General features: G+C 37.5%; 2 protein-coding genes across 2 annotated transcripts in view; one reads left to right on the top strand and one right to left on the bottom strand.

The window, feature by feature from the left end:
• Positions 1-39,323: 39,323 nt before the first annotated feature.
• Positions 39,324-39,758, bottom strand: LOC141660365 (uncharacterized). Its single transcript, XM_074467346.1, has 2 exons — positions 39,543-39,758; positions 39,324-39,434 (listed from the first exon to the last, which is right to left on the bottom strand). The coding sequence occupies exons 1-2, from the start codon at positions 39,756-39,758 to the stop codon at positions 39,324-39,326; spliced, it is 327 nt and encodes a 108-aa protein (XP_074323447.1).
• A 31,471-nt stretch (positions 39,759-71,229) lies between these two features.
• The window catches only part of LOC141661440 (alcohol acyltransferase 9), a 1,426-nt gene continuing 566 nt past the window's right edge, over positions 71,230-72,089 (top strand). The window contains exon 1 of the mRNA XM_074468448.1: positions 71,230-72,089. This exon is cut by the window's right edge and continues 566 nt beyond it. Coding sequence (XP_074324549.1) covers positions 71,263-72,089 — 827 coding nt within the window. The 5' untranslated portion in view covers positions 71,230-71,262.

Genomic DNA, 72,089 nt, shown 5'->3' with positions numbered 1-72,089 from the left:
TCTCATTCTTCTCCAAGAAATCTAGCATATGATGCTGAAGAGAATGAAGAGGGGAAATAATTTGCCCTGGATGTAATATATGAAGTTCGAGATGAGGCACATGCTAAAAATTTAGAATATTAGAAAAAAAGGTTCTTTCTATTACAACTTGAGAGTGAAGGAAATGTTCTTTAAACAGGGGGACCTGGTCCTAAGAAATATTGTAGCGTCCAGAGTAGGGTAGAAGGGAAAGTTAGCCCCGAATTACGAAGGGTTGTACAAAGTCAAAAGCGTCCAAGGACGAGGATCCTACAAGTTGGAGATGATGGAAGGAGAAGAAGTGCCAATGACTTGAAATGCACAGAACTTGAAACTTACTATATATAGCTCCCTTTCTACAAAAGAATAATAAATCGTTAGGACTATCAAGTAGCAATAAGGTTCGTTGGAACCATAATATTTGGCTATTTAGGATTTATACTCTAGTTTATTAGGATTTCCATTCTAGTTTATAAGAATTTCATTTTTTATCTTTAAGGGTCGAACCCATTTTACCAATATTCAGACTATTTATTTATTTTTCTTTTTCCTTGTTGATTTTTCTTATGATTTTGTTATCTTAAAATAAAAAATAAAGCATATGGAAAGCATAAAATGTGCAAAACTAAGTACAAGGGAAAATGAAGGAAATAGATGCATAAATAAATAAGTCATGAAATGAAAGTTTGAACAAGTATAAAAAAGCCACGATGGGCTTACAAAAGCTGAAAAACTAAACATCAAAATCCTTAAACAAGTCATCATCATTCCCCCATCAGTGGTGGTAGTGGGGGGAATGGGGTCATCCTCCTTAGGAGTCATATCCTAGAAAGGAGAAGCCGTGGCCTTAACTGAAGAGGCTCGAACAGGAGAAGTCGTGAGAGTAGAATATCTAAAAGACTCCTGAACCTCCTCATCTGAGGACTCATGTCCAGGAATAGGAGGCATTGGGTACGCCGCGAGAGTCACTCCAGGAACCTTTTTCCCGATCTCCTCCACGATCTTATCCCAACAAGTGGTAAAAGTATCAAGGAAGTTTGCATCATACTCGGTGTTTAGGACATTGTGGAAGTCCCGAGACGCCTTGTACTTAGCGATCACCTTAGCACGGCCTCTCTGAGTGGCCAAATCCAGCCTACGAACTTTCTCCTTCTCACCCGCCGACTCCTTCTCCACCTCTCAGAATTGAGTAAAGTTAGCCTACGAGGATTTGCGATACCTATCCATATCCCTCTCGAAGATAGTCAGGTTAGCTCTCACCTCCTTCAGGTTATGAAGAGCAACCTGAAGGTAGGTGTTCATCTACAAAACCATGTTAAAGTACGATAAAGTACAAGTGCAAAAATAAGCAAGTAAGAACAATACAAAAAAGAGAAAAAAAAACTTACTGAGGCAACATCCTGGGAGCCAAGGCAGTCAATCTGCAAGTCGTCAGAAGACTCCACGATCTCAACCCGGTCGCGTGCTGTAACCACTCTCTCAGACAATATAGCAGGAGCCTCTGAACTTCCTACCATTATATTCCTTCTCTGCAAACCCCAGATTACAGTGAAAGGGGTGGTATCCTCATCAATACTGAGAGGCCTCTCATACACAAAGGTGGGAATGGTCTCCATGATGGTGACCGAAGGGCCATCACCAACCCTCACTCGCTTCTCGCGGTGAGCCTTAACAATAGTACCGTGGCTAGCACGAGCCTCCCTTCTCTTGAAATTGGAATCCAAAGCCGCCTTAGATGCAAAATTTCACATATTAATAAAATAATAAAGCATGAGAAATAAAAAACAAAATCAGAAGGGAAAAGAAATACCCTCGGGGCCCAGGTCATTAACGCCTAAATTTTGCAAATTGCCCTCTGATAAGATAAGAACATAATGACGCAAATTATCAGTTATAATGGCCTTCATGGCCACATCTTCATATATCCCCAATTTTAACTCCCTCAAAGAACCATCGACACTTTTGGAAAAATTGGGCCTGAAAAAATGGTCCCACTCTCCTCGGCATCTAGGTAAATCTAAAACCACTCACTCTTCCAGTCAAGATAAGAATGAGGGTTAGTATCAGAGATAAAACAAAAATGAGTCAAAGACCTATGAACTATCTTGAACCAACCTTGGTCATTAGGGGCATTTACGAATTTGAATAAATAGTGAAAAACAAACATATTAGCTCAAAGCCAAGTAGCAATAAATAAAATGCCAAAAGTTGGGAGTGAGTTGGGTTGGACATACACGGGCTTCATCCAACAAACGAAACACAAAAGGGTGGGGGAGGATGAAAGCCCGCATATAATTTCTTTACAGATACGAATAGCCCCGGGCATAGGGTAACAAGTCCTGTCATTTGGAACGGGGGCCTCAGCCCTACAGGGAGCGGAAATACCAAACATATGAGCTATAATACTTACTTTATCAGAATCGTATCTAGAAGGATAATTATATAAATCTAAATGGAGCATGTTAGACAAGGATTGACCAAATTCAGTTAAAAGATCCCTAAGTGAAATTACGGAAGCATCGAAAAGGGATTTTTTACCTCGGTTAATCCAAGTGGGGCGAGAAGCGGTCTGAGGAGGCTAAGAAAGGGAATACTCTAAATCTACCATTGATGTTCTTGCGATGGAAGCTTGAAACCCAGAAAAGCCTTAAAGAAGGGGTGAAGAAAATGAAGATTCAAAGAAAATCTTCAAGAGAAACCCATAAAGCAATGAATATCGCGGTGGAGCTAGATGCCGGAAAATGACCTTTGGAGGGCAGAGGACAGAGAAGTTTAGCGGAAATTTGTGTATAGTAACTTTATTTGAAGTGAAGTATGAGAAATGAGCTCACACCCCACTCCTTATATAAGCTCTACCAACCGGTCACTCACTGTTTGTAAAAGGTAATTGAGTCGAGGTGTATGGATTTATCGGTCACCAAAGACGGGAAGCCCACTAAATTCAAAATTCAAAAACGTTCTTGGAGCTTCTGGAAGGATCTAGAAAGTCCCAGTACAAGAGAATGATTTTTTATCTTTACAAATATTTAAATATTTGTAGAAGGGAAAAATAAAAAATCCTTGAATATTTGTAAAAATTCCTTTTTATTTAAGAAAAAGAGAGAAGAAAATATTTTAGTGAACAACGTTTAGGAAGCATTAATCCTAGGTGTGGTTCAGATTACACCTCCTAGGCGGGGAATACCAACGCCTAGGATTTATGAACAAAAGAAAAACTTATCTCTTTAAAAAAAAGAAAAGGAAATATTTTAGTGAGCAACACCTAGGAAACATGAATTCTAGGCGTGGTTCAAACATTACCTTCTAGGCGGGGGTTATCCACGCCTAGAATCCATGAGTGTGTGAAAAGTTTTAATTTTATTGAAAAAATAATAAACTAAAAAAAATGGGGAAGCTAAAATACGCATAGGAGGCATAATTCCGAGGCGTGGTTCAAACCATGCATCCCAGACGGGGGTAACCACGCCTAGGAAGGAGTTGAACAATGGGAAGTTAAATCACGTCTAGGAAGCATGAATCATAGACGTGGTTCAAATAATGTCTCTTAGGTGGAGGTTACCCACACCTAGGAAGGAGTTAAGCCATAGGAGGCTAAATCTGTTAGTCCCTTAACAATATGACAAGAATTACAGAAGGGGGGTTGAATGAAATTCTTGAAACTGTTTCTTGAAATAATAATGTTCTAACTCGAATATATATATATATAAGTGTGAATTGATTAGCACAATGCGGAATAGTTACTTAAATGAATCAAAACACAAGTAATTAAAAACAAGAGTCTTTAAAAACTTTCTGGTGGATTTGAATGATTCCACCAGAGATATATATTATATATCGAGAGAACCCTGTGTGCAAAATGCTCACAGCTGCTTACAAATATTGAACAACTAAAAATGCAGAGAAATACTAAGAATTCTGCTTACAAATGTTTCTATGCTTCTGTCTCTTAGTTTTTTTATAGTTGCTACTTCTTGGTTTATATATATCACCAAGATTACAAAGTAATGAGACAGGATAATAAAAACAAAAATTATCTAGTCTATTACAATGCTACTTCATTACTCTATTCCAGCATCTTTGAATATCTTCATAATAGCATGGAAATGGCAATGCTTCTTTGTTCTCGAAAACCCAGTTTAATAGGCTACCACATTCCATTTGCATCCACTCGACACATGTGACTGTGTTGTCACTGTCAACAGATATTTGAATTCTTTATCCGTTTGGTTCATGATCATCCGTCGAGATATTGATCATCCGTCGGGTTATTGATCATCCGTCGAATTCATTGTTTGTTCATCCGTTGGGTAGCAATCAGGAACTTGACTTCATTTCACTTATGCAGAATTACAAGACATCATCTATGTATAATTAATCAACCTATTCTGCATATCTAACTAAAGTCATCATGACTTAAGTACTACTACAGATTCTAAACAATGTGTATGCAGAAATGTGCTACAGACTTATTGTTACATAAGCTACTCACTCGATAGATAATAAGTCATCATCCGTCGGGACTATATTGAGTCATCCGTCAGGACTATAAACCTTATCCGTCGAGTGCTACATAATTTCACTAAGTAAAATCTACCAAGGTGTTTTGTTCATGTAATCATCAAGTACACAACATATACACAACAATCTCCCCCAATTTATGTCTACTGGAATTGTAGCCATAAATTAAGAGACACTTGATGATAACAAAACACCTTAAAAATACAAATTTTAAAAGACAGTAGATAATACTGAAAAGTGCTTCAATTAACAAATTGTACAAAGTTTTGATCACAGTCATTTTCAAGATGCTCCTCTAGCCTGAGCATATTTATCTAGTACCTTGAAGGTCTGGATCTCTTTCCAAGCTTTCTGTTATTTTCCTCAATCTGATTTTGGAGCTGCCTGTGGAATTCCAGTTTATCAGATTCTGAGAGATTTAACTTTCCTTGCATTTCCAAAAGAGTCTCATTGCTGGAGATGCTCAATTGGTCTTCTAATCTGAAAAATCTTCTCACTCCTTTGTCATCCATGAACTCCATCAGCCAGTAGGACCTTAGATGCACTGTTCTCCATGTGTAAGGGATAATTAGAATCTTTCAGGGTGCATCTTTAGCTCTAACACTCCTTAGTTCTTCAATCTTCTTCAGTACCAATCTTCTTGCAGTAATATTGAACCCAAAGTTCTTTTTGAAGGATGAATAAGCTTTAATCAGTACAGCTTGGCTTTCTTGAAGTATCCTGTGAAGTGGCCACTGAATCTCCTTTCCTCCTTTGTACTTGAACACTAACCTTTCAGGTAGGTTTCTGTATGCATCAATTCCTCTCACCTCATCTAGTTCATCTAGATAGAGGTTTAGATCAGAAAATTCTTTGATGTCACACAAGTACATGTAATCTCCCTTACTGACTTTAGATTGAGCTTTGACTAGAGATTTGGATTTGAGAGGTGACAACTTCACTTTCTTGACTGCTCTTGACTTTGTTTTCTTTGGCTCGTTGAGGATTTGCAAATAGAAGTCGGGAATTGGTATGTTCTCCCATTCTACTGGTTCATCCTTAGGCACTATAGGTTCACCATGGATGTTCCTGTAGGGATCTACCACTTTGATCTCTTCAAATACCATAGAGGGTTTTGATGCTTGAGTTGTAGTTGAAGTGGATTCCTTGGGAAAAAAGTTCTCCAATTCTTTATCAACCATGTCCAGTTTTCTTTTAGTTCTTTTAGCCAATTCCTTGGTTCTTGGAGATTTCTTTTGTTGTTCAACTTGCTTCTTTGATTCAATAACTTCAAATGGCTGAGAAGGAATTTGTTGTGATGAATTTACAGCATGTAGCTTGGCCAAGATAGCAATTTGCTCTTTCTTTTGTTTAGTCTTTTTAGCAGCCAGAGCAGCTTGCTTCTTTTCCTGCTTCAATCTAGCCTTTTCTTCTCTCTTTGCTTGAGCAAATTGAGGGTGTCCAGCCACCACACAAATTTTTTTCCCATTCCTGAAAATTTTAGCAATTCTTCTTTTTGAGGCTGAATCAGCTGGATCTTTGTAGAAAGCAATTGATCTTGATAGAAGCTTCTTCTCATCAGGCTTAGGTGTCTCATACACAGTATCGAAAGGGTTCTTCAATGATGATTTTGAGTAGTTTACCCTTGGTTTCAGAATTGTTTCAGCCTTTGGAGATTTGATGCAGGATGGTTGTCCTCTTTCCAGATAGTTCATGCTCATCTCATTCACAGAAATCTTCCTGACTTGAGAGTGATGGATGGCTGACTTAACTGGCTCCTTGACAAGTTCAAACTTCTTCTTTATTTCCTCATCAATCTTCTCCCAGTTGACTAAACTCAACTTCTCCTTATCAGCTGCTCTTATGTTGGCTGCTGCTGCATTGATCAGATCGATACTATCTGTAACTGGTGGCTTTGAGATAGTAATTGAAGGCACAATTACTTTACTGATATGAATCTGAAGCCTCTCCCCCTCACTAGGTCCTTTCTCCCCCTTTTTGTTATCATCAAGTTGAGTAGAGGAGGAGGTTTGAGCAGCTACCAATTTTTGAAGTAGATCTGTCTGTTGGGCTTGATGAAGATGAATGGCTATTAAAGATGCTTCCATGGCTGACATTCTTGTGTCCAAGACATCTATCTTGTTTGCAAGATCGGAATTTTTCCTTAATTTCCTCTTGATGTAAAGCATTGTAGCTTCTGGAAGTTTAGAATCTAGCTTGTCTAAAATGGCCTTCTTCATCTCCTCAATATCACCCTTCATGGTGTTTACATCCCTAGCATGCTGGAAGCCCTGGATTTGTTGAAGTTGCAGGGAGGCTAGATGTGCCTGAAGGAGCTTCTTGGTGCTGGCATTAGTAGTGGTTTGAAGAGCAGTAATTGTCTGATTAATTAGCTGGATCAGGATTGTCTTGAAGTAGTGCTCATCACAGTCCTTTGAAAATGCCCATGATGGCATATCTGATCTTAAACTTGAACCTACTTCTCCCCCTATGTCCATTGCCTCATCTTCACTATCCTCACTTCCATCACCAAAGAAATTAGTTGGACCACCAGTCTCATAGTCCACATCACCAGCTGTAGAAGGCAAAGCTGTGATGGCATCCTTAGCTCTCATCATAGACTGTGTGGTATGCACCAAATTCAGCATCCTTTCTGCATTGTCATTGCCCTGTTCAGCTAGGAGTTGATAAGCTGGAACAGGGTGAGTAAATGCCTCAGCATCAAGGGAAGTGGAATCTATAACAACTTTGGGATGCTGAGATAGTCCTCCCCTGTCTGCATCCTGGACATTCATTGACTCACTAGCAATGACATCCATCCTTATAGCTCCAGTACCTGTATTTCTCTCGTTTTCTCTCTTTTGTTGCATCAGGGTCTCACCCTGGCTCCCCACCCTCACACCCTCACCTTCACCTACTAAGGTGGGACTCCTCTCACTCTCTTTTGCCAATCCTGAAGAAATGGATTGCATAGTTTCACTCATTTCCTCTCCTTTTTCCTGGGAGCGACCCAGACTCTCACTCAAAACACTCTTCTCTCAATCCTAAGAGTGATTGTACAACCACAAAATCTTCTGCACTTGAAATAAATGAAGTTTGAAGCTGTGCAGAGATACTCGACGGATGAGTAATATCCATCGAGTGAGTGGTTTTGCTATCCGACGGATAACTGCTGTTAAGCTCATCCGTCGGGATACAATCACTATTCGACGGATGAGCAATATCCGTCGAGAGAGTAGAAGTGAATGAAGTGGGAATAGAAACTATTGTTGACTATGTGCTGATTGAAGATATTTTGGGCACAGATGATACAACAGTTCCTGAAAGAATTGGCAAGTGAGCCAACAAATCATCTAAAAGATGATGCTCACTTGCACTATATTTTGGCTTCCCCAACAGAGTTAAAGAAGGGGAATCGGGAATTGATGTGTTTATCATATCCACATCCAGAGAATTTTTTGGTGAGTTTGGTGTTTGAGGTGCTTCAATAACTAGAGATTTTGGCTGTGACTCCACATTTATTGGAGCCACAATAAACTGAATTTGTGAAGGTGCAGTGACTGTGCCTTTTGCACCAGTTTGCACAGTGTGTGTACCCTGTGCATCCCCAAGGGTTTTAGACTTCTTCTTTCTGGCATAAGTTTGGGGTGAGCTTGTATCCCTAACCCTCTTGGCCTGTGCTCTTGGTTGAGAGCTTTGTTCAATAACTACATCCTTTTGGGAGGATGCAGCTAGAAATGAGCTTTTATCCTCTTTAAGCACTGCAGTTTGTTGGAAAACTGCAGTGTGGCTAGGCTGGGATCCACTCAACTCTCCATCCTTATCCTTAGGGTTTCTTTTATGTTCACCCCTTCCCTCACCCATCTTGCCCTCCTTCACACTCCCCTCTTTGGTTTTAGTGGATTTTGCAACTGGCATCTTTTGAGAGATACCAGAGGGGGCTTTCTTTGATTTTGGTTTGAAAATTTTTGCAGTTTTGGTAGCTTGGGTAGGCAACTGTTGGGTCATTGACACAGTTGCCATAGCCACACTAGAACTTAAAGAAATTATTGAGGTTGGAATAGTGGTAGGGATAGATGAACTTATCTCACTTACCTGAGGTGCTTGCATTACAGGGAAATAGAACAATGGCACATCCTTGTGATGATTGGCCCTGTTCAAATTTACAATGAGCCTTCTCTCTTGAACCCAACAATCTAGTTTGTTGTTAGGGTTCTCAAGCACAATCTTTTCACAGAGGAGGTTAGCTAACATCATAAAGAATCTAGCATAATACACATTTTTACCTCTTTTATTTAATTCTCCTAATTTAAAGCCTAACTCAAACAAGACAAGGTCACTGAAATTATAGAATTTATCTATAACTAGCATGTAGAGCATGTTAAGCATTGAGATATTGACTGAATCAAAATTACTGACTTTACCTGAAAAGACCTTTATCACAACATCACACATAAAACTCCATTCTTTCCTAAGACCCATTCTCCTAATGTCACTTAACTTAGAAGTAGAAAGAGCATAGTTCATGGAATTAAACATATTGATTATATCAGTGTCATTGTGTGGTGAGGTCACAATGTTATCAGGAATCTTGAAACATGCTTTTATAACATCACTATTGATACAGAATTCTTTACCTTTAATGGCGAGTGTGATGGTCTTATCTGTAGAGTTATAGGTAGCAGTGGTCCACATCTCTTCAACAACTTCACAGAAGATTGTGGGTGATTCCAGCATAGCATAGCTGAGCTTACAATTCTTCACAAAGTCCATCATCTTGTGATAGTCACCAGATTGCTGAATACCCTTGTTAACCAGTGCAGTGAAATTGTTCTTCTCATAAATGAACCCAGTTTGAGACATAATCTTTACAACAGGTGCCATTGTTAGAGAATAAGAGCTTGAAGAGAAAGAGAGTAAGTACTTTGAGAGAGAATAAAATTAGAGCAGTTGAATTGAGAATGATAAAAGAAAAGCGATTGAAATGAAATAAGCTTTTATACTATCTCAAAAATAACTGTTAAAAATAATAAAGTAACCAATAGAAATTGCCTAAAATAGCAGCTTAAAAATAAACTATAAAAACTTCCGCCCATTATCTGTCGTGTTATGCTTACAAACTGTAAGTATACTCGATGGATAATGTACAGGGAATTAACGGCTGAGATTAAGACAATTCGACAGATGAGGATAAACGGTTATCCGTCGAGTCATAAAATATTCCAGAAAAATAATTGATTTCTATTAGCAAATAGTATACCAACGGATGATCAAACTCGATGGTAAAAGATCATCTATCGAGATGTAAATTTTGACTTAGTCTAAATTTCATCCAAGACTGAAAAATCAATTGAATTTCTGGTTGCATTTCAATTTGCAAATTAACTCATATTGATTTAAGAATAATTAAGCATACCTAACTCACTTACCAACCTTGAAAAGGTGAATTCATCCAGTGGCTTGGTAAAGATATCTGCAAGCTGCTTCTCACTTGGAACAAAATGTAGTTCTACAGTACCATTTATTACATGTTCCCTTATGAAGTGGTACTTGATATCTATGTGCTTTGTCCTTGAGTGTTGTACTGGATTTTCAGTGATGGCAATTGTACTTGTGTTATCACAGAAAATAGGAATCCTCTCAACTTGCAAACCATAGTCTAGCAATTGATTTTTCATCCATAATATATGTGCACAGCAACTACCAACAGCAATATATTCAGCTTCAGCTGTAGAAGTAGAAACTGAATTTTGCTTTTTACTGAACCAGGACACAAGCTTGTTTCCTAGAAATTGACAGGTTCCTGTTGTACTTTTTCTATCAATTCTACAACCTGCATAATCTGCATCTGAATAACTAGTTAGATCAAAACCACAATCTCTAGGGTACCAAATGCCAAGTTTTGGTGTTCCCTTGAGATATCTGAAAATTCTCTTAATAGCTATTAAGTAAGATTCTCTAGGATCAGCCTGAAATCTAGCACATAAACATTTAGCAAACATTATATCTGGCCTACTAGCTGTTAAGTACAGAAGTGAGCCAACCATGCTTCTATAACTTGAAATATTCACAGACTTTTCAGTAGTGTTTAATTCAAGCTTAGTTGCAGTGGCCATGGGAGTTTTTGCAGATGTGCAATCCACTAGATCAAACTTCTTTAAAAGATCAAAAACGTATTTAGTTTGACTAATAAATATTCCATCACTAACTTGCTTAACTTGTAAACCAAGAAAGTAAGTCAGTTCTCCCATCATACTCATTTCATACTTACTTTGCATCAATTTGGCAAACTTTTTGCAAAGTTTCTCATCTGTAGAGCCAAAATAATATCATCTACATAAATTTGAACAAGTATGCTAGAGCCATTAACATTTCTGAAAAACAAAGTTTTATCTACAGTACCTCTTGTGAAGTGATTTTCCAAAAGGAACTTTGATAAAGTGTCATACCATGCTCTAGGTGCTTGCTTCAGTCCATAAAGTGCTTTCAAAAGATAATAGACATGTTGTGGAAAATTTGGATCTTCAAAACCAGGAGGTTGACTGACATAGACTTCCTCCTCCAAATCTCCATTCAGAAAGGCACTTTTGACATCCATTGGATAGACCTTGAAATTGGCATGGGCTGCATAGGCTAAGAAGATTCTGATGGCTTCAATTCTTGCAACAGGAGCAAATGTTTCATCAAAATCTATTCCTTCTTGTTGATAATAGCCCTTAGCAACCAATCTAGCTTTGTTCCTGACTACTATGCCATTTTCATCCATCTTGTTTATGAATACCCATTTGGTGTCTATTGGATTCTTTCCTTTAGGCTTGGGCACCAGCTTCCATACATTATTCCTTTCAAATTGGTTTAGCTCCTCCTGCATAGCTAAAATCCAATCAGGATCCAACAAAGCTTCTTCTACCTTCTTTGGCTCTTCCTTGGAAAAAAAGCTACTGTATAGACATTCTTCTTGAGTTGCTCTCCTTGTTTGAACTCTAGAAGAAACATCACCAATAATAAGCTCAAAAGGGTGATCTTTTGTCCATTTTCTTTGTTGAGGTAGATTAGCTCTAGATGAAGAGGCCTCATTATTGTCTTGATGTGTGATTGAGGTTTGATTATTAGAAACTTCCCCTGAGTTTGTGGATCTTTGATTTGAGAAAGGGGAACTTTCTATCGGTGATCTATCTTGATTTCCAGCTTCTCTTGATAACCCGACGGATGGTGAGTTTTGAGTACCGACGGATGAGGCTGATTGTCTCCAGACGGATAACACAGATTGCCTTCCGACGGATGAAGCATTATATAACTCGACAGATGTTGAGTTTTGTGCTTCATTTGTAGTAGATTTTTCTGCATTATCCTTAGATACTGTTTCTTGATCACTTTCATCATCACTGTCATCATTAACCATCTCCACATTGTTGAATTTAAGGCTCTCATGGTAATCTCCATCTTACAGTCCTTCAATCTTTTTATCATCAAACACAACATGTATTGATTCCACAACAATGTTGGTTCTTAGATTGTAGACTCTATATGCTTTACAAACAACATATCCAACAAAAATTCCTTCATCTACTTTAGCATCAAACTTCCCATTTTGATCAGTTTAATTTCTCAGAATATAGCACTTGCAGCCAAAGACATGAAGAAAATGTAGAGTTGGCTTCTAATTCTTGAATAATTGATATGGAGTCATGCATCTTGCTTGATTAACCAGAGAGATACTCTGAGTGTAGCATACAGTATTAACAGCTTCAGCCCAGAAATATGTTGGCAGTTTAGATTCTTCAAGCATTGTCCTTGCAGCTTCAATCAGTGATTTGTTCTTCCTTTCCACTACTCCATTCTGTTGTGGAGTTCTTGCTGCTGAAAACTCATGCAGAATCCTATTTTCCTCACAAAATGCTCTCATGACAGAATTCTTAAACTCAGTTCCATTGTCACTCCTGATTCTTCTAACCTTGAAATCAGGATGATTATTGACTTGCCTTATGTGATTGATGATGATTTCACTATCCTCATCTTTAGACTTTAGGAAATATGTCCAAGAGAACTTTGAGAAATCATCTACAATTACTAGGAAAAATCTTTTTCTTGAGATTGACAACACATTAACTGGTCCAAACAAATCCATGTGTAGCAGTTGCAAAGGTTCTTCAATTGTTGAATCAAGTTTCTTCCTGAATGATGCTTTAATCTGCTTCCCTTTTTGGCAGGCATCACACAGTCCATCCTTAGAAAACTCCACTAGAGGAATGCCTCTAACCAGTTCTTTCTTTACTAGCTCATTCATGGTCTTGAAGTTTAAATGGGATAGCTTTTTGTGCCATAACCAACTTTTATCCTGACTTGCTTTACTGAGAAGACAAGTAACAGATTCTACATTAGATGAGTTGAAATCAGCTAGGTACACATTTCCTTTTCTCACACCAGTGAGAACCACTTTGTTGCTTCTTTTATTAGTCACAACACATGCTTCTGAGTTGAAGGTTACTGAGTTGCCTTTATCACAAAGCTGGCTGATACTCAACAAATTGTGTTTGAGACCATCCACTAAGGCAACCTCCCCAATGATGACATTGTCCTTTGAAATCAAGCCATATCCCACAGTATAACCCTTACTATCATCTCAAAAAGTAATACTTGGGCCAGCTCTCTCCTTAAACTCTGTGAGCAGGGTAGAATCACTAGTCATGTGTCTTGAACAACCACTATCCAAGTACCAAAGATTCTTTCTGTTTCCCTACACACATCAAAATCAAATCAAGTTATTTTTGGTACCCAAGTTTCCTTGGGTCCTGCCTTGTTAGCTTTCTTTTTCTGTTTCTTAGGCTTTATCTCATTTGACTTGGGGATATCAGATTCATACTTGGTCATTTGAGTTGGGCCTTTGAAACCATTTATTGCAACAGAATTATCATGCATATTATTATTAACAGGGAATGGCATGCTATTAGTAAACATGTTATTCCAGTATGGCATGCTAAATGGCATTTGTGGCATACTAAATGCAGCATAATAAGGATTAGGTGCAAATGGCATGTTAGCAAACTGTGCATTCATATTATGTGTACACATAGCATTCATTGGATGTGAGACATGGCATTCATGTTTGGAAAGTGAGGTGGCACAGACATGGAAGTAGGCATGGCAGATTTACAATTAACAGACAGATGATTTACACTACCACACTTGACACAGATTTTTCTAGGAGCATATTTATCAGGTATGTAGTTATTGTGTTTGTTAATCCCTACTTTACCATTTCTATTGTTTTTCTTTTTAGTCTCTTTTTTTACCTCTATCTTTTCAAGTCTGTCACTTAACTGTTTGACAGTCATGTGACCAACATTAGCATTTCTCCCTTTCTTAACCTAACTCGATTCTCCTGAAACAAAGTTCTTGGAAACAGACCCATATTTTTCATTTAACTTAACAAGTTTGGCTTTGCTAATAGGCTTGCTCACAATCGACGGCTGAGGATTTTCATCATTCGACGGATAACCCTTTTTGTTATCTGACGGATGATCCTCATCATCTGTCGAGTCTACAACTGTTAGCACTCCATCTACCAAATTTGGTTCTAGTTTCTCTTTGTTCTTTTTCCAGGTTGCATCACAGAAAGACTCAATTCCTTGAACTTTGGTGATTTGAGCATGGACATCTCTGGATGTTTTCCATGCCTTAATCACCTCTTGTTCACGCTCGAGCTGCTTCTTTAAAATTTCTTCTTTCTTCAAGGACTCAGTTAATTCCTCCTTGGCAATCTTACACTCAATTCTTAACTTTTCAAAATCAATGAACTGAGACTCAAGCACATTATTTCTCTCACTCAAAAATTAATTATTTTCTATAATTTTAGCATTTTCTTTAGTAAGAGACTTAAGTGTAACATGCAAATGATATAACTCTGTAGACATGTCATTTATAACATCATTACACTCATCTTTAGATAAATGTGCAAGGTTTGTAGTAATTACCTGATTACTTGAAGAACTTGTTTCTGTCTCATCAGACTTGGCCATTAGGGCTAGATTAACATAGTTGACATCTTCATCTTCATCCAGACCATCTGCTGCCCACTCATTTTCTTGTGTTATGAAAGCCCTTTCCTTTTATTTGAGCAGTTCAAAGTATTTTTGCTTATAATCCACAGGCTCAAACTTTTTCTTACTGGAATCTGACTTTCTACACTCACTGGCAAAATGCCCTGCCAAGCCACATTTGAAACATTTGAATTTTGATTTATCCACCATGTTTCTATTTGGCTTGGCTGCTCCAAAGTTCTTCTTGAACTTAAGCTTGGAAAATCTCCTAGAAAGAAATGCTAGGTGTTCATCAATATCCTCCATGTCATCCTGGCTCAAAGAATCTTCATATTCAGCTGCAAGCCCCTTGCCCTTGCTTTCACAGACCCTTGAAGTTGACTCAACAGCTTCCATCTTCACTTCCTTCTCTTTTTCCAACTCAGCAACTAGTGCAATGGATCCTCCTTTCTTCTTTCCTCTCTCCATCCTCTCATATTGCTCTATTTCAAGCTCATAAGTTTTCAGGATGCCATACAGTCTCTCCAAAGTAAAATCCTTATAATTTTATGAGTTTCTTAATGAGACTGTCATTGGTTTCCATTCCTTTGGAAGAGATCTAAGGAATTTCATATTGGAGTCTTTTGTCTGATAGACCCTTCCATGCAACTTTAGAGCATTTAGTAGTTTTTGAAACCTACTAAAAATGTCGGTGATAGACTCACTTTATTCATTATGAAAATGCTCATATTGCTGAATCAGGAGCTGCATCTTGTTTTCTCTAACTTGCTCAGTGCCATCACAGATGATCTGTATTATATCCCAACCATCCTTGGCAGTTTTGCAGTTGATAATGTTGTCAAACATATCTACATCAACTCCATTAAACAGGATATTCATGGCCTTTTTATCCTTCCTGACTTGTTCAATGTCAGGATCAGACCATTCATGCCTTGGCTTGGGGACTGATGGCTCGTTTGAAGTTGCAGCTCTCATTGGATCATGCAGGCCTTTTTCTATGCAGTCAACATAGGCCTCATCTTGAGAAAGCAAATGAAGATGCATCTTTACCTTCCAATGATGGTAATTATCTTTATGCAGAAAAGGGATCTTGACTCCAACATCCTTCTTGTTCATCTTGTTGTATTGTTTTGATCTTTAAACTCTGTGTAAGTTAAGAGCTTGCTCTGATACCAATTGTTAGTCCCTTAACAATATGACAAGAATTACAAAAGGGGGATTGAATGGAATTCTTGAAACTTTTTCTTGAAATAATAATGTTCTAACTCGAATATATATAAGTGTGAATTGATTAGCACAATACGGAATAGTTACTTAAATGAATCAAATCACAAGTAATTAAAAACAAGAGTCTTTAAAAACTTTCTGGTGGATTTGAATGATTCCACCAGAGATATATATTATATATCGAGAGAACCCTGTGTGCAAAATGCTTACAGCTGCTTACAAATATTGAACAACTAAGAATGCAGAGAAATACTAAGAATTCTGCTTACAAATGTTTCTCTGCTTCTGTCTCTTAGTTTTTTATAGTTGCTACTTCTTGGTTTATATATATCACCAAGATTACAACGTAATGAGACAGGATAATAAAAACAAAAACTATCTAGTCTATTACAATGGTACTTCATTACTCTATTCCAACATCTTTGAATATCTTCATAATAGCATGGAAATGGAAATGCTTCTTTGTTCTCGAAAACCCAGTTGAATAGGCTACCACATTCCATTTGCATCCACTCGACGCATGTTAGGTCCCAATATGTTTGTAGAAGGGGGGTTGAATACAAACAATACCGAATAATCGAATTTAGTGCGGAATAAAAAATTGAAACAAAATTCAAGTTAAATAAAAATATTATTAAACTTGAAAGGTGTTACAATAATGGTATCGATTACAAGGGATTAATCTCAAATTAATTATCACAAATCTAGAATAAATTCGACATGAACTTTTTCTATTTTTGCAATAAAGAGATTCAAATGCTAAACGCAATTTGAGATTAAGTTCTAGGGATTTTGATCCGCTAGATAGTTACACAAGAACAAGAGAATGATTTCTAGTTGTTTGGATTTAACTTTAAAACTAGAAATTGTGATCTTGAAGTTTGCAGATGAAATGTAATGTTGTCTGCTTCTTTTCGTTTTATTCTTGGTTGGTTGACTTCAGTTGTAATGTTCTATTTTTTTGTTCTGCTTCGTTTGTCTTTTTAAATATAATCAACATAACTGAAATGAACTGGCAAGACAATCTTTGAATTGGCATGACAATCAGTATGACTATCAGTTGAGCTAGCATGACAATCGGTATGACTATCAGTTGAACTAGCAAGAAAATCCCATTGAACTGGCAAGACAATTCTCCTCCATGATAGAACTTTCGGTGAGACAATTGAATTGACCTGGCATGACAATCGGTATGACAATCCAGATTGTCATGCTAGTTCATTTTCAATTGTCTTGCTGATTTAAAACAAATTTTAATCCAATTAAAATGCAGAAAATCCTTAATATTAATTCAGAATTAATTAATCAATTAATTCAATTAATCAATACATTAATCTTTGAAGATATAATTTATTTTCTTAATTAAATTATATGACTTAATTAATTAATAGAGAATTAATACTAATCTTGAGCAGCAACCATTCTTCTGAAAATCTTCTGAAAATCACTGAAAATTATGAATCAATTCCACCACTTCAATGTTGACACTCGATGTACTGTCTGGTTCATGAGTGACTAACTTTCGTGACGTTTCTTCATGTCTTGACTTTGATACTTGATTTTCTTCAGATTAAATCCTTGTAATTATTTGATACCCTGACGAGATCTCTGTCACTTAATTAAATCCACAATCTTGATTTGTATCACTGAGGCTTGATCAATTTCTTGAACTTCTTCCAGTGAAGTAATTCCTCAAGTCTGTAGATGAACATTATTTCTGAATCCTTTGATAGATGTTACTTTGTGAGATCTCTCTAACGGTAGATCCACTATTTACTTGTTACATTCTTATTTGAGTTGAGTTAAATCCTCGAATAAACAAATAGGCTATGACATATGCCTTTCAATCTCCCCTTATTTGTTTGTTAGACAATAACAACAAATACCTAGAGGATAACTCAACTAACAAATAAGAAAAAGATATAAACAGAAATGCAAAGTAAATAGCAGAAAAGTTCTGGATAACATTTAACATTTTCCAGATTCCAAATAGATGTTCCTCTAGACTGAACATATCTTCAAGTAGTTTCATCTTCTTTTGTACAACCATATTTCCTGTTGAGAAGCGCATATCTCTCTTGCTTCTCTCCTTATGAGAATCAACTGATTAAAGAAGATCACCTTCGTTTACCACATCTCCCGTACAATAGGATCCGCAGATAAAAACCAATGGTACTCCCCTTTTGGAAAACAGCTTCTTCCCTTATGAAGAAAATCACCTTGTGTTTACCACCTCTCCCGTACAATAGGATCCGTAGTTACAAACAACAATGGTGTGGTGTAGTGTACATATGTAGGATCTTTTTCTTCCTCCCTGCTATTTCCCCCCCTTAGTTGAGGAATCCTCAAAACTATTTTTATCTCCCCCTTAGAGAAGGAATGTATGTCGTTGTCTGAAGGAGTTCTCATACTTCACTTGGTTGGAAAAGAAATAACAAGTAGTTTCTCTTTCTTTCTCACTGTGAGTGTGTGATTCTGTTTAGTGTACCTCACATGTGTTTCACTCTTCTCTCCACTCGTGTTTACACTCATTCGCACAAGTGTATCACTCTTCTCTCCACTCGTGTTTACACTCATTCTCACAAGTGTATCACTCCTCTCATAGCTCCAACATTCAGCTGTACCTGCAAGGAAAATCACCTTAGCCATCCTTAAGGAGGTCACAGGTGGTGCAATGGGAGTTCGCAAATCCCCATCCCTGTTAAACTCGTCAGATGAATCTGAGTCATAATCTACAAGTTGTTAGTTTCCCTTTTAGGGTTCCAGATTTGAATTCTGGGAAGGTAAACAATGATCCAACGAATTTAGCATAAAGATCAAAGTTCCCTTATAATGTCTGTGAAGATATTTCCTTGAGACTCATCAGGTAATATCTGAATCATTGTCAACAAGTTGCCGATCTGCGCCTATATCAGATCCACTATCCGTAGATGCATCCAGGGGATTTAAGCCTGGGGAGGTAGACACTGACCACTGATATATGGCTTTTGGATCAGTATCCTCTCCTAACACCTGTAAAGGCAATTTGTAATGACTGGGAACTTTACGTTTATATTATATCATGATTATAATAAAATATGTGAATTAATGTGTCATTTATGTGTGATTATTTGATAAACCCTAACTGTTACGTGATACGTGTATTCCATGTCATTTCTGTATTTTAAGGTATTTTTCAGATATTTTATTATGCATTTATAGGTTTTATTTCAAACGTTTTATGACCCAAACGATGATTTTAAAGCCAGTATTTCAAATAAAATAATGGGCCTTATTTTTCATCAAATGGCTTTTACAATCACCTTGTTCTGAACATCTAGATAATTTATAAATTTTCTCGTTTTGCGAAAAAATGATTTTTACGGGCCCCATTGGGTGTCAAAAACCCCACAAAAATCACATTTTTATTTTTATAAAATTATAGGACTTTCATTTATATTATTTCTTTGCATTTTTGCATTATTCATAATTTTTGGGAATTTTTGGCATATATATTGCATATATAAAATATTTATAAATTAAATTTTAATACTCAAAAATTATAAAAATTAGGGTCCAATATTTTTATTTAATATATAATTAGCCCCTTAATTTTAATTAGGAGTATTATTTTTACTACTATAAATAGCCTAATTTTTATTTAATTAATTATAATTAATCATTAAAATCTGCAAAATTACCAAAAATTCTCTGAAATCGGGTCGGGAAGAACAGGTTCGGGTCGAAGATTCAAGTCGTGATTTCTCACTGATTACAGCATCAAATCGTGTGATTCAAGTACTCAAATCGAAGGTTTTGATCGGTTCTTTCTATTTCTTGCATCAATTTCACGTTTTATTGCATCGTTTTTGATTTTTGATTTCTAGGGTTTATGTTCGAATTAGGGTTTTTTGATTCTGGGGTTATTGTGATGTTTTGATGATTGATATAGCTTTGTTAGATGATTTACAGTCGATTCATGGTGTTTAATTGAACAAACGATGCTTGGATAATGATTCACGATTTCTAGGGTTTAGGTCGAATTTTCAAAACACAACTCGATGATTTCTGTGAATATTTGGTTCTTGTAATGTTAGGGCTTTGATTGTATATGTTCTTCCCTTCATTTTGCACTATATAACGTTTGATGTAATGTACAAATGAGTGATTTGGATTTTTGGTCGGAGTTCTTGATGATTTTGATCGGAGAATGATATCCAGGGATGTTTCTGGTCGATTTTGGCCTGAAACAGATTGGGGAAGTAGTTTGGGATGTTTTGGGATCAAAAACGGAACCAAACAGTGTCCGTTTGGCCAGGAATTGGACTCGCCGGAGTCCGGTGAAGTCACCAGATTCTGGGTTTAAACCCAGATTCCGGTGGTGTTCTTCATAGACCCGGAATCCAACCCGGTTGACCCGTTTCCAGAACCCGGTTTTGATCCACCTTGTCAGATGTCTGTTTTCTAACATATGTTTCTGGAAATTAATTTTTTTACTTTTTATTTTTATTAATTTTAAAAATCAGTTTTATTTATTTTGTAAATTGATTAATTAATTATTTAATTAATTAATTTGTATTATAAATAATTCTGAATTATTTTCTAAAATCAGATTGAATTATTTTCTTAACTATTTATTATTTATTTATTACTTATTAATTACTTAAAAGTGATTAATTATTTTGATAATTAATCAAATAATTTTCAGTAAATCATAATAAATTCATTTTAATTTCAAAAATTATAGAAAAATTATTTTTAATTCTGATTTTCTTAAATAATAATTTAAAAATTATTTTTGGGTTTTAAAAATTAGTAATAATTATTTATAATGATTAATAAATGGAAATATCAGTATTTAATTAATAATAATTCAACCGTTAGTCCATTTTGCGTGAAACGAAAGTCTGTTAACTCAGAAAAATGAATCCTTTTCATTAAAAATAATATCAAAGCTTAGTTTTTTTAGAAGTTAGTTGATTTTGTGACTTGTTTGATTATCAGTCAAGTTACGTGCCGAGACGAGTCCGAAAAATTCCGGAAAAATGGGAAACGAGTCAGATAACGATCAGTTGAGCGATCAGCGAGTCAATTTTAGTTTTAAAAATTATTTTAACCATAAAAATGATTATGTGCTTATGTGTATTATGTGGTTAATCGAGTCTTACTTGCTTATATGTAATACATGAGTCAGTCATAAGCGCATGGGTAGATATTAGGATCAGTTTGAAGTTGATTCAAGATACAAATAAAGTACGACGTGACTTAACCAGTCTGTTTTGCCAACAGAAGCTAAGCCAGCCAGGCCAGTTGAGTCGGTAATAGTCCAAGGTGATAGACATAAGTGATTCAATTGCAGTAAGTCGCGCAGAAGGCAAGTTTTTCCTCTATTCTACTTTCGGAATAGTGATATTGATTCAAATATTTATCACATTTACATTCTCTTGATTATTGTTTTTGATCACTAATATACAATCCTTATTCCTTTGTTCATATTTCATTTCAATTCTTGATTTCTCCGTTTCTTTGGATTCTTGATTCATATTCTGTTGGTAGCACATGGAGATTGATATATTCTAGTGTTTGGAATATATCAAAGCATACTGATTGTCCCGGTTGCTAGGCGATGGACTGGATAAGGATATTTTGGGATTGAGTGTGTCCTAATCCTGAGGACCAGGATGACTGGTGCCTCGACGTGGGCCGTAATGCCTGGGTACCCGACTGGATCTATATACTGAGATATGGATCTGCATTATATTCAAACTAATCAGCAGAATATAGATGCGAACTTGTGTCCAGTTTAGTTTATTTGTACTCGCCAGTAATGGCCTTCTTTCTATTCTCGTGAGGTTATATCTTGGCAGATATACCTGGGATGGCGGATTCATTTAAAATGCTTTAATACTGTTTATATGTTTGTGGACTTGTTGAGCAACTTTTGGCTCACCCCTTTTGTTGTTATTCACCTTATTATTTTCAGTTAAGAAGGAATATGAAACCAATCAGGACTCGAGTGGTAAAGAAGCGAGTCAAGCCTCGGGATCCTCTTATACCCAAGGTGTTGGTCCCAATCTAGGAAGAAAGCTTTGAGTTGCCCGAGCAGGTGGAGTGTTGATAGATAGTAGGTGTGTGTGTTTGAATAAAAGTTGAACTTAGCTTAAAATGAATTAGACAATGGTTTGTAATAAAGAGAGTTTGTGAGACTTTGAATGTTGGTTTGTAATAAAAGTAGTTAGTGGTTCTTGTTTTCATACTTCAACCTAAAAAGATCCTGGTTAGTGTTAAAGGGGTTTAATTTCATTTCTTTATTAATTATTAATCAAATTGTACAGGTTTGGTGATTAGCTAGTAACCCCCAGACTTATACCCCGGATCTGGAGGGCGTTACAGGTTTGGCATCAGAGCTGTAGGTTTGGTCCCTGAAAACAAGAACATTAGGATTAAGATAGGATAAGGAGTTCACATAAGATAGGGATAGTCAAATTAGGATGAATAGTGTTAGGATTTAGGTCAGATTAGAATAGGGAAATAATCTTAGGATTGTTAATGACCTTTTCTTTTCTTTGGTATAATATCAGATGGCATCTTCTGGTTATTCTGCATCATCCGAGAGGACAGTCACTGGGCCAGTAGCACCAGCCATACCTCCAGTATCTGAGCATATGTTTTCTCCTCTACCACCTCCACCACCATTGTCACAGGAGCCGGTACCACCAGTACAGGGGATAGTGCATGATCCCATAGAGATGTTTGATCCATTTGAGTTCTTCGAGCCGATGGTTCCTTTACCTATTGAGCACCAGTTTATACTAGGTATTGAGCAGGAGTTACCACCACCACCATTGTTACCTCCTATACCAGTGCATGCCCCAGAGCCGGACATAGTTCAGATGATTCCAGTAGAGGGGATGGGAGAGCATGATATGGATCTACAGTTAGGTTTACCCCAGCAGGGTGCAGGTATTCCGAGGGTTCCTTCTCAGGAGTCAGTAGGTCAGGTTGCTCAGCCGCATATGGTACCATACCATGAGTATAGAGTTATGAGGAATGATGTGGAGTATTGGCGGGCACATTGTCGGGAGATTATGCATCTGTTTGATCAGAGGGACAGAGGACCGTTAGCGGCCCTACAGCCGGATTATTATATGAGACAGCGATTACAGTCAGTATTGATGAGTGCTATTTGGGAGCTGGATGATTTGACTCATGATGGACCTCCTTCTTTTGCAGAGTTCTACAGGGTTTTTCGCTTGGCACAGACTTTGGTCCAGGCACTTAGAGAGGAGCTTAGGCGTATTCCGCCTGGGTTCTGAGAGGGTTTGAGACGGTGACTCCAGAGTGCATGTGTATATAGAGGCAGCATAGTATAACCTAGTGAGTAGTGTGTATGTGTGTATCAGTAGTTTAACTTGTAGTAGTAGTTTAACTTGTAGCGATAGTGTGACTTGTAGCCGTAGTGATGACTAGTAGCCCGAGACTTTTTGTATCAAGCATTTACACCTGAAGCTGGTGTCACATATATATAAGATGAACTTTTTTAAATTTTTTTTTATTTAAATTTCAGTCTTTACAGTTTTATAGCATTTACTTTCACTTTACAGTTTTTCATATTATAATTCCTGTTAAAAAAATAAAAATAAAAAAACAATTATTTAATTTAACTGTTTACATTTCCAGTCTGTACACTCAGCAACTGTTTTCTTTAAATAAACCATGTTATGAATACAGGATAAATTATTTTCCATACATATTGTCGATTGTTTATTAAACTGTTAAATAAATATCACCTGTTTTATTATCAGAAGAAGATGGCACCAAAAAGAAAGACTAGGGCTGAGACCTCTAACAGCAATTCTGAAAATCAGACTAATGAGACCATGAACCAAATGTTCCATCTGATGCAACAACAGATGGTAATGATGCAGCAGCAGATGCAACATCAGCAACAGCAGATACAACAACAAATGTTACAACAGCCACCTCATCCTGAGCTTCAATTACCACCAATATTACCTGTTGTTACTTTTAAGCAGTTTCAGTCAATTAAACCTCCAGAGTTTGAAGGGACTACTGATCCTATTAAAGCTACCACCTGGTTAAAAGAAGTAGAGAAAGCGTTTGTACTAGTGAAGGTAGGTGAGGACCAGAAGACTGATTTTGCTAGTTACTTGTTGAAAGGAGAGGCGAATTATTGGTGGGAATCTAAAAAGGCCTTAGAGGGTGAAGAAGTTATTGCATGGGATAGGTTTAAAGAGTTGTTTTTAGAAAAGCATTTTCCTCGCTATGTGAAGAATCAAATGCAGATTAAGTTTCTAGATATGAAGCAGGGAAATATGTCCGTGGCAGAATATGAAGCCAAATTTACTGAGTTGGCTAGGTTTGTTCCAGAACAGGTTGACACTGAAGAAAAACTAGTTCAAAGGTTTCAAGAAGGATTACGACCATGGATTCATTGCCAAGTTGCAGTTTTCGAATTAACGACGTATACCGCCGTAGTTCAGAAAGCTTTGATTATAGAAGGGGAAAGTGAAAGATCTCAGCAAGACAAGGGACAGGGAAGTTTCCCAGATCGCTCCAGCAGAAAGCCGGGATTTCAAGCCCGGGCAAATTTGAATTTTAAAAGGATAGGACAAGGTTCATAGAAGGCAGGTAATCGTTTCCAAACCTCCAGTCAACAGGGAATGGTCAGAGTTCCAGTGCCGTACTGCAAGACATGTAATCGAAAGCATACTGGTGTATGTATCAAAAGGGATGTAACGTGTTATCGGTGTAAGCAGAAAGGGAATTATTCTAACGAATGTCCAACAGGTAGAACAGCAGAGATGACTTGTTTCCAGTGTAGAAAGAAAGGGCATATCGCCAGAAATTGCAAAGGATTAGCTATGGCAGCCAGTGTTCCTAGAATGTTAGCATTACCTCCGCCGCCGCCTAATCAACCCAAAGCAAGAACTTTTAACATGACCATGAAAGAAGCGGTGCAGAGTCCGAGTGTTATTGCAGGTACACTTTTGGTGAATTCTGTAATTTCAAAAGTATTAATTGATTCTGGAGCTACTCGTTCATTTGTTTCTGAAGAATTTCTTGGTAAGTTACATTGTGAAATCGAATGGTTGGGCGAAACGTTAATTATAAAATTAGCGAATGACGACCAAGTTCCGGTAGATCGAGTATGTCCTGCGTGTGATATAGAAATACCCGGACATCACTTTTCGGTAGATTTAATTCCTTTTAAGCTAGGAGAATTTGATATTATCTTGGGAATAGATTGGTTAGCATGTCATAACGCTCAGATAGATTGCGCGAATAAGAGAGTCAAATTGCGAACTGCGGAGAATGCAACAGTAATATTCAAAGGCAAAAAACAGCAGAAGAAATTTCTTACTGTGATGCAGACTAAACGATTGCTTCGATAAGGATGTGAGGCATACATAGCTTACGTGTTAGATACCGAAAGAGGAAGTCCTAGAATAGAAGACATTCCAATTGTGTGCGAGTTTCTAGACGTCTTTCCAGACGAGCTTCCAGGGTTACCACCAGATCGAGAAATTGAGTTCACAATTGATCTAGCACCAGGTACAGAACCAGTTTCGAAAGCTCCATATCGGATGGCTCTAGTCGAAATAAAGGAATTGTCAACGCAACTACAAGATCTTCTAGACCGAGGCATCATACGACCTAGTGTATCCCCATGGGGTGCACCGGTGTTATTTGTGAAGAAGAAGGACGGCAACATGCGATTATACATTGACTATAGGGAATTGAATAAACTCACTATCAAGAACAAGTATCCCTTACCGAGAATCGACGATTTGTTCGATCAGCTAAAAGGAGCAGCATGGTTTTCAAAGATAGATTTGCGATCAGGCTATCATCAATTGAAGATTAAAGCTGAAGATATTCCAAAGACTGCGTTTCGTACAAGATATGGGCATTACGAGTTTTTGGTAATGGCATTCGGTATGACAAACGCGCCAGCAACATTCATGGATTTGATGAACAGAGTATTCAAGAAATATTTGGATAAATTCGTGATTGTATTCATTGATGACATCTTGATTTACTCCAAGTCAGAAGAAGAGCATGTAGAACACTTGAGAATAACTTTGGAAATTCTGAGGAAAGAGCAACTATACGCAAAATTTTCGAAATGTGAATTCTGGTTAAGAGAAGTACAATTTCTAGGGCATATTATCAGTAGAGAAGGCATCCAAGTCGATCCAGCGAAGATTGAAGCTGTGTTAAATTAGGAAAGACCAAGGACGCCGACAGAAGTTCGAAGTTTCTTGGGATTGGCAGGATATTATCGAAGGTTTGTCAAAGATTTTGCGAAAATAGCAACGCCGCTGACCAAGTTAACTCGAAAAAGTGAAAAGTTTGAATAGAGTGATAAGTGTGAAGAAAGTTTTCAAGAGCTGAAAAATCGGTTAGTAACCGCACCAGTACTTGTATTGCCAGACGAGCTAGGAAATTTTGTCATTTTCAGCGACGCTTCATATCGCGGGTTAGAATGTGTACTGATACAGCACGGTAACGTCATTGCATATGCTTCGAGACAACTTAAACCTCACGAACAAAAATATCCCACTCATGATCTGGAATTGGCAGCGATCGTATTTGCGTTGAAGCTTTGGAGACATTATCTCTACGGTGAAAAATGTGAAATTTACACAGATCATAAAAGTCTAAAGTATATCTTTACGCAAAAGGAGCTGAACATGCGACAACGTCGATGGCTGGAATTGATAAAGGATTACGAAGTCACGATTAGTTATCATCCAGGGAAAGCAAATGTTGTAGCAGATGCGCTGAGCAGGAAAGAAAGATTGAATCGGTTAACTTCGTGTGAAGACTTAATCAAGGAATTCGACAAATTGGAAATTGAGATTCGTATTCCCAATAAATCTGCAGAAGCTATCTACACTATGACTTTCCAACCGGAATTGTTAGAAAAGATTCGCTGCTGTCAAAATGAAGTGATGAGTCAAGATGACGACCTGACGGGAGAAGAAATCACAACTCAGAAAGATAATGAAGGAATTTTACGCTTTGCGTCGAGAATCTGGATCCCTAACGTAGTAGAATTAAAAGAAGAAATAATGCGAGATGCGCACAATTCGAAGTATTCCATTCATCCAGGAAGTACAAAAATGTATCGTGATCTGAAAGAAAACTTCTGGTGGCCGAACATGAAGAAGGAAATAGCTGAATGGATAAGTAAGTGCTACACATGCCAGCGAGTTAAAGCGGAACATCAACATCCGAGTGGATTATTGCAACCATTAGACATTCCAGAATGGAAATGGGAACATCTAGCGATGGATTTTGTGGTAGGACTACCAAGGACAAAGGCAAATCATGATGCGATATGGGTAATCATTGACAGACTCACGAAGTCGGCAAATTTTCTACCAATCAATGAAAGATTTTCACTCGACAAGCTAGTGCACATATATCTCAAAGAAATTGTGATGCGACATGGAGTTCTAGTATCTATCGTGTCTGATCGAGATCCTCGTTTCAACTCAAGATTTTGGAGACAATTTCAAGAATGTCTTGGAACTAAATTGAACATGAGTACCGCTTATCATCCGCAAACCGACGGGCAAAGTGAAAGAACTATCCAAACGATTGAAGATATGCTACGAGTTTGTGCGATCGATTTTGAAGGCAGTTGGGATGAACATCTACCCCTAGTGGAATTTTCTTATAATAACAGTTATCACGCCAGCATTAGAATGCCACCGTATGAAGCATTGTACGGGAGAAAATACAGATCACCAGTATATTGGGATGAAGTTGGAGAATGCAAAATTTTGGGTCCAGAACTAATTCAACAGATGAAAGAAAAAGATTGAACTCATTCGAAAACGACTCGATGTAGCGCAAAACAGGCAACGCAAATATGCAGATCAAGCCAAGAAAGATATAAACTATCAGGAAGGAGAAAACGTACTACTCAAAATATCGCCATGGAAAGGATTAACCAGATTTAGTAATAAGGGTAAATTGAAACCACGTTACGTTGGACCGTTTGAAATTTTGAAGAAGGTGGGAAAATGAATTAGCTTTACCGCCTCATATGCAGCATATTCATAATGTGCTTCACGTGTCCATGCTTAAACGATATAATCTTGATTCTAGGCATGTAATCGAGTATGAGCCGATAGAAATCCAACCTGATTTGTCTTTTATAGAACAGCCGGTAAGAATTTTAGATCGGCGAGAGAAAGTGTTGAGAAATAAGTCTGTATATTTAGTGCGAGTGTTGTGGAGAAATCCTATGGTTGAAGAATCAACCTGGGAACTCGAAAGTGAAATATTAGAGAAATACCCTCATTTGTTTTCATAGAAGATTCTGAGGACAGAATCCTTTTAAGGGGGGGAGGATGTAACGACTGGGAACTTTACGTTTATATTATATCATGATTATAATAAAATATATGAATTAATGTGTCATTTATGTTTGATTATCTGATAAACCCTAACTGTTACGTGATACGTGTATTCCATGTCATTTCTGTATTTTAAGGTATTTTTCAGATATTTTATTATGCATTTATAGGCTTTATTTCAAACATTTTATGACCCAAACGATGATTTTAAAGCCAGTATTTCAAATAAATAATGGGCCTTATTTTTCATCAAATGGCTTTTACAATCACCTTGTTCTGAACATCTAGATAATTTATAAATTTTCTCGTTTTGCGAAAAAACGATTTTTCCGGGCCCCATTGGGTGTCAAAAACCCCACAAAAATCACATTTTTATTTTTATAAAATTATAGGACTTTCATTTATATTATTTCTTTGCATTTTTGCATTATTCATAATTTTTGGGAATTTTTGGCATATATATTGCATATATAAAATATTTATAAATTAAATTTTAATACTAAAAAATTATAAAAATTAGGGCCCAATATTTTTATTTAATGTATAATTAGCCCCTTAATTTTAATTAGGAGTATTATTTTTACTACTATAAATAGCCTAATTTTTATTTAATTAATTATAATTAATCATTAAAATCTGCAAAATTACCAAAAATTCTCTGAAATCGGGTCGGGAAGAACAGGTTCGGGTCGAAGAATCAAGTCGTGATTTCTCACTGATTACAGCATCAAATCGTGTGATTCAAGTACTCAAATCGAAGGTTTTGATCCGTTCTTTCTGTTTCTTGCATCAATTTCACGTTTTATTGCATCGTTTTTGATTTTTGATTTCTAGGGTTTATGTTCGAATTAGGGCTTTTTGATTCTGGGGTTATTGTGATGTTTTGATGATTGATATAGCTTTGTTAGATGATTTACAGTCGATTCATGGTGTTTAATTGAACAAACGATGCTTGGATAATGATTCACGATTACTAGGGTTTAGGTCGAATTTTCAAAACACAACTCGATGATTTCTGTGAATATTTGGTTCTTGTAATGTTAGGGCTTTGATTGTATATGTTCTTAGCTTCATTTTGCACTATATAACGTTTGATGTTATGTACAAATGAGTGATTTGGATTTTTGGCCGGAGTTCTTGATGATTTTGATCGGAGAATGATATCCAGGGATGTTTCTGGTCGATTTTGGCCTGAAACAGATTGGGGAAGTAGTTTGGGATGTTTTGGGATCAAAAACGGAACCAAACGGTGTCCGTTTGGCCAGGAATTGGACTCGCCGGAGTCCGGTGAAGTCGCCGGATTCTGGGTTTAAACCTAGATTCCGGTGGTGTTCTTCACAGACCCGGAATCCAACCCGATTGACCCATTTCCAGAACCCGGTTTTGATCCACCTTGTCAGATGTCTGTTTTCTGACATATGTTTCTGGAAATTATTTTTTTTACTTTTTATTTTTATTAATTTTAAAAATCAGTTTTATTTATTTTGTATATTGATTAATTAATTATTTAATTAATTAATTTATATTATAAATAATTCTGAATTATTTTCTAAAAATCAGATTGAATTATTTTCTTAATTATTTATTATTTATTTATTACTTATTAATTACTTAAAAGTGATTAATTATTTTGATAATTAATCAAATAATTTTCAGTAAATCATAATAAATTCATTTTAATTTCAAAAATTATAGAAAAATTATTTTTAATTCTGATTTTCTTAAATAATGATTTAAAAATTATTTTTGGGTTTTAAAAATTAGTAATAATTATTTATAATGATTAATAAATGGAATTATCAGTATTTAATTAATAATAATTCAACCGTTAGTCCGTTTGCGTGAAACGAAAGTCTGTTAACTCAGAAAAATGAATCCTTTTCATTAAAAATAATATCAAAGCTTAGTTTTTTTAGAAGTTAGTTGATTTTGTGACTTGTTTGATTATCAGTCAAGTTACGTGCCGAGACGAGTCCGAAAAATTCCGGAAAAATGGGAAACGAGTCAGATAACGATCAGTTGAGCAATCAGCGAGTCGATTTTAGTTTTAAAAATTATTTTAACCATAAAAATGATTATGTGCTTATGTGCTTATGTGTATTACGTGGTTAATCGAGTCTTACTTGCTAATATGTAATACATGAGTCAGTCATAAGCGCATGGGTAGATATTAGGATCAGTTTGAAGTCGATTCAAGATGCAAATAAAGTACGACGTGACTTAACCAGTTTGTTTTGCCAACAGAAGCTAAGCCAGCCAGGCCAGTTGAGTCGGTAATAGTCCAAGGTGATAGACATAAGTGATTCAATTGCAGTAAGTCGCGCAGAAGGCAAGTTTTTCCTCTATTCTACTTTCGGAATAGTGATATTGATTCAAATATTTATTACATTTACATTCTCTTGATTATTGTTTTTGATCACTAATATGCAATCCCTATTCCATTGTTCATATTTCATTTCAATTCTTGATTTCTCCGTTTCTTTGGATTCTTGATTCATATTCTGTTGGTAACACATGGAGATTGATATATTCTAGTGTTTGGAATATATCAAAGCATACCGATTGTCCCGGTTGCTAAGCGATGGACTGGATAAGGATATTTTGGGATTGAGTGTGTCTTAATCCTGAGGACCAGGATGACTGATGCCTTGACGTGGGCCGTAGTGCCTGGGTACCCGATTGGATCTATATACTGAGATATGGATCTGCATTATATTCTGACTAATCAGCAGAATATAGATGCGAACTTGTGTCCAGTTTAGTTTATTTGTACTCGCCAGTAATGGCCTTCTTTCTATTCTCGTAAGGTTATATCTTGGCAGATATACCTGAGATGGCGGATTCATTTAAAATGCTTTAACACTGTTTATATGTTTGTGGACTTGTTGAGCAACTTTTGGCTCACCCCTTTTGTTGTTATTCACCTTATTGTTTTCAGTTAAGAAGGAATATGAAACCAATCAGGACTCGAGTGGTAAAGAAGCGAGTCAAGCCTCGGGATCCTCTTATACCCAAGATGTTGGTCCCAATCCAGGAAGAAAGCTTTGAGTTGCCCGAGCAGGTGGAGTGTTGATAGATAGTAGGTGTGTGTGTTTGAATAAAAGTTGAACTTAGCTTAAAATGAATTAGACAATGGTTTGTAATAAAGAGAGTTTGTGAGACTTTGAATGTTGGTTTGTAATAAAAGTAGTTAGTGGTTCTTGTTTTCATACTTCAACCTAAAAAGATCCTGGTTAGTGTTAAAGGGGTTTAATTTCATTTCTTTATTAATTGTTAATCAAATTATACAGGTTTGGTGATTAGCTAGTAACCCCCATACTTATACCCCGGGTCTGGAGGGCGTTACACAATTGGTCCATTAAAGAACCTTGAACAATCCAATCTGACCTTAAAATGGTCGAAACTCTTGTTTCCGTCAACTCATCCTTTGTGTGTGTAACCTTTCCTTGTGCATCAAGAATTGTTTATGTTTGAGGTGGTGACACTACAACGGATACCCTGGCAGATAGGCAAATTTCAATAGACGCACCCTGTTGAGAGAATGAATCTAGTAACTGTTTTTGTGCCTTTTCAGCCATTACATCTTTTTGACAAGATGTATGGGGGCTAGCAGTTGTCTCGGTTTAAATACTACTCATCTATGTAGGAGATAGAGCAGCTGGGTTAACTTCAGAACTTTCCTTATGTGGTGCACTAAGGCACTATCTCCCTCACGCTCACTCATACTTCATTTTAGTGGTAAGAGAGTGTTGGTTGGTTCTGTTTTCATGTTTGTCTTTACGGTCTGGGATAGATGTTATGGATTTTCAACCTCATGATTGTCAATGAAAGAAAACCATTGGAGACTGAACCTGTATCACAGAATATATGGCAATATAGAGATAAAATATACTTAAGATCTTTAAGGAATGAAAATTATACATTTAATCTTTTGAAAGAAATGATGTACACTAGTGATTTCAAAAGATTTTAATGAAATAAGAAATCACTAATGTAGAAAGAAGTTTGATTTTCTCCTAAAACTCACTGCACATATAAAACAATATGTTTGTGCCTGGTGATAAGAGAGTTAATAATATGACGACTCTAGTAGTTCATATTAAACTATACCTTCAGTTAGAGTGCCATATCATGTCCTTGACGATTGCTTGAGTAGTACACTAGTTCATACCAACCTGAAGTGAGATTGTGAAGAAGAGATTGCATAGTCCAATAGATCTGTAACTGCAAAGTGCATGAACTGTGGTGCATTGACTTCCTCTTTTGACTCACCAACCAGGAGTACACTTGTACACATCTTACTAGAGTACAATTCCAAGTGTAATGTGCATCAGGTGCCTGATATGTCGTAATATTCTCAAGTCTCGTCACTGGTGCTATATGTTAGATACTGCTTCCTGATAATAACCTAGCACAATATACAAATTTACAATGATAACATTTACAGCTTGCAAACAGCCATATCCCTCAGATAAACCTTTGCTGTTATCTCCAAAGGTAACCAGTGGGCCAGCTTTCTCAACCACATTTGATAGCAGGGCTCTATCTCCGGTCATATGTCTTTGACGATCCACTGTCAAGAATCCACACTACCGGTTCCACCTGTTTACTGCCCTGCACTTCAAATGGATTAGACCTTCTTCGGAACCCAAACTTGGTTGGGCCCGACATACTTGTAGAATTGACCTTTGTCAGGCAAAACAACATTCTTAACTTTAATGGTCTCAACTTTCTCAATGACTGAACATTTGACCTTGTAAACAGCCAGATCAAATTTCTATTTAGGCTTAGGCACAAATGTCTCCTTTCTAGCCTTAGAAGGACTAGCAGACTTAGACCTATCATGCTTCTTATTATTCATATGCTGACGAGGAGTAGTCTTATCACTAGAAACATGCTTACCATTAAAATAAGCATACATCAGATTAAAAGCACAAGACATACAATTAGAAACACCACATGCTTTATGAGAGAGATTAACAACGGGCAAAATATGCATGGTAGACATGGCATTTTTGTTATCCAACTCATGTGTGTCTGAGTTAGTCTCAGTTATTTTCACAACTTTGACTGGAACTTTCGACACACTTGACTTGGAAACAACCTTCTCAGTAGCAAGATCTTCAACACGCATTTAATCTTGAATAATAGAGGAGGTCGTATCAAATGGTTCAGCAATTGATCTTTTATAGAGGGGTTCATCAACACCCTTAAGCACATGTGGTACTTCCCTACCTTTAGCACAGACATGAGGAGGGGAGTTTATGCCTAATTCTCCAATATCAGTATTGTAATCATAACCTATTCCAGATATTTGATTAACAGCTTGCTTACCGTAGAACTCTTTAGCCTTCGAACAAGAATTGAAGTAGGCTCTAACCTTAGTCTCAAGACCGGTGATCTTGTCTTTGAGAATAGTTTCGAGTTGTCTATAACAGTCAACTCTATTCTCTAGAAAAATACTTGTTCTTTTAACTTTTCTTGATTAATGTGCACAAGTCTTAATTCATTGACCTCTTTCTCAAGGTCTTTGATCTGCTGACTTAACAGTTCATTATCACGATGAGCACAATCTAAGGAACCTCCTAGATGATAAACTAATTCAGCATCAGTAAATTTTACCTCTTTTCTTGACGATGAAGCTTTTCCATCAATAGCCATAAGAGCAAGATTCTCATCTTCTTTATCTTCACTATCAGTATCATCCCAGCTTCTTCCCTTTTCCAGGTAAGCCCTTTCAGAGTTACTCTTCTGATTTGAATCATAAGAGTTCTTCCTTACTTGCTTTGGCTTCCTGCATTCCGTGGCAAAGTGTCCCAACTCATTGCAGTTATAGCATCTAATGGTGCTCCGATCAACCATCCCTATTTTATATCCACCACTACTGGTGTTAGAGGATGAAGATCCACCTGTCTGGAATTTGTTGTAGTTGAACTTGTACTTGAACTTGGGATTTCTCTTGAATCTGACATTGGAGAATCTCTTGACAATTTGGGCCATTGACTCATCTTCCAATTGCTCCAGCTCTTCCAAGGAATAAAAATCATCACTAGATTGATTTGTAGTAGGAGGATCATATTCTGCTACTATCACATTTTCCTCAGCCTTGGAAAACTGTACCATTCTCTCCGACTGTTGAGATTGTTATTGTTGTTGACCTTCAGCTACAAGAGCAGTAGATGTGCTGACCACTCTATCTTTCCCATAGACTTCCTTCTACTGAATCTGCTCTAACTCATAGGTTTTTAACACACCATAAAGTCTATCCAAAGAAATCTCACTCAGATCTCTAGCTTCTCTTATGGCAATGATTCTATGTTCAAGATGAGTTGGCAGTGTTAAAAGGAACTTTTTATTGACCTCCCTGATTGAATAATATTTATCATTTATGTTCAGGTTATTGATCAACGCATTGTACCTCTCAAACACTTCAGTAATTCCTTCTCCTGGATTGGATTTAAAATGTTCATACTCAGAGGTTAGGATCTCTAACTTGTTCTTCCTAACTTCCTCTGTGCCTTCATTAATCACCTCAATAGTTTCCCACATGTGTTTGGAATTTTTATAGTTCATCACATGTCTGTTCATCAAGGGATCAAGGGAATCAATTAAAGTTAATTGAAGGCTGGCATCCAATGAGGCTTCTTCCTTTTCAGCAGGAGTAAAATCTTCAGGCTCTTTTGCATAGGTTCTAGATTTGGTAATCACAACATCATTTTCTATCACCTATGGTTCAATAACCATCAGAGTTTTTGGACCCTTCTTTAACAAGTACAGATATTTGGGATTTGCAACTTGTAAAAACAAAAGCATCTTCTTCTTCCACATGACATAATTTTCTTTATCAAATAGTGAAATTTTAACGGTTCCAACTTTTTGTGAAGTCATTATGAATTTTTGAATAAATAAAAATTCAAGGAGTCGAAAAATCACAAAAGTCTAGGATCTTGATTTGTTCGTTAATCAGAAGGCTCTGATACCAATTGTTAGGTCCCAATGTGTTTGTAGAAGGGGGATTGAATACAAACAATATCGAATAATCGAATTTAGTGCGGAATAAAAAATTGAAACAAAATTCAAGTTAAATAAAAATATTATTAAACTTGAAAGGTGTTACAATAATGGTATCGATTACAAGGGATTAATCTCAAATTAATTATCACAAATCTAGAATAAATTCGACATGAACTTTTTCTATTTTTGCAATAAAAAGATTCAAATGCTTAACACAATTTGAGATTAAGTTCTAGGGATTTTGATCCGCTAGATAGTTACACAAGAACAAGAGAATGATTTCTAGTTGTTTGGATTTAACTTTAAAACTAGAAATTGTGATCTTGAAGTTTGCAGATGAAATGTAATGTTGTCTGCTTCTTTTCTTTTTGTTCTCGGTTGGTTGACTTCAGTTGTAATGTTCTATTTTTTTTGTTCAGCTTCATTTGTCTTTTTAAATATAATCAACAGAACTGAAATAAACTGGCAAGACAATCTTTGAATTGGCATGACAATCGATATGACTATCAGTTGAGCTAGCATGAGAATCGGTATGACTATCAGTTGAACTAGCAAGACAATCCCATTGAACTGGCAAGACAATTCTCCTCCCTGATAGAACTTTCGGTGAGACAATTGAATTGACCTGGCATGACAATCGGTATGACAATCCAGATTGTCATGCTAGTTCATTTTCAATTGCCTTGCTGATTTAAAACATATTTTAATCCATTTAAAATTCTGAAATTTTTTAATATTAATTCAGAATTAATTAATCAATTAATTAAATTAATCAATAAATTAATCTTTGCAGATACAATTTATTTCTTAATTAAATTATATGACTTAATTAATTAATAGAGAATTAATACTAATCTTGAGCAGCAACCATTCTTCTGAAAATCTTCTGAAAATCACTGAGAATTATGAATCAATTCCACCACTTCAATGTTGACACTCGATGTACTGTCTGGTTCATGAGTGACTAACTTCCATGACGTTTCTTCATGTCTTGACTTTGATACTTGATTTTCTTCAGATTAAATCTTTGTGATTATCTGATACCCTGACGAGATCTCTGTCACTTGATTAAATCCACAATCTTGATTTGTATCACTGAGGCTTGATCAATTTCTTGAACTTCTTCCAGTGAAGTAATTCCTCAAGTCTGTAGATGAACATTGTTTCTGAATCCTTTGATAGATGTTACTTTGTGTGATCTCTCTGACGGTAGATCCACTATTTACTTGTTACATTCTTATTTGAGTTGAGTTAAATCCTCGAATAAACAAATAGGCTATGACCTATGCCTTTCAATGCATGTGACTGTGTTGTCACTGTCAACAGATATTTGAATTCTTTATCCGTCGGGTTCATGATCATCCGTCGAGATATTGATCATCCGTCGGGTTGTTGATCATCTGTCGAATTCATTGTTTGTTCATCCGTCGGGTATCAATCAGGCACCTGACTTTATTTCACTTTTGCAGAATTACAAGACATCATCTATGTATAATTAATCAACCTATTCTGCATATCTAACTAAAGTCATTATGACTTAAGTACTACTACAGATTCTAAACAATGTGTATGCAGAAATGTGCTACAGACTTATTGTTACATAAGCTACTCACTCGATGGATAATAAGTCATCATCCGTCGGGACTATATTGAGTCATCCGTCGGGACTATAAACCTTATCTGTCGAGTGCTACATAATTTCACTAAGTAAAATCTACCAAGGTGTTTTGTTCATGTAATCATCAAGTACACAACATATACACAACAAAATCACGTTTAGGAAACATAATTTCTAGGCGTGGTTCAAACCATGTCTCCTAGGCGGAGATTACCCACGTCTAGGAAGTATCAAGCCATGCAGCCTATTTTCTGATTATTTAAATAATCAGAATATAGGCTAAAAATGGAGAAATTGTTGAAAATATCCAAAAATAGGGGAAAAATAAGGGGAAAATCCCAAAAATTCAGGAAAATCAGGGAGTAATGTTTAAAATTGTTTTTTAGATATAATATTTTTGATAAATTATTAAAAAAACTAGTTAAAGTACCAGAAGGTACTAAAAAATTCCCGAAAAATTGAAAAAATTGTGAAGCCCACAAGGATGAGTCCTAAAGTGGGAGTCGTTGTAAATGTGTAGGTCGCTCCACACTTTACGATAAAAACGATAATAAAAAAAGGTACAAACTTAACTTTTACGAAATCTTTACTCGGTTTCGTAAAAGTTGGGGGGCAAATGATATGGGCCAAAAATAAGCCTAGAGACATCATAAATATTTATTAATTAAACCTAATAATGTCCAATAATAAAACTCAATTAATAAGGCCCGAAACCCTGATTATTTATTAGTTTCGTAACTAATAAATAGGGTCAATTAACATCTCATTAAAGGTATCCAGTAAATGATATAATTCTGCTAATAGTAGCCCCCAAGGCATTTAAGCCAACAAGAATTTGCTTTCTAAATCTTAGGACTCCAATATCCATTCAAAGATGGAGTCTCTTAACCCTAATTCAATTCGTGGATATCCAACATCTATATAAGTGGTCTTATCTCATTATTCAGAACTACGTTTTTGGCTTGATTCCCTAAACTTATAGAGATACGTAGTAATCTTGTGAATGCAGATTTAAAATTAAGAAACACACGCACAACCATTAAAGGCCTTGAGCACTCGAACCTTGCATTAAATATCGTAATAATTATAACTTAGTTTTTTACCCATAATAATTATATTTAAATTATAACTTTATTATTCAATGATACATATTTTTACTAAATTTAAAAAATACTTAATTTATTATAGTTGAATTATATTATATTGACAATATAATTTAAATATAATACAAGAATACCAAATTTATTTTAAAATAATTAAAGAATGAAATATATTTAGTAATGAATGAATGTGAAAGTTCACGTGACCAGTAGTCCAAATTTATTGATTTCAAAATCATATGGAGTCAACCGTGATTGTGAAACTTTTAACCAACAAAAATTAAACATGATTTGATTTTTGCAAATCCATGTATTGCCCCCGTTAATACCGGTAATGATAGGAAAGAGACCGTCACCGACACGAATACAGGCCAGACCAACTAGATATTCCTGTCACACACCCGTCCAAAAGTGGGGATACTCGTGCTCATCTTACGTGAATCCAAGCACAAGGGCAAACAATAACATCAATATTCATATAAGCATTTCAATTGTTTAATTTCTTACTAAATATCGGAATAAAAACTGTTACCACTTCAAAACGTGGTTCCTATAAACTGAGCTAACGAATTTCAGAATTATGCGTTGGTCATTTTTGATTGGATGGAATTCTGATATTATTGGCAAAGGTTCAAGGTCATGTAATCCATTATATACCGGGTAATTTAACAATCCATCACCGAATAATTCAAGAAGAATATATAAGTTACAGGGTTCGTATACAAGTCACGAGCTTTAAAGATATAGCAATATAGTCACTAAAGAAGCATATAATCTACCAAAGAAATATAGTTGTAAATGGTGATATGTATCAGATTCAGATGAGACAGCGAAAAACAAGCAAGCAAAGGGTAAGCTTCCTCAGCTGGTTTATGTTGTTTTGATTTGAATTTTATGATTATCCTCCCCCACAAAGTTGTGCCAGCAAAATCTCGCACAAATCTTACACAGTAGAATAGATATTAAAGAATAAGATACATATTCACATGTCCCCTCTGTTTCTTCCATTTTATAATCTATGCTATCAACATAGTCAAACAAGGTTGAATTTTCATTTGATTAATACTAATGTTGGTTCTTTTTCTTTCCAAAATCTTCACATTCTTGTCATCTAAAAGTATCGTTTGGTCCATGTATTCACGCCCAAAGACCGATCTCTATCGGACTCAGCAGCTCAGAAAAAACTTTTGGAATTTCAGTAATTTGATATTAATCAAGTATTTTTCCTTAAAATTGGTTCTGGTGCCTCATATTATTTACAATTATAGGATTCATGGTGAGGGTAGTGTAGTTAAATGAATTATCTTTTTACGCTTATATATTGAAAATATATAAACAATTATTAAAAAAAGTTAATTTTATAAATTGTGACATATCTTTCTTTTATAATATCGGGGATACAATTTTTTTTTTTGAAACAAACTGAATAATTCATTCAAGAAGCACCAATATTACATATCTCCACCAAATGGGTAGGAGGAGCTAATTCATGAGCTACCTCATTAGCTTGCTTTCGAACATACTTGACACAAACCCCTGGCAACGACTGGAGCAACATTCTGCAATGATCAATTATGTGGCCGACCTCTTGCAGAAACTGATTCCGACCATTGATTGCATTGACTGCTACTAATGAGTCTTATTCCACCGTCACCTTTCGATCATCCATATTCTTCACCCACGAGAGAGCTTCTCTTATTCCTAAAACTTCAGCTTCCAATGCATCTGCTGCTTGATAAAGGGTTACAGTTCGACCCTCAATAAAATTCCCAAGATGATTTCGCATTACCATACCTATGGAGAAAGATTCAGCCCCCTGAAACCACGAAGAATCTACATTTACCTTATATTCCCCAGCAGCTGGAGCCATCCACTACCTCAGATTGCAACTTATTTGAGATTTTGAATTGACTCCACTGTCACCCCCCTTGCTCTGGCTTCCTTCCAATCTTGCATCATTTTGCTTCTACATTCCACAGCTACCTTCCCTGTAACCACCTTGCCCTCCCATACTTCCTTATTTCTCCAGAACCAGATTCCATATAAAACAATGCACACCTGCATAATTTCACTCCGAGATGCCGTCTCCAGTTTGTGAAGAAGCCATACATTAGCTTCATACATCTCATTCGTGTCGTACAGCAAGTTTACATGTTGCCAGCAGCTCATCGCAAAGGAACACTCAAAGAACACATGACGTAAATGCTCAATCTCAATATTACACATTGGACAAATAATTGGGACTGGGAGGCCTTTACCTTTCAGCCTCACTCTCACAGGAAAATTATTACGACAAAATCTCCAGATAAAAATTTTGACTTTGTGTGGGAGTGCTAAGTTCCAGACCTTGTACCATCCATTCGACTGAGGAATTGCAGAGCTGTCAATGTTTCAACCATGCCAAAAATTGTACCCAGCTTTCACCATATATATTCCATCCTTAGAGCTGGAACACACTATTCTATCCTCAACTTTATGTTGTGGCACCTAGTTGCCAGAATAGCTTTAGCATCAACCATGGTAAACAACTGCTTCACTTTCCTCTCATCCCATTCTTTAGTTCCTGGGATGAATAGCGACTTGACACATTCAGACCTTCCAGTATAGCCATAAAAATCATCAACACAATAATTAGTTTTATCTCTTAGCCAATGATCTTTAGTAGCAATAATATCATTGCCATCCCCCACCACCCATCTGTAGCCACCCTTCAACACTTCTTTGACCTGCCATATTCCCCCCCAAACCGTGCTCGAGTTACTTTTTTTAGCAGCATTTAACAGACTCGAATCAGGGAAATATCTAGCTTTTAACACTCTAGAAACCAAAAGGTTAGGGCAACTCATACATCGCCACAGTTGTTTGCCCAGTAAAGCAACGTTAAAACCATACAGACTATGAAAGCCTAAACCCCTTTTACCCTTTGACATACTCATTGACTCCCACGAATGCCAGTGAACACCCCTTCTCTGGCCATTGCCAGATTTCCACCAATACTCATTGAACAGCCTCTCAATCTCCTGATACAACGACCTTGGTAACAAAAAACATGTCATACAATAACTGGGGATAGATTGTGCAGCATTTTTCAGAAGCACTATTTTGCCCGCTCTCGAGATAGGTTTTGCACACTATGCCTGCAATTTTTGACTAACTTTTTATTTTAAGAAGCCAAACACCCTTTTCTTCGAACGCCCAATCAACGTAGGCAAACCCAAGTAATTGCTACTAGAGATATCATTAGACACCCCCAATATGTCCGAAAATTCAACTTGCTTATCTCTTCTGACGTTCGAACTATAAAAAATCCCAGACTTCTAAAAGTTAATAGACTGTCCCGATTTAACAGTATACTCCTCTAAGACAGACTTGATTTTTAAAACCTCACCCACCTCTGCTTTAAAGAAAAGGAAGTTGTCGTATGCAAACAATAAGTGGGTAATTTATGGAGCTGAAGTACTTATTCTACATCCATGAATCTCTCCCCTAGCTACAACATTATCAAGAGCATTCGATAGCCCTTCTCAAAAAACAAAAACAAGTAGGGGGATAGGGGTCACCCTGACAAAGCCCCCTTCCTGGAACAATCAGACCCACTGTTATTCCATTGAAGCAAAATTCATACACCTCTGTTGTTACACATCTCATCATCCATTTAATCCAACCCTCACAAAAACCCATAACAACCATTCTCTGATGCAAGTACGACCAGTCAACTCTGTCATATGCTTTACTAACATACAAACTTATTACCGAATTGGAATTCCTGTCTATAGATAGAAATTACATCTAATTTCAAAGCAATCTCACCATCTTGCCCTCTCTTTTTATTCCGCATGTGATGTATAACTTCAAAAGCCACCAAGAAATTGTCTGTAATATTCCTACCAGCCACAAAAGTTGATTGATTTTCAGCAATAACTCCAGGAAGAACCTTCTTGAGTCGATTAACAAGAACTTTAGCCATGATCTTGTATAACACATTGCATAATGCAATAGGTCTGAATTCTTTCATTGTCGTTGCATTATCCTTTTTCGGAATCAGAACTACATTGGTGCTATTTAAATCTGCAGGGAACGGATCACCTCGAAGCCACTTCTTATAAAACTCGAACACTTCATTTCCCATAATTTTCCAGAAATTCTGATAGAACGCAGGGTTTAGCCCATCGGGCCCTGACGCTTTGTCAGGGTGCATTTGCGTAACTGCTACCGTGAACTCCTCAAAGGTAACTTCTTCAGTCAGTTTCTCATTCTGTGCTTCAGTTACTAGTCTGGGGTTAGCTTCAACTTCAATATTATTCACGAAATCTGGCTTAGCAAATATGTTTCTGAAATGTTCTTCCACTACATTGCACATACCTTCGTTATCTTCCACTCGTAAACCTGTGTCAGTAACTAGATGAGGAATATGATTAGCTTTCTTCCTTGCAGAGGTACTCGCATAGAAAAACGCGTATTCTCGTCACCTTCTTTCAACCAGAAGAGCTTAGCTCTTTGTTTCCAATAGGTTTCCTCCTGCAACAATAAATCATTCATTCTTTCCTTCTCGATTATGAACTCCCTCACTTCTCTTTCATCTGTTTTATCCTTAAGTTTATCCAACACCTCCTTCTGCACTTTCAGTTTCTCCCTGAATTTATTAAAGAACGTTCTACCCCATTTACCCATAAACCTTGAAACTTCCTTTAACTTCGGAATAAGATGCATAACAGGGGTATTCTTCCAAAATTCAGTAATTTCCTTAACAAACAAGGGTTCCTTAAGCCACATATTCTCAAATCTAAAATGAAACACCTTCTTTGAGATGGTAATAACCATTAAAATCAACTGGATAGACTATGATCTGAAACAGGGGCAACAAGTAAATTTAACTTACATAAAGGGAACTTACTCCACCAACTGCTTGTAGCGAACGCCCTGTCCAACTTTTATTGGACCCAATCTTTAGTACCTCTGCTCTTCTCCCAAGTAAACCTACCTCCACTTAAATCCAACTCCGATAAATCGCAATCATGCATTGCCTGTCTAAACCCTTCCATCAAAGCAATAGGATGACTGTGCACACCTTTCTTGTCTGAATTATATAACAGGTCATTGAAATCGCCTATTATGCACCAAGTGTGACAGCCTCAACCCTGGGGTCAGGAGTTGTCGTCACTAAACACAATTACCAAAAATATAAACAACAGAATTATTATTAAAATATACTAACTCGACCCCGAACCAAGATCCGATCCAGGTTCAAGTATAATTCAGGTTCTCACTATTACAGACTCTTTATTCCACATCTAAGACACACTAATTTTATTCAATAACTCCTCAGACCTTATGGCCTGATACAAACTACCTCAGAGGAGCCGGGTCCAGTAGGGGCGGGAACATAGGTCGGTCTGACTGATCTTTTAGGCATCTGCGAAATATACATAACAGTTTGCAAGGGTGAGCATAATCGCTCAGCAGTATCAAAATATGAATAACAAGATAAATCAGTAATGCAACAATAATAGGAACAGAACTGTAATCATGATATCAACATTATACAACAAAATTTAGAGAAAAACTGGATATCGCTAACTAGCATGCTTCATTAAAACAACGTAGCAGTGTGCTGTAAAAACACCAGAGACCAATTTTAGCATACTAGTCACTCTTGTAAAATCACTGTATCAACTACCCGTACTCTTACGGGAATCACAAAATCCAAATCAGATACGTAATGGATATGTGAAGACAGCTGATCAGGCTATCAACACTAGACGGCTCCAACTGCCATCTTATTCATGGCTCCAACTGTCATTTCAGTTACCTGTTCCGGAACTCAGAGACTAGCTAGGTCTCAGACCTGCTGGACTAATCGGTTACACAGTCCGCGCAACCAAATTAGCCTCTTACGCCAACTCAATAGGCATACTCTGGCCCCAACGTATCCCGTATCTGATCGTTTTAATCCAGTTTTCAAAATTGTCACTTTTACCTATCTCTTTCCAAAAATCCATTCTGTCACAGTATATTATTCAAATCCTCTTTTCATTTAGATCACATTTAGAGATAGGTGTTTTCAGAAGTTACTTTTCCCCAAAACATAATTTTAAACAACATTTTCAAATACAGGGGATACGTAACTTAAAATTTTTCTGTTCCATTACGAGAGTAAATGTAACACCCCCAGATCCGGGGTCGGGGATCCGAGTTGTCACGGTCTTTCTTTCCACAATATCACTTCACTTAATTAATAATAAATAACCTCATGCTGTGACCCCACACTAACACACACCACAACCCGTTATAGTCTCAGAGATGAAATTGAAATAAGTACAAGTCTTTGAATCCACAATTTAAAATTATTACAACCCAAAATGATTACTTGATAATTTACAGTTAATTGCCATTATCTGCCACAAGTTATAATTATACATAATTTGATTCTCAAAAGTAGATGGTCTGAACTACAATGGATCTACCTCTGCAGCTATAGCAGCTACAACATCATCGGGAAGACGCGGGACGCTTCCCACGCGCTTGCGCTGGGTCTGCTGGAGTCTGGCCATCTCTCCTAACTGTTGTTGTGTGATGAAGAAATAAAGCAAGAGTGAGCCTTACAGCTCGCAAGATAATATGTAGTGATAACAATAATACAAGTATCTAAATGGATACTTACTAGAATCTTTATCATGTGCAAGATAATTACTTACTAGATATAAGTAAAAATAAGGAATGAAGTTACCAATACTTCCCCACACTTATATCATTTATAAAGCTACTTGAACTATCACCGTTCAAAGTATTATAAGATTCACGAGGTCATCCCATAGATGAGACCACAAATAAAACTTGAAAATATTTGATCTTTGAAATATTTTGAAAAGAGATGAAGTTACGAGATACTTCATTCAATGGATACACCAATAAAAATGTTTGACCCTGTCAATGCTTCGACAACCACCCATTAGTAGCCTTTCGATCGAAATGCTACGGGTAGTGTTGCAGAATTATCCAAATGGATGATGAACTCATTACGGGAGTTTACCGCGCCAGGAAGACCACTTACGATGATCAGTCGTAGTAGTACAACCCCACCATTTTCTACATGTAGAGGAGAACCTGTCGGATTTACTTGTCAACCGAACACTGAACTCCTAAGGAATGGACCGCCTTAGCGGAACTTCCAGGCCATTTGGGCCAATATAATAAGGCTGGGCCGGCGCTACTCGACCACTTACGCCACTCCTAGTTCAGATGAAATCCATGACTCTGAAACGTAAAGCTCGTTTCCCCCTTTCCCCAAGTAGAAACTTGTTGATACGGCTCCAACAAGAAGTCGTATCTAGTTGGAAAGGAAAACTCACCAATATTTCCCAGGCGATGCCTGTTAATGAATTAACTTGTTCCAAGAATTTTACTTCCCGAATATTGGGTAAGTAATCAAAAACTCTTTTACCAAGACAGCAACCTTGTTGCGAATAAAAACACACCACCGAGCTGGATCCCCCATGTTTTGAGCGAGTATTTAAATCCCCTTTTTAAAAGGAAGATCTTAAATATAAAAATAGTTTTGGGATCCGCTCTAACTTTTGAAAATCATTTTAAAGACTCGAAAACACTTTAAAGAGTGTTTGGAGTAAAACTGATTTAATGAAGTAAATCAGTCCCCAGAATATTTAGAAAATGACTGAATGTTAATATTTAAATAATATTCCCATAAAGAATAATCTTTATAAAAATAATTGAAGTAGAAGTATTAAAACTTATACTTGAAACGAGTATTAAATAACCAAAGATATACTTATATGAAAGTACTATCTTTATTTGAATAATCGAAAATAAGTTTGATTATTGACACCTTATTCTTTAATAAAATAAAGAATATACCTCGATAAATAATCGGAGTCATAGATCCTCAAATGAATATTCAAATAATATTCATTAAATAATATAAACTGAGTCATAAGCCTTCGAATGAATATTCAAATAATATTCAATAAATAATATAAAAGAGTCATAAGCCCTCCGATGAATATTCAAGTAATATTCAGATAAATAAACAAAAGGAGTCATACGCCTTCGAATAATATTCGAAATAATATTCAATAATAAAATAAAGTTTAAAGTTATCGAATAAACCTTATTCGATTAATAGTTTGGAAAAACTATAACCATATATATATATATATATATATCCATATCCATATATACAAAAATCTACTCGGGATCCTCGACTCCCGGTTTTAGAAAATATTTTCACCTTTGGGTCCCTATACTAAGGGTATATGCAAGTTACCGCTATCCTCTAGCATAGGTATTATCAACTGAACCAACAGATATATATTTCAAGAATATGAAACAGGCATGCATATATACCATATCACATGCTACAATATATCGCAAGAATTTGCTAAATAACCAATATGCATTTATCGCAAGATCATGCATATACAAATATATACATCACAACAACAGTATAACGGATAGAATACTTGCCTGAGCGACTTGGGGGTGAGAAAGGCTCGGGACGAGTCTTGTAACCTATAAACAACAAGTAAGTTGGAATTAAACCAAAATCACTTGTAAATCTATACTTTAACTAACTTAGACTCTAACGCTTGTTTTGCGCTCACCGATTCGCTGAAGTCACTCGGGTACCCTCGGCTCCACCATTTTTAATAATTTAACCTTTACGAGTTTTAAAGCGATTCCTTCGCGAATGTCTTACCAACTGCCTAACACACTTACCATAAATGTTTCATACATTAATTAACCCTTTTTGGTCTTTAACCTACATTTCAAAGTAAGGCGAGGGAAAAAGTTTCGTTCGCGAAACGCCGTTACTTGAAACGGTCGTTTCTCCTAAACCGTGCATCGGAATCGAACGAACTACATATCAAAACGAAGCTCGTAACATGAGCTATCTAATCATGGCAGTGGTCATAATCTAGCAGGGGGTTCTCGGGTCCTAATGCTGTGCACAAAAACAGTCCAAAGAAAATCGGACGTTACGACGGCTATGTTTACGCGATTTCCCAATTTTAAACCATACAAAACCAACCACAAACCAACCTCAAATCCAACACACAACAAACATCCATCCTTATCACATCATAACAACCCCAACCAATTCAATTTAATCATTCATACTTATGCTTAAACTTAACTTTAATCATACTTAAGTTCCTTTAAATCAAAACCACAACAATTACCATTCCATTTCACTACCATTCCAAATCCCAAACTCTAAATCATAACAACAAACTACAATATCAACCCACTAATCAAAATCATCTTATAATATATAGGATTCTAGGGTTTGGAGATGGTATACCTTCCTTGAAGTGGTGGGTGGAGCTAGGAAGCCTTAAGAAGCTTTGAGAAGTCTTAAGAATGCTTGGATCTTCAAGAAAAACAAGAAAAAGTTCAAGTTAAAAACTTGAAAACACTATTCATTGTCTTCTTCTTTGATTAAATGAAGAAGATTGAGAAAGAATTAATGGCTTAAACTCATGATATAGTCCTAACTAAGCATGAAGATGATTAGGGAATTATCTTACCAATTTAGGAGGCTTGGATCTTGAGTTTTGAAATTCTATGCCTTTAAAAATGCTAAAAGCCGAGAGCAAATGAAGAACTCATGCCTTGGTTGCTTTTGATTTTTGATGAGAATGATTTTTACTTGGCTTGGTTGACTTGTTTTGTATTTGATTTAGTCAATTACTTTCTTGCCCTTGAAATTGTGTGGTTACAAAGCTACCACACCTCCTTCCTTCCCATGTCATGCTTATGTCATCCTCATGATGTCATCCTCCCTTCCTTGTCCTCTTTCTATTGGTTGGATGACATCATTCCCCCTAATCCCTTTGATTAACTTCCTAATCGTTTGCCTAATGACCGCTGATCTGTTATACGGTTTGCTTAACTTTCGTTCTCGTTTATCGTTTGAAGGATCATACCCGGGATCTTATTACTTAGGTTCCCTTAACCTTTCTCAATACATTATATTCCTTTTTATGATCCTCTATTATAATCCTTTAATTTAAATCCTTTTTATCCTGTTACCTTATACTCAATTCTCTCCGTATCTTGTGGATTTCCGGGAAAAACCAAAGTGTTCGGAATTGGATTCTGACGATCTTTACATACACTTATATACTTCATAGAGTACTAATAATATCCCAGAATATCCATAACAGAACCCCTACATAGTGTGGCATGAAAAGTTTCTTCATTCAGCTAAAACACTATTCACAAGGGTTACAAAAGTTGAAAATTTTGGGGTTATTACAGTCTCCCCTCCTTAAAAGGATTCCGTCCCGGAATCAAACAGAAAATAAATGGGGGTACTTTTCTAGCATTGTGCTCTCTAGTTCCCAAGTTGATTCTTCCACATTATGATTCTGCCATAGTACTCTGACTAGCTTGATCACTTTGTTCCGAAGCACCTGCTCCTTCTTATCCATAATCCTTACTGGCTTCTCCACGTAAGTTAGATCTGGCTGCATATCCACCTGCTCGTACTCCACTATGTGCCTGGCATCCCGATGATACCTCCTTAGCATTGACACATGGAACACATTATGAACTTGTTGCAAATTAGGGGGTAGGGCTAGCTCGTAAGCTAACTTTCCAATCCGTCTTAATATCTCAAAAGGTCCAATGTATCTTGGGCTTAGTTTTCCTTTCTTTCCGAACCTCATTAATCCCTTCCAAGGGGATACTTTCAACAGTACTAAGTCCCCTACTTCATATTCCTTGTCCTTTCGGGCTAGGTCTGCGTATTTCTTTTGTCTGTCTTGGGCTGCTACAAGTCGCCCTCTGATAAGATCCACTATATCTTTGGTCCTTTGGACCACTTCGGGTCCGAGCATCTTCCGCTCTCCTACTTCATCCCAGTATAAGGGAGATCGACACCTCCTTCCGTACAGAGCCTCATAAGGCGGCATTCCGATGCTAGCATGAAAGCTATTATTATAAGAAAACTCGATCAACGGCAAGTGATCATCCCAACTTCCTTTAAAGTCTATTGCACAGACTCTCAACATATCCTCTAGTGTCTGGATGGTCCTTTCACTCTGTCCATCCGTTTGGGGATGGTACGCGGTACTCATATTTAACTTGGTCCCCGCACATTCCTGAAAGCTCCTCCAAAATCTGGAGTTGAACCTAGGGTCTCGGTCTGAGACAATGGACGCTGGGACTCCATGTCGCGTCACTATTTCCTTAAGGTAAATGTCCACCAGTCTATCGACTGTGTATCTCTCATTGATAGGAATGAAATGAGCTGACTTTGTCAGTCGGTCTATAATTACCCAAATGGCGTCATGATTGGCTTTCGTCCTTGGCAAGCCTACAACAAAATCCATCGCTATATGTTCCCATTTCCATTCGGGAATCTCCAGGGGTCGCAAAAGTCCACTGGGTCTCTGGTGCTCTGCATTTACTCTTTGGCAAGTCAAACACTTGTTTACCCATTCTGCTACGTCCCTCTTCATGTTGGGCCATCAGTAATATTCCTTCAAATCCCTATACATCTTGGTACTTCCCGGGTGAATGGAATACCTTGAACTATGGCTTTCATCCAAAATCTCATCTTTAAGTTCTTGAACATTCGGAACCCAAATTCGGTAGGAATACCTCATTATCCCTTTATCATCTTTCTCAGTATGGATCTCCTCTCCAGTCATTGACTCTCTGCCTTCATTCATTATTTTCTCCTGGCACAATCTGATCTTTTCCAATAACTCTTGAGATCTCAAAAAGCTTTTCAGTTCCGGTTCCGGTTACCTTTACTTCTATTTCCATTCTCTCAAAATCCCTTATCAACTCTTCCGAAGTCGTTATCATTCTGAGTCTTTCCTTTCTACTAAGGGCATCAGCCACCACATTGGCTTTCCCTGGATGATAGAGAATCTCACAATCATAGTCCTTGATTAGTTCTAACCATCTCCTCTGGCGCATGTTGAGCTCTTTCTGCGTAAATATGTACTTGAGGCTCTTATGGTCTGTGAAAATCTCGCACTTCTCTCCATACAAGTAGTGCCTCCAAATTTTTAAAGCAAATACTATTGCCGCGAGCTCAAGGTCATGAGTAGGATATCTAACCTCGTATTCCTTCAGTTGTCTCGACGCATACGCAATAACTTTACCGTGCTGCATAAGCACACATCCTAATCCTTTGTGCGACGCGTCACTATATATCACAAAATCTCCTTTTCCGTCCGGCAATGCCAATACCGGAGCCGTTATCAACCTTTTCTTTAATTCCTGAAAACTGTTCTCGCATTCCTCCGTCCATTCAAACTTCTCTGTCTTACGAGTAAGTCGTGTCAAAGGGGCTGCGATCTTCGCAAAGTCCTGTACAAATCTACGATAGTAGCCGGCCAATCCTATGAAACTCCTTACCTCTGTGGGTGTGGTTGGCCTTTCCCAATTTGAGACCGCCTCTATCTTGGAGGGGTCGACCAATACTCCTTCTTTATTGATCACATGTCCTAAAAACTGTACTTCATTCCGCCAGAATTCACACTTCGAGAATTTGGCATATAACTGCTCCTCTCTGAGTATTCCTAGAGCTATCCTCAAATGCTCTGCATGTTCTGCCTCAGTCCTTGAGTAGATCAAAATATCATCGATAAAAACTATCACACACTTGTCCAAGTACTTCTTAAATACTCTATTCATTAAATCCATGAAAGCCGCTGGGGCGTTGGTTAATCCAAAGGACATTACCAAGAACTCATAATGCCCATACCTGGTACGGAACGCTGTCTTGGAAATATCTTCGGGTTTAATCTTTAGTTGGTGATATCCAGTTCTCAGGTCAATCTTGGAAAAATAAACAGCATCCTTTAGCTGGTCGAACAGATCGTCTATTCTAGGCAATGGGTACCTGTTCTTTATGGTTAGCTTGTTCAACTCTCGATAGTCTATGCACAACCTCATGCTCCCATCTTTCTTCTTAACAAATAAAACTGGTGCTCCCCACGGAGACACACTGGGTCTTATCATACCCTTATCCAAGAGTTCCTGCAATTGGATAGCTAATTCCTTCATTTCTAACGGGGCTAACCGGTAAGGTGCTTTTGAAACTGGCGCCGTCCCTGGGGCCAACTCAATAGCAAATTCAATCACTCTATCGGGTGGTAATCCCGGAAGGTCTTGGGGGAATACATCTTCAAATTTGTTGACTACTGGAATATCTTGTAAGTTGGGCACCTCCTTCTGCGTGTCCACCACATAGGCTAGGTAAGCCTCACTTCCTTTTCGTAGCATCCTTTTGGCCTGGGCCATAGTCAAAAATTTCTGCGTCTGCCTCTTTCCTCTAAATATAACTTCTTTCTTCCCGGGGATATTTAACTTAACTTTCTTCCCTTTACAGTCTATCTGAGCATCGTTGCTAGATAGCCAGTCCATTCCCAAAATCACATCAAACTCCCCTAATTTAAAAGGAATCAGATCAACACTGAAAGATTGCTCCCCTATGCCTATCTCACAGGCGGGGTGAATCTGGTTAACAGGAATAATTTCATGATTGGCTATTTCTACTTGTAAGGGTTCTATCAAGGGTTTAGCCTTAAGTCTTAACTTACGCGCAAAGTCCCTTGATATAAAAGATTTAGTTGCTCTCGAATCAAATAAAACATTTGCACTGACTGAATTTAGAGAAAGGGTACCTGCTATCACATCTGAATCTTTCATAGCATCCTGGACTGTCATGTTGAAAGTCCTCGCAGTAGGTGGCTTATTAGAAGCAGCCCTGCTTGCTCCCGAAGTTGCTGGTTTGTTCATTGGGAATTCTCTCTTCCAATGACCTGGGCGTCCGCACTGATGACAAGTGGTGGTTGGAATGACGGCAGGGGCTGACGAAGGGCATTTGTGAGAATAGTGGCCCACTTGCCCACACTTAAAGCAGGTTACTGGCTTTCCTTTACACTCCCCAGTGTGATTCCTTCCACATATGTTACAGGCTGGCAATGGGGGTCGAGACTGGTTGGAATAGGACATTCTTGACTTCTGGCCGCCCTGGCTCACACTCACACTCATTGGTCGCTTAAACCCAGTGTTCCTTCCTGGCAGGGACACTGCTCCTCGATTAAATCTAGTTGGGAAGCTCCTTCCTGCGGAACCTCCACCCATGCTCATACTTTTCCTCTTTATTCCTTTCTTCTCTCTTTCCTTCTGCATCTGTTCACTTCCGACTTCTACAATCGTTGCCTTTTGCACCAGAGTGGCATAGTCCGTAAGCTCAAGGATTGCCACCCTATTCTGAATCCATGGTTTCAGTCCCTGCTGAAACCTCCTAGCTTTCTTTTCCTCGGTGCTCACAAACTCCGGCACAAACCTTGATAACTCAGTAAATTTCGCTTCGTACTCTGCTACAGACAAGTTATTCTGCTTTAGCTCCAAGAACTTGAGCTCCATCTGGTTTTCCATAAACCTCGGGAAATACTTTCCCAGAAACAACTGACTAAATCTCTCCCAGGTTATAATAGCATCTGTCTCCATGTTTTTCTTGGCCTCCCACCAGTAGTTAGCTTCTCCTTTCAGAAGGTAGGTAGCAAATACAGTTTTCTGTGCCTCATCGATACTCAAAATCTCAAAAGATTTCTCCATCTCCTTTAACCATGCCCTTGCCTCAACTGGGTCGGCTGATCCGTGGAACTCAGGGGGCTTAAGGGACTTAAAAGCCCTGAAAGAGTTTGCCACAGCATTATTACTTCCTTGAGGGGGTGGGTTGGGTTGATGTTCCAAATTCTACCTTAGGAGTTGCATGAACTGGCTCATGGGATCCATGCCTGGGTTTGGTACTGGTTGCTCAACCTCGGTTTCTCCTTCTTCAGCCTCTATCTCAAATCCCTCAACATCATATGTTTCCTCTTCCTCTTCATACAGGGAGTCATCCTGTTCCACATAATCCTCATCTTCCTCTTCACTGTGTTCTTGGTTTCTATTGTCCTGATTATGGCTTCCCTGGTCCTCAGATCCAAGGTTCGCCCTAGTTCCGATCTTTCTTGGCGGCATGATTCTGATAATAATAAAAACAATTATTGGGAAAATTCAACGTTAGGTCACAATCATATACAACATTGTGCCTTGCACAGCTCTTATAATGGGGAGAACGTATATCGCAATTCTATTATTTTAAGAAAGTTCTAATACGAAGTGCAGTAATAATAATGATAAAACAGTGATCCCGTCACTATGGAACTGAACTGAAAGGAAACAAATATATACATAATGCGAGAAATACATAGTTTGATCTGGTCAAAAGTACAACAGTGCTACAGTCATCTATCCCAAAAGTGATACACAAGAGTCTATCTGTCTAGTCAGAAAAAGGGATGCTATATACAAGTCAACTATCCCGGAAAATTGGCTCTTACTAAGGCCTCGGCTAACTAGACAACTAGACTATTCCATCATCAATCCTGAATCACACACCGGAGCGGGTCAGCTCCCAAACCCTTTCCATCGCACGACGGAAGATATAGTCGGCCTGCCGCCTGGAGATCCTACCATGCCTGTCCCCCTGGAGCGCTCTGAGCCTCGCTCGGGATGTGAGCTCTATCCCCGTAAGCTCCCTCCTCAAGGATCGGGGTATAGAAGCCCTGGTCTCATAAGCTCGGGTACGCCTACCCGCCCTCTCTGCATCCAACTCCCTCCTGGCCTCATCTAGTCGGCCCTCGGCAACAGCCACTCGGGTCCTCAATACATCCTGAACATATCCATGAGCTAACGAAGACTGCCTGTGGGCAGGGTCAAGAGGTGGTGAATCCGGAGCCGCTGAGGGTGCCTCCTCGGTCTGCCTAGGCTCGGAAGTATGGGTCTCTGAGCTGTCATCATCAGGAATCCAAGATAGTGGTGGAGGGGTAGGGGCTCTGACCACCGGAAGTGTGGGTAAAGGGATACCAGCATACACTACCATAGATCCAACACGCTCCTCAGCTACTGGGACCTCATCCGGGTCCTCCTCATCTGGAATAGCAATAACCTCTGTCTCTGACTCCTCTGAGGGGTCCTCCTCATCTGAAACAGCAATGACCTCCGTCTCAGGCTCCTCTGAGGGGTCCTCCTCATCCTCCTCCATCTCAGGCTCCTCCTGATCCTCAACATCTAGCAATGCCTCATCATGCTCACGCTCGAACATCTCTGGGTCCTCTATCTCAGGCGCCTACACATTAAACGAGCTAAGTTACTATCATGATACTTATAAGGGTTCCCGTAAGGGTTTTAACTGTCAGCACTACTTTAAGTAGTCCGACCATGAACTTGGCAAGAGTTCTTATTATCTTTGTGAGTTTATTATTATATCGTCGCATCATCTCTGAGGTTTATAACGCTTAGCTCTGATACCATTTCTGTAACACCCCCAGATCCGGGGTCGGGGATCCGGGTTGTCACGGTCTTTCTTTCCACAATATCACTTCACTTAATTAATAATAAATAACCTCATGCTGTGACCCCACACTAACACACACCACAACCCGTTATAGTCTCAGAGATGAAATTGAAATAAGTACAAGTCTTTGAATCCACAATTTAAAATTATTACAACCCAAAATGATTACTTGATAATTTACAGTTAATTGCCATTATCTGCCACAAGTTATAATTATACATAATTTGATTCTCAAAAGTAGATGGTCTGAACTACAATGGATCTACCTCTGCAGCTATAGCAGCTACAACATCATCGGGAAGACGCGGGACGCTTCCCACGCGCTTGCGCTGGGTCTGCTGGAGTCTGGCCATCTCTCCTAACTGTTGTTGTGTGATGAAGAAATAAAGCAAGAGTGAGCCTTACAGCTCGCAAGATAATATGTAGTGATAACAATAATACAAGTATCTAAATGGATACTTACTAGAATCTTTATCGTGTGCAAGATAATTACTTACTAGATATAAGTAAAAACAAGGAATGAAGTTACCAATACTTCCCCACACTTATATCATTTATAAAGCTACTTGAACTATCACCGTTCAAAGTATTATAAGATTCACGAGGTCATCCCATAGATGAGACCACAAATAAAACTTGAAAATATTTGATCTTTGAAATATTTTGAAAAGAGATGAAGTTACGAGATACTTCATTCAATGGATACACCAATAAAAATGTTTGACCCTGTCAATGCTTCGGCAACCACCCATTAGTAGCCTTTCGATCGAAATGCTACGGGTAGTGTTGCAGAATTATCCAAATGGATGATGAACTCATTACGGGAGTTTACCGTGCCAGGAAGACCACTTACGATGATCAGTCGTAGTAGTACAACCCCACCATTTTCTACATGTAGAGGAGAACCTGTCGGATTTACTTGTCAACCGAACACTGAACTCCTAAGGAATGGACCGCCTTAGCGGAACTTCCAGGCCATTTGGGCCAATATAATAAGGCTGGGCCGGCGCTACTCGACCACTTACGCCACTCCTAGTTCAAATGAAATCCATGACTCTGAAACGTAAAGCTCGTTTCCCCCTTTCCCCAAGTAGAAACTTGTTGATACGGCTCCAACAAGAAGTCGTATCTAGTTGGAAAGGAAAACTCACCGATATTTCTCAGGCGATGCCTGTTAATGGATTAACTTGTTCCAAGAATTTTACTTCCCGAATATTGGGTAAGTAATCAAAAACTCTTTTACCAAGACAGCAACCTTGTTGCGAATATAAAACACACCACCGAGCTGGATCCCCCATGTTTTGAGCGAGTATTTAAATCCCCTTTTTAAAAGGAAGATCTTAAATATAAAAATAGTTTTGGGATCCGCTCTAACTTTTGAAAATCATTTTAAAGACTCGAAAACACTTTAAAGAGTGTTTGGAGTAAAACTGATTTAATGAAGTAAATCAGTCCCCAGAATATTTAGAAAATGACTGAATGTTAATATTTAAATAATATTCCCATAAAGAATAATCTTTATAAAAATAATTGAAGTAGAAGTATTAAAACTTATACTTGAAACGAGTATTAAATAACCAAAGATATACTTATATGAAAGTACTATCTTTATTTGAATAATCGAAAATAAGTTTGATTATTGACACCTTATTCTTTAATAAAATAAAGAATATACCTCGACAAATAATCGGAGTCATAGATCCTCAAATGAATATTCAAATAATATTCATTAAATAATATAAATTGAGTCATAAGCCTTCGAATGAATATTCAAATAATATTCAATAAATAATATAAAAGAGTCATAAGCCCTCCGATGAATATTCAAGTAATATTCAGATAAATAAACAAAAGGAGTCATACGCCTTCGAATAATATTCGAAATAATATTCAATAATAAAATAAAGTTTAAAGTTATCGAATAAACCTTATTCGATTAATAGTTTGGAAAAACTATAACCATATATATATATAAATATATATATATATATATATCCATATCCATATATACAAAAATCTACTCGGGATCCTCGACTCCCGGTTTTAGAAAATATTTTCACCTTTGGGTCCCTATACTAAGGGTATATGCAAGTTACCGCTATCCTCTAGCATAGGTATTATCAACTGAACCAACAGATATATATTTCAAGAATATGAAACAGGCATGCATATATACCATATCACATGCTACAATATATCGCAAGAATTTGCTAAATAACCAATATGCATTTATCGCAAGATCATGCATATACAAATGTATACATCACAACAACAGTATAACGGATAGAATACTTGCCTGAGCGACTTGGGGGTGAGAAAGGCTCGGGACGAGTCTGGTAACCTATAAACAACAAGTAAGTTGGAATTAAACCAAAATCACTTGTAAATCTATACTTTAACTAACTTAGACTCTAACGCTTGTTTTGCGCTCACCGATTCGCTTAAGTCACTCGGGTACCTTCGGCTCCACCATTTTTAATAATTTAACCTTTACGAGTTTTAAAGCGATTCCTTCGCGAATGTCTTACCAACTGCCTAACACACTTACCATAAATGTTTCATACATTAATTAACCCTTTTTGGTCTTTAACCTACATTTCAAAGTAAGGCGAGGGAAAAAGTTTCGTTCGCGAAACGCCGTTACTTGAAACGGTCGTTTCTCCTAAACCGTGCATCGGAATCGAACGAACTACATATCAAAACGAAGCTCGTAACATGAGCTATCTAATCATGGCAGTGTTCATAATCTAGCAGGGGGTTCTCGGGTCCTAATGCTATGCACAAAAACAGTCCAAAGAAAATCGGACGTTACGACGGCTATGTTTACGCGATTTCCCAATTTTAAACCATACAAAACCAACCACAAACCAACCTCAAATCCAACACACAACAAACATCCATCCTTATCACATCATAACAACCCCAACCAATTCAATTTAATCATTCATACTTATGCTTAAACTTAACTTTAATCATACTTAAGTTCCTTTAAATCAAAACCACAACAATTACCATTCCATTTCACTACCATTCCAAATCCCAAACTCTAAATCATAACAACAAACTACAATATCAACCCACTAATCAAAATCATCTTATAATATATAGGATTCTAGGGTTTGGAGATGGTATACCTTCCTTGAAGTGGTGGGTGGAGCTAGGAAGCCTTAAGAAGCTTTGAGAAGTCTTAAGAATGCTTGGATCTTCAAGAAAAACAAGAAAAAGTTCAAGTTAAAAACTTGAAAACACTATTCATTGTCTTCTTCTTTGATTAAATGAAGAAGATTGAGAAAGAATTAATGGCTTAAACTCATGATATAGTCCTAACTAAGCATGAAGATGATTAGGGAATTATCTTACCAATTTAGGAGGCTTGGATCTTGAGTTTTGAAATTCTATGCCTTTAAAAATGCTAAAAGCCGAGAGCAAATGAAGAGCTCATGCCTTGGTTGCTTTTGATTTTTGATGAGAATGATTTTTACTTGGCTTGGTTGACTTGTTTTGTATTTGATTTAGTCAATTACTTTCTTGCCCTTGAAATTGTGTGGTTACAAAGCTACCACACCTCCTTCCTTCCCATGTCATGCTTATGTCATCCTCATGATATCATCCTCCCTTCCTTGTCCTCTTTCTATTGGTTGGATGACATCATTCCCCCTAATCCATTTGATTAACTTCCTAATCGTTTGCCTAATGACCGCTGATCTGTTATACGGTTTGCTTAACTTTCGTTCTCGTTTATCGTTTGAAGGATCATACCCGGGATCTTATTACTTAGGTTCCCTTAACCTTTCTCAATACATTATATTCCTTTTTATGATCCTCTATTATAATCCTTTAATTTAAATCCTTTTTATCCTGTTACCTTATACTCAATTCTCTCCGTATCTTGTGGATTTCCGGGAAAAACCAAAGTGTTCGGAATTGGATTCTGACGATCTTTACATACACTTATATACTTCATAGAGTACTAATAATATCCCAGAATATCCATAACAGAACCCCTACATAGTGTGGCATGAAAAGTTTCTTCATTCAGCTAAAACACTATTCACAAGGGTTATAAAAGTTGAAAATTTTGGGGTTATTACAGTAAAACATTTAGTTATTCACATATACTGAACCATAAAAGAATGGTCAGGGGTACTTGCCTTGCAACGCTTTACAAAACCCTAAGTAGCTTTCACGCTGACTTTAATCCTGAGAAAACTCGCTCGGAATCTACAAATACAGAATACCCTAATCAGTTACACCGACATGCTTGATATCCTCAAATTCTAACAACTCAATCCGATAACCCGACTCGTATCATTATTATACACATAAACCCGTAATCACATAGTCACGTAGTCGGAAATATTGTTAAGGGTAATATGTAAAATATAATTATGTACATTTTCGAATATATATTTTTAGGAAATTTTGACAGCATCTTATTTATTTATAAAACTACCCGTCGATTACAATTGACGTCATCGATCACATAATTCACAATATTACTTCATCCTTTTATACAACTTACATCCCAACACCAATCACAATTAATTATTTAAGTCCGAAAATATATTACGAAAAAATCATTTTATTTATTTATAAAATTTAGGACTCAGAACATCGTCATCACCGTCCACCGTTGACTCACCGAAGTTCATCGTCAACGGCGACACAATTTATTGGCGCCCGATATAATACGAGTTCCCGAATAAATTATACCGATTAATATTATTTCCCGCAATGAAAGTTTTTATTTCACGAATAATAATCAATTAATTTCTTGAAGAAAAGAAATAAAAATCAAATTTATAATAATCAAGCCCAACTACATAATCTCGGCCCAACAGAAAAAGGCCCAAAATCAATCCAACAGAACCAAGCCCAACAACACTAAACACAGCCGCACACAACTGCACAACCATCACCATCGCACGCACGGCCTCACGGCCGCCATAACACATAACACAATTACACACACACACAATTACACACACAGACATGCACATAGTCACACACACATAAACATATATATATAACCGAACACAGCTCACACCACCGCCACCATACCGGAAGCCGGCAGCAACGGCGACACAAAGGGAGGGAAACAACAATAAAAAAGAAGAAGCAGGAAGCAACAACAATTACCGGGAAAGAAAAAGAAGCAACATGGAGAGAGAGAAACGAAAGAAAGAAGGGAGAACATAGATAGATTCGAGTGAACAAGATAGAGCAAGAGAGTAAACCGAGAGGGAGGGTGGGGGTTTTCCCTTTTTTTGTTTTAACTGCTAACAGGTGTTGCATAAAGGAAAGGGACACGCGTCCCTCTGATTAATAAAAACTGACATGTTGCCATTAGAGATAGATACGAGGATTTAAAAGTCGAATTTGCCCCAAAATTTGAAATTAACGGTCTGAGGTGCACACAAAACAATTTCCGAAAATTACGAAAATAATATCAAAATGTCATAAATATCCCGAAGTTTACAAAGACATAAATTTTGAAATTTTTAAGCACTTTTTAAGGTGCACTTTGTACCCACTTTTTATCAAATAACGAAACAACACGCGGATAAAACGATTTCCGAAAATTTCCAAAATAATTTTAAAATTCTCAGAATAATACGAACTTAATAAAATATAAGTTTCATAATTTTTAAAGATTCCCATAATTAAATATAGATTTTAGCATTTAACACACTCAGTCATTTAAACATGAATAATTAACAAAATATTGATTTCTAAATTTTTATAAAGTCCTAAAAATAATTATTGAAATTATAAAATTAGAAAACCAATTTTAAAGACAACCCAAAAATTTATGGAATTAAAATTACAATGAAATCACTTTTACAAGCGAAATAAAATCATATAACTCACCAATAAATCACATAATTCCAATCCCACATATCAACAAATCATAAATAATTGAATAACAATCAGTAACCGCTGCCAAAATCAATACACAACTTTTATTTATTTACTTAAACTTTTATTACACCTCCAAGTATAAAATAAAAATAAAAATACACGAGTCGTTATATTCTTTCCCCCTTAAAAAGATTCTGTCCCCAGAATCTAATTCAACTAAACAAATGAGGATATTTATCAAGCATGTCTGACTCCAATTCCCAAGTAGACTCTTCTACTCGAGGATTTCTCCACAAAACTTTTACTATAGGAATCGATTTATTCCTAAGGACTCGTTCTTTACGGTCTAAAATTTGGACCGGTTGTTCCACATAAGACAAATCTGGTTGAAACTCAATCGGTTCGTATTCTATGACTTGGTTCGAATTAGGGACATAGGGCTTCAACATAGACATGTGAAACACATTATGAATGTGTTGCCACTGCGGTGGTAACGCTATCTCATAAGCGACCTTTCCCACTTTCTTCAAAACCACAAAGGGTCCTATGAATCTAGGGCTAAGTTTACCCTTCTGACCAAATCGTACTAACCCTTTCCAAGGCGATACTTTTAGTAACACCAAAGCTCCTATCTCAAAGTCCATGTCTTTCCTATGCAAATCCGCGTATTTTCTTTGTCTATCTTGAGCTGCTTCCAACCTTTTCCGAATCAACACTATGGCATCTCTAGTTTGCTGAACCAACTCAGGGCCTAACACTTTCTTTTCTCCTACCTCATCCCAGTACAATGGTGATCTACACTTTCATCCATACAAAGCTTCATAAGGTGGCATCCCAATACTGGCATGGTAGCTGTTATTGTACGAGAACTCAATCAAAGGTAAGTGCTCATCCCAATTACCTTTAAAATCTAGAACACAGACTCTCAACATATCCTCTATGGTCTGAATCGTCCTCTCACTTTGGACATCCGTCTGAGGATGATAAGCGGTGCTCATATTCAATTTCGTTCCTAGACATTCTTGAAATTTAGTCCAAAACCTGGAATTAAATCTAGGGTCTCGATCCGACACTATAGAAACAGGAACTCCATGTTTGGTAACTATCTCATCCAAGTATAACTTAACTAACCTTTCCAATGAATACCTTTCATTAATCGGAAGAAAATGCGCCGACTTAGTTAATCTATCAATGATTACCCAAATAACATCATGATTCGCTCTCGTCTTTGGCAATCCCACTACAAAATCTATAGCAATTTCTTCCCATTTCCACTGGGGAATCTCCAAAGGTTGTAACAATCCACTCGGCCGTTGATGCTCTGCTTTCACCATCTGACACATGTGACACTTACTTACCCAATTGACAATATCCTTCTTAATTCCTGGCCACCAAAAATTTCTCTTCAAATCCTGGTACATCTTGGTGCTACCAGGGTGGATAGAAAACCTAGAGTTATGTTCTTCCTGTAATACTTCGTTCTTCAACTTTGTTACATTAGGAATCCAAACTCTAGACGAAAATCTATACAAACCTTGACTATCTTTTTGAGTACACAACTCTTCTCCTGTCAAAGTATCCAACTCTTGTTCCATAATTCCTTCTTGACATCTTCTAATCTTTTCCATCAAGGCCGGCTGGAAAGTAATTTCATATAGTTGCTCTTGACTTCCGTTAGATCCTCGAACTTCAATTTCCATTCTTTCCAAGTCTCGTGCCAATTCCTCAGTAATCTTAACCATATTCAGCCTTTCCTTCCTACTTAAGGCATCAGCCACTACATTGGCTTTACCTGGGTGATAATTAATCGAACAATCATAGTCCTTAATCAACTCCAACCACCTTCTCTGCCTCATGTTCAGATCTTTCTGTGTGAATATGTACTTCAGGCTCTTATGGTCTGTATAAATGTCGCATTTCTTGCCATACAAGTAGTGACACCATAACTTTAAAGCAAATACTATAGCCGCCAACTCAAGGTCATGAACTGGATATTTCTGCTCGTGAGGCTTTAGTTATCTGGAGGCATACGCAATCACTTTGTCATGCTGCATTAACACACATCCCAATCCTTTCAGAGAAGCATCACTATAAATTATAAAGTTTTCCGTCTCATCTGGCAATGCTAACGCTGGAGCCGTCACTAGTCTTCGTTTTAACTCCTGAAAACTCTCTTCACACTTTTCCGTCCAAACGAACTTCTCATTCTTCCTGGTCAACTTGGTTAGTGGAGATGCAATCTTCGAGAAATCTTTCACAAACCTTCGATAATATCCTGCTAATCCATGAAAACTTCTTATTTCCGTTGGTGTTTTCGGTTGCTCCCATTTTGATACTGCTTCAATCTTTATCGGGTCTACTTTGATACCTTCTTTACTTATTACGTGACCAAGGAACTGTACTTCTGTCAGCCAAAACTCACACTTAGAAAACTTAGCATACAATTGTTTTTCTCTTAACTTTTGAAGGGCAATCTGCAGATGCACCGCGTGATCTTCTGGATTCTTCGAATATATGAGAATGTCATCAATAAATACAATAATAAACTTATCCAGATACTCCTTGTATACCCTATTCATCAAATCCATGAAAGCCGCTGGCACATTCGTCAATCCAAACGACATTACTAGAAACTCGTAATGGCCATACCTTGTTCGAAATGCAGTCTTGGGGATATCCTCAGGCTTTATCTTCAATTGGTGGTAGCCAGACCTTAAGTCAATCTTTGAAAAATAACATGCTCCCTTAAGCTGATCAAACAAATCATCGATTCACGGCAAAGGATATTTATTCTTTATCGTCAACTTGTTCAGCTCTCTGTAATCAATACACAGTCTCATACTTCCATCCTTTTCTTCACAATTAACACTGGAGCACCCCACGGGGAAACACTGGGTCGAATAACTCCTTTATCCAATAACTCCTGAAGTTGCTTAGCCAATTCTTTCATTTCCATCGGGGCCATTCTGTATGGAGCCTTAGAAACTGGTTCAGCTCCAGGTATCAAGTCAATGGAAAACTCTATCTCACGATCAGGTGGCAATCCTGGTAATTCTTCTGGAAAAATGTCAGGGAATTCTCTTACTATAGGGATGTCCTCCAAAATAGAGGTCTCTTTCTTCGTATCCACTACATGAGCCAAGTACGTTTCACATCCTTGTCTCAGCAATCTTCTTGCTTGCATCACTGAGAGAAACTTCATATCTTGCCTCTGGCCTTGGTAACTAACCCTTCTATTATCTGAGGTGTACAGAACAACTCTCTTTTTCTTACAATCAATATTTTCCCTATATCGAGACAAACAATCCATACCTAAAATAACATCAAAGTCTCCCAACTCGAAGGGTATTAAGTCAACAGGGAACATATACCCCAAAATCTCTAGGGAACAACTAGGACAAAATTGCTTTACAGGTACTTTATTTTTATTAGCCACTTCTATAGTTAGAAGTTCGTCTAAGTCTTCTAACATCAATTGCATTTTATTCACACAATTCACAGATATAAAAGATTTGGACGCTCCCGAATCAAACAAAACGTTAACAGGTACAGAATTAAGAATAAGCGTACCTGCAACCACATCAGAGTCATGAACTGGAGACTTCTGGGTCATCTTAAAAGTCCTAGCTCTCGCAGTACTGGTTGCTGGTCCGTAGGACACACTCCTTCCAACATTACCTTGAGTCACTGACTTGCAATTCCTAGCTATGTGTCCCACTTTTCCGCAACTAAAACGGGTAACTCCTTGAATCTCGGACTTACACTCTTTAGAATAGTGACCTTTCTGTCCACACTTAAAATAATTAACATTTTCTCGGCACTGTCCACTGTGCTTCTTCCCACACGTCTTACAATCAACCACTGGCTTACTCATCCTCGTCGGGGCAGAGTTAACTGATGTTGTACCGGGCTTCGCCTGAGGAACATCCTGCCTCTTGAACCTTTTATTCTTATTCCTTCCAAACCAACGCTGAAACTTTCGACTCGCTATTCCTGATTTTGATCTAACAGGTCCACTTTCAAATTTTCTTTTCTTCTCACCCTGCTCTTTTGTCGCTAATTTCTGATCACTTTCTATCACTAGGGCAGCCTGAACTACCGAAGTATATGTCTTGAGTTGTAAGGCTACAACTCCACTCCTTATTTCTGGCTTCAACCCTTGCTGAAACAGCTTCGCTCGTTGAGCTTCTGAACTCACATATTCTGGTGCTATACGAGCCAACTCCGTAAACTTTGCTTCATATTCCGTGACACTTTTATCCCCTTGTTTCAATTCCAAAAATTCCACTTTCATTTAACTATGGTGACAATCTGGAAAGTATTTCTCCAAAAACAACTCTGTAAATCTGGTCCATGGTACTGGACCTTCTCCTTCTTGGGCTCGCATAGATTCCCACCAATAGTTCGAATCATTCCTTAGAAAATAACTCGCGTAATCAGTCTTTAAATTCTCACTCACCTTGGTGAGCGCAAACACCTTTTCCATCTCTTTTAACCATATCCTGGCAGCAACAGGATCTACCTCTCCCTTAAAGTCTAGAGCTTCACTGCTTGAAAAGATTTAAAACTAACATTCTGGTTTGCCCCTCTTATCTCATGCTGCTGCTGGATTTGTAGTTGCTGCTGTTGGATTTGCTGTTGTTGTTGTTGTATGAGCTGTTGTTGCTGTTGTTGTTGTTGTTGTTGCAATTGTTGTTGTTGCTGCTGGAATTGTTGTTGCTGCTGGGCCAGCTGTACAGACTGCTGACGCAACAAATTCAACATGTCACTCACGGAAGGATCCCCAGCAGACCCGTTATTGGGCTGAGACTTTCTCTTTAGTGGCATCTCCTGAAACATAACAGTCATATATAAGAAAATGGATTGCTCCAGCACTTTATGTTTATGCAATCAGGAGAGCGTTGCCACTAAGATAATATTCTCATCCCTCATTAAAATTGGATCCGTCCTGAGTGAATGATTATGATCCAAAAATACCAGCAACAGAAACAACAATAATAATAACAACAATAATAGCAACGCACAATATATATATATATATATATAAACTGAACAATACGATAAAGCAGCTGGAATACAATAACCAACAGAATCCACTAGTACAACTGAAAATCCAACTAAAAAGAACCATCCGAATACACACCAAAATTGACTGTTATAACAGCCTCACCTACTACAAACTATCACAACATAATATACATATATAAGGAAAACAACCACAGAACTCCTAGAAGTCACTCTGAGCTCTGCATCCCTCTATAGCAGCTCTGTCAAGCCACTACCACTGCCACCAATGGAACCTAGCTCAAACACTAGCCAGTTCACTAGGTCCTGATACTGCACAGCTCTGAACTCTGAACTAATGAAACGGTCAACAGATCTAGCCCTCTCTACAGCCATCTGGGTCAATGCTCTCACACGGGCTCGCACCTCAGGGGAAGGGGCAGAAATACCCTGAAATGGTGCAATAGGTACCTGATCCAACTGGGCAGCAAACTCTGGACTCTGATCTCTGATAAAAGAAGTATTCACCGCCCTATGGACATGATAAGGGATCGGTGAAGAAGTACCACTAGGGGCCACAGGAGGTACCGGAGGTCTCATCATGGAAGAACTGGGACCGCAGCCAGGAGGAAAATCCCTGACAGCAGATACAGACCTACGTACCCAACGGGGACGAGGACCAGATCCAGGGATGTCTCGAGGCACAAAAGAAGAAACTGGGGGAGGAGGCATAGGGGTCTCCTCGGTAACAACATCAAGGGGTTTCTCCGAATCTGAGCTATCCGAATCAGAAGGATTCTCCCGAGATGGAGAACTCAAAATCGTAATAGGCCACTTCCAACATAATAAATATACAGGTAAGACACAACTAGGTCAAGGCAATTCTATCAAAACATTTAATAGATGCCAGGGTAACGCCGTCGGAACCCTCGACTGACTCTAAAGGTTTGCTCCTCTATATGAGTTGCTGACTCACACTTAAAGACTCATGTTATCACCAACTTAACATAATCCCTAACCTGAATCAGGGACTTGAACCTGTAGCTCTGATACCAACTGTGACGGCCTCAACCCCGGGGTCAGGAGTTAACGTTACTAAACACAATTACTAAAATTATAAACAACGGAATTATTATTAAAATATACTAACTCGACCCCGAACCAAGATCCGATCCAGGTTCAAGTATAATTCAGGTTCTCACTATTACAGACTCTTTATTCCACATCTAAGACACACTAACTTTATTCAGCAACTCCTCAGACTTCATGGCCTGATACAAACTACCTCAGAGGAGCCGGGTCCAGTAGGGGCGGGAACATAGGTCGGTCTGACTGATCTTCTAGGCATCTGCGAAATATACATAAGTTGGCAAGGGTGAGCATAATCGCTCAGCAGTACCAAAATATGAATAACAAGAAAAATCAGTAATGCAACAATAATAGGAACAGAACTGTAATCATGATATCAACATTATACAATAAAATTTAGAGAAAAACTGGATATCGCTAACTAGCATGCTTTATTAAAACAACGTAGCAGTGTGCTGTAAAAACACCAGAGTCCAATTTTAGCATACTAGTCACTCTTATAAAATCACTGTATCAACTACCCGTACTCTTACGGGAATCACAAAATCCAAATCAGATACGTAATGGATATGTGAAGACAGCTGATCAGGCTATCAACACTAGACGGCTCCAATTGCCATCTTATTCATGGCTCCAACTGCCATTTCAGTTAGCTGTTCCGGAACTCAGAGACTAGCTAGGTCTCTGACCTGCTAGACTAATCGGTTATACAGTGCGCGCAACCAAATTAGCCTCTTACGCCAACTCAATAGGCCTACTCTGGCCCCAACGTATCCCATATCTGATTGTTTTAATCCAGTTTTCAAAATTCACTTTTACCCATCTCTATCCAAAAATCCATTCTGTCACAGTATATTATTCAAATCCTCTTTTCATTTAGATCACATTTAGAGATAGGTGTTTTCAGAAGTTACTTTTCCTCAAAACATAATTTTAAACAACATTTTCAAATACAGGGGATACGTAATTTAAAATATTTCTGTTCCATTACGAGAGTAAAACATTTAGTTATTCACATATATTGAACCATAAAAGAATGGTAAGGGGTACTTGCCTTGCAACGCTTTACAAAACCCTAAGTAGCTTTCACGCTGACTTTAATCCTGAGAAAACTCGCTCGGAATCTACAAATACAGAATACCCTAATCAGTTACACCGACATGCTTGATATCCTCAAATTCTAACAACTCAATCCGATAACCCGACTCGTATCATTATTATACACATAAACCCGGAATCACATAGTCACGTAGTCGGAAAAATTGTTAAGGGTAATATGTAAAATATAATTATGTACATTTTCGAATATATATTTTTAGGAAATTTTGACAGCATCTTATTTATTTATAAAACTACCCGTCGATTATAATCGACGTCATCGATCACACAATTCACAATATTACTTCATCCTTTTATACAACTTACATCCCAACACCAATCACAATTAATTATTTAAGTCCGAAAATATTTTACGAAAAATCATTTTATTTATTTATAAAATTTAGGACTCAGAACATCGTCATCACCGTCCACCGTTGACTCACCGAAGTTCATCGTCAACGGCGGCACAATTTATTGGCGCCCGATATAATACGGGTTCCCAAATAAATTATACCGATTAATATTATTTCCCGCAATGAAAGTTTTTATTTCACGAATAATAATCAATTAATTTCTTGCAGAAAAGAAATAAAAATCAAATTTGTAATAATCAAGCCCAACTACATAATCTCGGCCCAACAGAAAAAGGCCCAAAATCAATCCAACAGAACCAAGCCCAACAACACTAAACACAGCCGCACACAACTGCACAGCCATCACCGTCACACACACGGCCTCACGGCCGCCACAACACACAACACAATTACACACACAATTACACACACAGACATTCACATACTCACACACACATATACATATATATATAACCGAACACAGCTCACACCACCGCCACCATACCGGAAGCCGCAGCAACGGCGGCACAAAGGAAGGGAAACAACAACAACACAGAAGAAGCAGGAGGCAACAGCAATTACCGGGAAAGAAAACGAAGCAACACGGAGAGAGAGAAACGAAAGAAAGAAGGGAGAACAGAGATAAATTCGATTGAACAAGATAGAGCAAGAGAGTTAAACCGAGAGAGGGGGTGGGGGTTTTCCCTTTTTTTTTATTTTAACTGCTAACAGGTGTTGCATAAAGGAAAGGGACACGCGTCCCTCTGATTAATAAAAACTGACACGTTGCCATTAGAGATAGATACGAGGATTTAAAAGTCGAATTTGCCCCAAAATTTGAAATTAACGGTTTGAGGTGTACGCAAAACAATTTCCGAAAATTACGAAAATAATATCAAAATGTCATATATATCCGGAAGTTTACAAAGACATAAATTTTGAAAATTTTAAGCACTTTTTAAGGTGCACTTTGTACCCGTTTTTTAACAAATAACGAAACTACACGCGGGTAAAACGATTTCCGAAAATTTCCAAAATAATTTTAAAATTCTCAGAATAATACGAACTTAATAAAATATAAGTTTCATAATTTTTAAAGATTCCCATAATTAAATATGGATTTTAGCATTTAACACACTCAGAAAATCATTTAAACATGAATAATTAACAAAATATTGATTTCTAAATTTTTATAAAGTCCTAAAAATAATTATTGAAATTATAAAATTAGAAAACCAATTTTAAAGACAACCCAAAAATTTATGGAATTAAAATTATAATAAAATCACTTTTACAAGCGAAATAAAATCATATAACTAACCAATAAATCACATAATTCCAATCCCACATATCAAAAAATCATAAATAATTGAATAACAATCAGTAACCGCTGCCAAAATCAATACACAACTTTTATTTATTTACTTAAACTTTTATTACACCTCCAAGTATAAAATAAAAATAAAAATACACGAGTCGTTATACCAAGGAACACTAGACAATTTGGATAGCCTACGAATAAGATTCCACGATTCCCTTCTGCGACTACGATCAGGAAAACCGTAAAAGCACGAGAGTCTCCAAGCTTCTGAGCCATTCTCCTTAAACATGATGTCTATATGATTCTGAGAATAATCAAAGATTCTACATTCCACTCTACTATCCAGAAAACAGCCAAACCTCCACTTCTTCCTACTCGATCGACTGAAAAACAATTAGAAAAACCAAACTTCACACTTAACTCCTCAATCCTTTTTTTATCTGAAATTGTTTCCATTAAAAATAACACATTGGGTCTACGATCTCGAACAAGATCGTTTAAAGCTCGAACTGTCCGAGGTTTCCCGAGCCCTCGACAGTTCAAACTTAATGTATTCATGGCGAATGGCTCGCTTGCTGAGCAAGCTGAGCCAATAACATGTTTGAAGTTCCTGGACAATCAACTGTCGAAAGTGTAGGATCCTGTTGATACATTACTACCTCTTGGATATTCTCTTTATTTCCAACTGGGCCAATCCGTTTTCTTTTCCTTTCCTCTATTTCAAGCCCATCTAATTCAGATTCTCCAAGCCCAATTACCATATTCGGATTTACATTTCCCACCATCATATTATATGTCATACTTTTCAAATTTTCCATGATTTAGCGCTTTACTAACTAACCCCTCCCTATTTTCACGATGCACAACTTTGTTTTGCTGATAACCCGGAATTTGAATTGCCTGATTGCTTTCACCCCCGGATTTCTCGCCCCATCTATCCTCCCTGTCATCCCTGAGCCAATTGCTACACTTCTGGTTTCCACCCCTTCTCGCCGGAGCACGTAACCAACTCCCCCACTCCCTTATGATCTGTTTTGAACCACCTTCGAACTTCTTCTTACAGAATCGCTCAGTGTGTGTGAGTAAACCACACAGAAAGCAAAAGTCTGCCAACTTTTCATACTTGCAAGTAACCATAATCTCTGATTTATTTTTCCAGCTTATCTTCTTCTTCCTCTTCAACGGGCATCTAACATCCAAAGAAATGCGAACACGCATATATTCATGCCAGATGCTTGAGTCATTGCTTGAATCATAGGATGTAAATTTCCCGAAGAAATTGCCCAGCTGTTTACCAATCGATTCAGTCATATAAGCCATGGGGAGATTATATATCTGAATCCATATCTCCATTTCATTCAACGACACATTAACAGGGTCCTCCCCTGCCTTGATCTTATTAACGATTAACATCGCCCCATCAAACGACCATGGGCCATTAGAGAGCATCCATTTCAGATCATCTTTATGATAAAACTGGAATAAGAACACCCCTGATTTCAAAGCTTTGATAGAAATTCCCATTACTGGCCTCTATAGATCTGTTAATTTGGATTTCATAGCACGAACATTCAGATTTTTCTCAGTCAAAAACCTTCCCACCAAACATAATTCAAATATGTTACTTTCCTCTTCAACCTCCTCATCGAACACAAGTTCTTCATTTTCCTCATTTGATATATCTAAATCAGTCATCAAGACGTCAAGATTGTCCATGATTGAATTCACAGACCTCTCACACTTTCTTCTGATAAAGAAAAAGGAGAGAACTCACGCTCTCACATAGAAAAGGAGAGAAAGAAAGGGGATACAATTTTTTATGAATTGTCACGGTTCACGCAAGTAATGTATAAAAGATAGGAAGAAGTCATTTCAAGAGCAATTATTTTGTTTTATAATAGAATAATTTGAATCTTTTTAATTTTCAAAAGGTGTTAATTACGAATGTATGGGCAATTTTTGTATTATCACTCTTTCTTTTGCTTGAAAAAGGTTATTCTGAATAAGTAACATTTGCCTGAAAATATTGTTACATGTAAGAGTTGATTGATTGAAATGTAAATTTTAAACACCAAAATGAAATCTCAATCATGACTTTTGAGACATCTATCAATTATACAATTCCCTAAAAAACGAATAAAAATGTACCCTACCACTTCCCAATCATGTATAAAAATAAAACTTCATTTTCTTCCTCAACTGTAATACCCTGTTGCGTACATTTTGTTTCACAACAAAGACACAACATACAAAAATGGCCATCTCTGTTCAAGTGAAAGAAATGAGCTTGATTACCCCTTCACACACTACTCCAACTCACATTCTTCAGCTTTCATCTTTAGATTCTCAACTTTTTCTTAGATTCACTATCGAATACTTGTTACTTTACAACCCTGTCCCTGGTTGCGACAGGTCAGCAACTACGGATGCTTTAAAGCGAGCGTTGAGCAGAGCTCTGGTACCTTATTATCCGTTAACAGGACGAGTACAAGCTCGTCCTGACGGCTCTGGGCTCGAGGTAGATTGTCGAGCCCAGGGCGCAATTTTTGTAGAGGCTGTAGTTTCGGGGAGTCAGTTGTCCGATTTTGAGAGCGGGCCCTGTTTTGTCACGGAGAGGAGGAAGTTTTTATCGTTATGTGTAACGGATGTTTTGAAAGGGGCCCCACCGTTGGTAATGCAACTGACGTGGCTAGCGGATGGAGCTGTTGCGCTCGGGGTAGGGTTTAGTCATTGTTTATGTGACGGTGTTGGAAGTGCCGAGTTTCTCAACTTGTTTGCTGAGTTAGCTAGACTCGGTGATTTCAAAGGGAAGCCCGTTTGGCAAAGACATCTACTAGATAGCACTTCACAATCACATGCAAGTTGTGTAGACTCGGTGACTCATCCCGAGTTTAACCGAGTAAGTGATCAATGTATGTTTGAGTCGCGTTTTGTACATGAAAACCTCACTCCCACGTCAGTCACATTTGATAGAAAATCGTTAAATGAGTTAAAAAAGCTCGCAAAAATAACGGGTCAACAAGGCCAGTCATCGTACACCTCGTTTGAAGTTTTATCAGCTCATATATGGAAAGCTTGGGC

The sequence above is a fragment of the Apium graveolens genome, chromosome 5, assembly GCF_009905375.1.
Source record: "Apium graveolens cultivar Ventura chromosome 5, ASM990537v1, whole genome shotgun sequence".
Taxonomy (NCBI): Eukaryota; Viridiplantae; Streptophyta; class Magnoliopsida; order Apiales; family Apiaceae; genus Apium; species Apium graveolens.
Note: the sequence above shows the minus strand (reverse complement) of the source record. Positions and strands in the feature narration are given on the sequence as shown.

Excerpts from the sequence above, each read along its gene's own strand:
- LOC141660365 (XM_074467346.1), bottom strand. The coding sequence starts at position 39,758 with ATGGCTCCAGCTGCTGGGGAATATAAGGTAAATGTAGATTCTTCGTGG. Across the intron at positions 39,435-39,542 it reads AGAATATGGATGATCGAAAG|TCGTTGCCAGGGGTTTGTGT; the intron begins GTGACGGTGGAA and ends ATGTTGCTCCAG.